General features: G+C 52.6%; 1 protein-coding gene across 1 annotated transcript; it reads right to left on the reverse strand.

The window, feature by feature from the left end:
* Positions 1-5,764: 5,764 nt before the first annotated feature.
* LOC140408485 (uncharacterized) lies at positions 5,765-57,089 on the reverse strand. The gene is made up of 8 exons (XM_072495738.1): positions 56,925-57,089; positions 42,432-42,567; positions 38,642-38,736; positions 32,856-32,991; positions 25,836-25,930; positions 18,485-18,620; positions 8,859-8,959; positions 5,765-5,953 (listed from the first exon to the last, which is right to left on the reverse strand). The coding sequence occupies exons 1-7, from the start codon at positions 56,986-56,988 to the stop codon at positions 8,872-8,874; spliced, it is 750 nt and encodes a 249-aa protein (XP_072351839.1). The 5' UTR covers positions 56,989-57,089; the 3' UTR covers positions 5,765-5,953; positions 8,859-8,871.
* Between the last annotated feature and the right edge of the window lie 14,176 nt (positions 57,090-71,265).

Here is a 71,265-nt window from a genome sequence, read left to right on the forward strand (position 1 = left end):
ACAGGAGAGCCCACGAGCAAGTAGTCCATGTAGTACAGCATCAGAAGCACATTTTAATGGGGAAACCGAACTGGAGAGAATTTGATTGCAGTTTGAGCATGAGAGGGAATCTTTAAAAATGGAGATGCGGGAAAAAAATGAGGCATTCCAAAGAGCATTTGAAATGCAAAAACTTGGTGTGGAAATGGAAAGATGAGCCAGGGAAGAAAGGGGAAAAGGGAGAGAGAGGGAATATCAACTTGGTTGTAGTTAAAGGCAGATGTTGCGGAAAGTCAAGAGGGACGAATAGCCCTTCCCAGTCCAACTCCTAGTAGGGATATGTTTGAATATGTACGGGGCCCATCAATATTTGAGGGAAAGCATGTAGAGGCATTCTCCATGGCATTTGAGAAAATAGCAACTCAAATAGAGTGGCGGAAAAGTGTACATTACACATGCAAAGTAAACTGAAGGGGCATGCATAGGAGGTTTATGCTTTCCTGTCAGAGTCGGTGTCTAGGGGATTATGATGAGGTAAAAAGACTATTCTGGGTGCATACAAATTAGCTCTGGAGGCATACAGGCAAATGTTTCAGAATTTAAGGAAACAGCTGGGACAGTCATATTTTGAATTTGAAAGGGTGTAGCAGGACAATTTTAATAGGTGGATATGAGCATTGGATGTTGAAACTACCTCTGAGGCAGCATGGTAGCACAGTGGTTAGCACAGTTGCTTCACCGCTCCAAGGTCCCAGGTTCGATTCCCGGCTTGGGTCAATGCCTGTCCAGAGTCTGCACATTCTCCCGTGGCTGCATGGGTTTCCTCCGGGTGCTCCGGTTTCCTCCCACAGTCCAAAGATGTGCAGGTTAGTTGGATCAGCCATGATAAATTGCCCTTAGTGTCCAAAAAAAAAGGTTAGCTGGGGTTACCTGGTTACAGGGATAGGGTGGAGCCGTGGACTTATGTAGGGTGCTCTTTCCAAGAGCAGGTGCAGACTCGATGGGCCGCATGGCCTCCTTTGCACTGCAGATTCTATGATTCTATGAGAGAAGTTATTCTCTTAGATGAATTTAAGAATTCACTACCTTCTGTGACAAGAACCCACTTGAAGACCAAAGGGTTAGAACTGCTTGATAAGCAGCAATAATGACTGATGATTATGAGCTGATTCATAAATTTAAACCTTTGTTCCGCCAGCCCCATAACTTTAAAAATGATAGAAGTAGGATTGTGGAAGGAAGGCAGGTAGCCAAGGTAAGGAATGGATAGCTGGGAATGCTCCGAGATCTCCTCCTCTGACCAGGAAGGAAGGTACAGAGGGTGGAAGTGAGATGCAAATGCCTGAGTGTTTCCATTGCAATGAATTGGGTCATGTTCGTTCAGTATGTTGGAAGTCACAAGGAAAGCCCATGGGACTTGTTGGGGTTCATAAGGAAAATTCTGCAAAGGGAACGAAAGTGGAAAATACTACAGGACTGTACCTCTACCTAGAATGAGGGGACCTGAGGTAAACAGTGCTGTGGTCGCAGGTGTGGCAAATCAGCTATTTGGAAGATATGCAGGGTTTCTGTCTAAGGGGAAGATCACCCCATTGTTATCCACTGATAGCCAAACCCACAACTATTTTAAGGGACACAGATGTTATGCAAACTCTCTTGCTGGAGAGGTATGTGGTTTGCTCTCTGGTGATTTCAATGAAAGCTCAGGTGTTAGTGAATGGGATAAGTAGAATAATACGCCAGTTCCATTGTACAAAGTATAATTCAAGTGTGATTTATTATCAGGCCCAGTAGTTGTCAAAGTGGTTAAGAAGTTACCAGTGAAGGCAGCACAGTGGTGCAGTGGTTAGCATTGCTGCCTCACGGCGCCAAGGTCCCAGGTTCGATCCCGGCTCTGGGTCACTGTCCGTGTGAAGTTTGCACATTCTCCCCGTGTTTGCGTGGGTTTCGCCCTCACAACCCAAATATGTGCAGGCTTGGTCAATTGGCCACCCTAAATTGCCCCTTAATTGGAAAAAATGAATTGGGTACTCTAAATTTATTTTTTAAAAAGAAGTTACCAGTGGACAGAGTAGATTTACTTTTGTGGAATGATTTGGCAGGAGTGAAGGTTGTAGCTTCACCTATGATTACAGATAGTTAAAAGGGAGATAAGGCGTCAGAACAGTTACAGGAACAATTTGCAGATGTTTTCTGTCATGTGTGGTGACCAGGGCAATGGCTAAGCAAAGTTCATCACCAGAGATTGAGATCATATGATAGAATAGCCAAGACTCTCCTTTAGGATGAGGATCATTCCGAGGAAGTGTTTGGTAGGACATCATTAATTGAGGCTCAGTAGGAAGACCCAGAGTTACATGAATTAACACAAATATTGAGGCTGAGGGGGTTCCAGCGTGCTATTACGTTAAGAACAGAACATTGATGAGGAAATAGAGACATCCTCATACACCTGTGGATGAGGAAGGGACGGTTGTTCATCAGATAGTGGTACTGCCCAAATATTGTAAGGAAATACTGCGGGTAGCCCATGAGATACCAATGGCAGGATATGTGGGAATTTGGAAAACTCAAGCATCAGCTATCAGGCATTTTTACTGGCCAGGATTGCATAAGGATGTAGTTGTGGTATTATCAGGTATTACAGTACCCAAGAGGCTGAAGACCATTGGTTAAACCTAGGAGTTTACCATTGGCTGTTGGTATGTCGCTCCGCCTTGACAGGCGGGGTATAAGAACCGGTGCCACCCCAGCAGCCCTCATTTTCTGTACCGTAGCTGCTGGGGAACAGTTCTAGTCGATTAAAGCCTTCAGTTATGATACAACCTCGTCTTTGATTGTAATTGATCGTGCATCAGAAGTGCAATTCAGTAGAAAGTGTCATACCTGTCAAGTAATAGGTAAACCACAATATGAGATTAGACCAGCACCTTTGATACCCATACCAGTGTTTGAAGAACCATTAGGTTGGGTATTACCCAACAATTACAGTTAAGGTAGCAGTGAAAACGTTGATGCAGCACGTTTGAGGGCAGCACGGTAGCATTGTGGATAGCACAATTGCTTCACAGCTCCAGAGTCCCATGTTCGATTCCGGCTTGGGTCACTGTCTGTGTGGAGTCTGCACATCCTCCCTGTGTGTGCGTGGGTTTCCTCCGGGTGCTCCGGTTTCCTCCCACAGTCCAAAGATGTGCAGGTTAGGTGGATTGGCCATGATAAATTGCCCTTAGTGTCCAAAATTGCACTTAGTGTTGGGTGGGGTTACTGGGTTGTGGGGATAGGGTGGAGGTGTTGACCTTGGGTGGGGTGCTCTTTCCAAGAGCCGGTGCAGACTCGATGGGCCGAATGGCCTCCTTCTGCTCTGTAAATTCTATGAAAACTATGAAGTTCTTCACACACTATGGCCTAGAAAGAAGATAGGAAGGTACCAAAGTGTCAGGTGGTAGAAGTAGTGGAAGAGGACACAGAGAGTAAGAGTGAGGTAGGGGAAGAGATCGACAGTTCACAGAGCAACACTCCTAGAATAAATACAGCAATCCTAGAACAGTTAGATACTGAGTTTGTATACTTAGAATAAGAGCAACAAAAATATCTCATAAGCATGCTGCAATAGCATAAGACGATTTGTAGGGACAGACCGGGATGCATTACATTAACTGTGGCACATGGAAGGAGCATGTCGGACAATTGGAGGAGTTTTTAAACAACTCCAGTTGGCTGATTTAATCAGCAATTTGGCCAAAAGCGAGTTTGCCAAAGCAAACGTGACCTACCTGGGGCACATTTTGGGACAGGAATGAGTGTTACCCAGAACAGCCAAGGTAAATGCATTACTAGGTTTCCCCATTCCCAAAACGAGATTATGAAGTTTCCATGCATGAGCAGGTTCTACAGAAAATGTGTTCCTAACTTCAGCACCATAGCGGTACCTTTGTGTAATGTATTGCAAAACCAAGCAGGAATGGTACGGTCCACAGAATGCTAAACAGCTTTTGAGAAATCGAGGGCCATATTGGTAAGTGAACGAATGTTGGCCGCCCCTGATTTTTCCAAACCCTTTGAAATTGCCATGCATGCCAGCGACCTGGGGTGGGGGCAGTGTTACGACAGGGTGACATCTCAGGAATAGAGAGGCCGGTGGGATACTTTTCAAAGAAACAAAATCTGTACCAAAGAAAGTACTCAGCATTGAGAAAGAAGCCTTAGCCCTTCAGCATTGTGAAGTTTATGTCCGGCATAATAACATACATAATAAATATACTGACCATAATCCACTTGCATTTGTGAAAAATTTAAAACTTGGAACGCAAGTTTGTTCCGTTGGAGTTTATTGTTGCAAACTTTTAGTGTAAATGTTGTGCATATTCCTGGAAAGGACAATATTGTGGCAGATGCATTTACACGGGCTTAAGTGCTGATAAGTTGCACATGTAAAATTTGGGGGAACATATGTAGTGGGAGAGGAAGGATGAATAGATGTGTGTTTTCTGGTGTGTATCACAGACCTTGCAATGACATTACATCCCGCTCAGGCGGTAGATAAACAGTTACATTTTCTGTCCGTTTAACTATAATGCTGTACATAATAAAAAAAGTACTTGTGTTTAAAGTTAAGAGTCCTTCATGTTTATTTCCTTTTTTCCCATTTCCTTTACATTATTTTCTTATTTTGGTCTGTAGACCCATAATCGGATGTACCTTTAAATAGAAGACTCAAAGTTGAAACAGCCTGCTTATCAGGACACCGTGTTCCCAGGTTTCATGTTTTGGAGAGGAGAGGTCAGGCTCTTCAGTACTGGGTGAACCGTAGGAACCCGGTTGTGGAGGGAGCTGGTTTGACTGGTTAACTGACAACCAGTGGGTTGGCCATGGATAGTGTTCTGCCTGACAATGGTCCCTGATTGTTTCCTGCGTGATGTTTTCTGAGAGAACTTGACAGAAGTGTTTAGACCTTGGAAGTGAAAGGAACGCTCTCTCGCTCTCTCTCTCTCTCTCTCTCTTCCATGCTTGCTGAAGTGAAAGAAAAGCAGTGAGTGCCTGACAGAGCCTTTGCTGTGAACTTGGAATGACACGGAGTGTGCAGAGAAGGTGGACAACCTTGCCAGAGAAAATTATCTCAAGCCGAGAAGGAAGAAGTACCAAAATAAAAGTCAGAACTTTAGAAAGATGTTGACTGGAAGTCATACTAGTTCATCACAGATCCTTATACTTGTATATTTATTAATATTTTCTTTCCCTTTCCACCACCCTTTCCGCTCTGTGCTGTTTCTGTGTGTCTTTGCGTGTATTGAGAGTGGTGCGGGTTCGGAAGGGGGGATTGGGAAAGGGGTAGTAGATAGTCAGTTACATTTTCTGTCCGTTTAATTATGATATTGTACATAATAAAAGGTTACTTGTGTTTAGAGTTACAAACCTGGTGACTGTAGTTCATTGGATTCAACCAAGGACCTCGGGTATTTAAATATATACTTTCACCTGTGTTGCGACTCTGGGTCAAGTGGGGCTGGAATTGACCGCACACCAGCCCAGGGTGTCATAGATAATGCATTAATTAATTTTTCTGTTTAGTAAAAGATATTTCTCCTCTGTTTGTGGATCAAGTGCTAAGAGAACCTGGCAGTAAATGTGTGACAGTGATTTAAGAGTGCAAATGAAATAGTCAGATACACCAGTCCAGCTATCTGATTGGGTATTTCACACCCAATACCCTCTTTCTTCTTGGTCAAGTCATTGTTACACTGGGTAAAGTTGGGTTAATATAAATGATTGAACCAACTAGTTTGAATGAGGTTTGACTCTTTAATGGAATTTAGCTGAAAAAGATCCAAATGTGTTCGTCTCTTGCTGATGGCCATGACAATCAGTGAGCTGTAAAACACTGAGGTGAACTTCCAGCGCTCGTGCAGGGAATCCATGAGGCTGTTATTCTGATTCTTGCCAGCTGCGATGTTGGATTTTTCCTCAGCCATCCTCACTTTGAATTGCAGGAAATATATGAATGAATAAAGTCATAAAAAATACATTTTGAATATGTCAGTTCAGAATTATTTCAGAATAAAGAAACAAGAGGAGTCTCCTCTGGTAGAGTACTGGTTAACATCTTACCAGCTTTTTTTTAATTTTGAAAGCGCAAATCATTGTCTCAACATGTTCTCCAAAGGGATTCTATGCAAACACATCAATCACTGTGGGCGGAGTTCTCCCACCTGGGACGATAGGCCCGTTGGCGAGGGCAGAGACTGGGAATGTTTCCCACTGCAGGGGCTGATGGCAAACACAGCATATCTTCCCGACCTATTTAATTATGTATCTGGATGTGTTATTCTGTCTTTCATGTTGGGACGTGTCTGATGGTATGCATCCAACCATCATATTTGGGCGCCATATTTAAAAAGTGCCCAGAATCCTTACCGTTAGCACTTAACTATTGAGACATCAGGATGGGGAGGTGAAGGTTCAGCAAGCAAGTTTCCTAATGCCTCCCTGTGCATCCTCCTTGACCATGTTGAGGTCAGGAGAGATCTTCTGTACCTGGCTGATGGTAGCCCAGCAGGGTAACCAACGTTGAACGGGTGCAGGTGGCCGATGCAGTAGGTTCACAGGAGTTCCACAGGAGGTCAACAAACTAGTGCCCAAGACGATGACCAAGCTTATTTTCTCCGCCAAGGTAAGTCTCATCCATGGTCACATAGTCCACAATGTCAAAGTCCAAGGCCCAGTGGAAACGGCATGTCCTGCCTCACAGCCCCACTTCAGTGCACTGTAGTGGAGTGACCACTGTGCCTCCTTCACCTTTTCGCAGACATGGAACACTGCATGGAGGTAGGAGATGGGTGGGGTGGTGGTACCCGGCCTAGGCAAAGAAGGAACTAGCAGCCTCCCCATCACAGACGCATATGAGACTTCTTGGGCGGGATTCTCCCGCAATCGGTGGGCCGGGCCGAACCGGCACCAAAGAGTGGCGTGAACCACTCCGGCGTCAGGCCACCCGGAAGGTGCACGTCCGGGGGCTAGGCTGGCGCTGGAGTAGTTGGCGCCACGCCAACTGGCGCCGAAGGGCCTCCGCTGGCCGGCACGAGATGGCGCATGCACAGGAGCGCCAGCGTGTTCTGGCGCATCGCAGGAGCGCTAGCGTGTTCTGGCGCATGCGCAGAACCGCAGGCGTGTTTCTTGCGCATGTGCAGGGGGTTTCTTCTCTGCGCCGCTATCGCGGAGCTTTACAGAGGCCGGCGCGGAGAGAAAGAGTGCCCCCACGGCACAGGTCCGCCCGCAGATCGGTGGGCCCCGATCGAGGGCCAGGCCACCATGGGAGCCCCCTCGAGGACTCCGCAGGCCCCGGTCCAAGCCAGGTCCCGCCAGTATGGACCTTGTCTAATCCACGCTGGCAGGACTGGCCGAAGACGGATGGCCGCTCAGCCCATCGGCCCGGAGAAACGCCGGGGGGGGGCCGCTGCCAACAGCCCACAACCGGCACCGCGCGATCCATTCCCCCGCCCAAAAACCGGCGCCGGAGAATTCGACAGCCGGCATCGGAGCGGCGGGGCGGGATTCACGCCACCCACCCGGCGATTCTCTGACCCGGTGGGGGGTCGGAGAATACCGCCCCTTATGTACGGATGTGCTCAACTCCCCGTATTGAGCTGGTCCAGTGATGACTGGTCAAATGGGCAGGGAGGAAATGAGGAATGAACTACATTCAATTCTGCAGCCGACGTAACAGGCAATGTCTCTCAATTGTCCTCTTCCTTGGGCAGGAGAAGCTTCAGCACAATCGAGCAGAACAAGAGAAGATGAGAGAGAGGGTCGATCACAGCTCAGAACTCTAACCAAGTTCGTTGAGGGGCTTCAGACCTCATGGGAGACGAGTGATGGTGATCTCGGCCTTGGCTGTCCACATGGTAAAGATTCGTCCATTAAATGGAAACTTTAGAGTTGAATGTGCCTCCATCTTGGGGGCAACTGCTGCTGTCACTATCACTCTCTGAACCTTCCTCCCTCACTACACTTTGCAGCATCCCTATCAGTGCTTGGCGAAGAGCCGGGAGTTCCAAAGCCAGTCTGGCAACACTGAGCTGAAACTCCTGTGTAGAAACCTCCCACCTTCCTGACCGGCACCATGGACATGAGTGTCTGCTCACCATTCCAGGCGAGGCGATCCAATGGTCTCCTAGCTGCAGGCCTCTTGACCACTCCTCGTTATCTGTGACGTGAGCAAGGCCCCAAAGGTAAGACCTGGCCTTCGCACACCGCATTGGTCCAGATCTGTCCTGGACTGGCGTGTTTTCCCACTAATGCTACAGAGAATTGGATATGGGAGGAGGATTCCGGTTGAGCTTTAAGCTGCATTCCCTGTGTGGGATGCAAATTAATTTCATCCAGGTATCCCGTGAGATTGCCGATCTGCCATTGTGTGCACCATTGGAAGGTCCCACGGCAAATTGACGGCAGCATAATGCTTCCATATACAGTATGGAGTCGCATTGGGCTGCTTCATTGCTATTTTTCAGGATATCAAATCCCCCAAATACTGGGCAGGAAGCATTTGCCACCCACATATCAGTAGAGATGGTCATCCCGGTAGAGGAGCAGATTCCAGCAGAATTCCAAGTTGGAACTGCTAACAGTAAACTCTGTGCTTCTTAACTAATGTTGCAGAGTTCTAGCACTCCTGAAAGTTCACATGGTCTGCACAGGGTTTGGAAAGAGATGCCTTGTTCCATTTTCACTGGAGTTGCTCTTTGCCTCACAAATATTCTTGCTTCAGACATGGCTTCTCTGGTCTTTGGGAATGGGGGAAATGGACAAAAAGTACTGAAGATATCACAGAGTGGGTAAAGTTACCAGAAGAGTGAGTTGGCCGACAGCTGCAGTATACTTACTCTCAAAATTCTCTCAACTTCGCCCCAATGTTTTAAAGAATTTCTTCACCCATCTGGCTTCAGGATCCACACAAACCTTTCTCCCGTCTTTAAGAGTGATTCTGTAAAGAGTTGTAAAATTGTTTTAAATTCTCAGTAATGCAGCCACACTGTAAATACAATCTATCTGTATAACTACTTCCTTGTATCCAACTTGTCTGTGTCTTTTTAATGTGGGTGGCTGGTTAACCTGCGAAATAGCAAAGGACATTGATGATGGTGGGTAGCACAGAGCTGGAGAGAAAGGATTGGGCCCAGCAGGGAGCCGGAGAGAGAGGTTCGGAGTAGCAGGGAGCTGGAGAGAGAGGATCGGGGTAGCAGGGAGCCGGAGAGAGAGGATCGGGGTAGCAGAGAGCTGGAGAGAGAGGGTTGGGGTAGCACAGAGCTGGAGAGAGAGGATCGGGGTAGCAGAGAGCCGGAGAGAGACGATCGGGGTAGCAGAGAGGCCGGAGAGAGAGGATCAGGGTAGCAGAGTGCTGGAGATAGAGGATCTGGTTAGCAGAGAGCCGGAGAGAGGGGCCAGGGCATCAGGGGCCTGGGGGAGGCAGTGAGCTGGAGAGCAGGGCCTAGGGAGGCAGTGAGCAGGAGAGCGGGGCCTGGGGAGGCAGTGAGCTGTAGAGCGGGGCCCAAGGAGGCAGTGAGCTGGAGAGCGGGGCCTGGGGAGGCAGTGAGCTGGAGAGCTGGGCCTGGGGAGGCAGTGAGCTGGAGAGCGGGGCCTCGGGGAGGCAGTGAGCTGGAGAGCGGGGCCTCGGGGGGGCACTGAGCTGGAGAGTGGGGCCCGGGGAGGCAGTGAGCTGGAGAGCAGGGCCTCGGGGAGGCAGTGAGCTGGAGATCAGGGCCGGGGGAGGCAGTGAGCTGGAGAGCAGGGCCTGGGGAGGCAGTGAGCTGTAGAATGGGGCCCAGGTGTAGACAGTGAGCTGGAGCTGGAGAGCAGGGCCTCGGGGAGGAAGTGAGCTGGAGAGTGGGGCCCAGGTGTAGACAGTGAGCTGGAGAGCAAGGCCTGGGGAAGGCAGTGAGCTGGAGAGCAGGGCCTGGGGAGGCAGTGAGCTGGAGAGTAGGGCCCAGGTGTAGACAGTGAGCTGGAGAGCAGGGCCTGGGGGAGGCAGTGAGCTGGAGAGCGGGGCCTGGGGAGGCAGTGAGCTGGAGAGCGGGGTCTGGGGAGGCAGTGAGGTGGAGAGCAGGGCCTGGGGAGGCAGAGAGCTGGAGAGCAGGGCCTCGGGGAGGAAGTGAGCTGGAGAGTGGGGCCCAGGTGTAGACAGTGAGCTGGAGAGCAAGGCCTGGGGAAGGCAGTGAGCTGGAGAGCAGGGCCTGGGGAGGCAGTGAGCTGGAGAGTGGGGCCCAGGTGTAGACAGTGAGCTGGAGAGCAGGGTCTGGGGAAGGCAGTGAGCTGGAGAGCAGGGCCTGGGAAGGCAGTGAGCTGGAGAATGGGGCCCAGGTGTAGACAGTGAGCTGGAGAGCAAGGCCTGGGGAGGCAGTGAGCTGGAGAGCGGGGCCTGGGGAGGGAGTGAGCTGGAGAGCAGGGCCTCGGGGAGGCAGTGAGCTGGAGAGCAGGACCTGGGGAGGCAGTGAGCTGGAGAGCAGGACCTGGGGAGGCAGTGAGCTGGAGAGCAGGGCCTGGGGAGGCAGTGAGCTGGAGAGCGGGGCCCGGGGAGGCAGTGAGCTGGAGAGCAGGGCCTCGGGGAGGCAGTGAGCTGGAGAACAGGACCTGGGGAGGCAGTGAGCTGGAGAGCAGGACCTGGGGAGGCAGTGAGCTGGAGAGCAGGGCCTGGGGCGGCAGTGAGCTGGAGAGCAGGGCCTCAGAGAGGCAGTGAGCTGGAGAGCGGGACCTGGGGAAGCAGTGAGCTGGAGAGCGGGGCCTGGGGGAGGCAGTGAGCTGGAGAGCGGGGCCCAGGGAGGCAGTGAGCTAGAGAGTGGGGCCTCGGGGAGGCAGTGAGCTGGAGAGCGGGGCCTCGGGGAGGCACTGAGCTGGAGAGTGGGGCCCACGGAGGCAGTGAGCTGGAGAGCGGGGCCTCGGGGAGGCAGTGAGCTTGAGAGGGGGGCCTGGGGAGGCACTGAGCTGGAAAGTGGGGCCCAGGGAGGCAGTGAGCTGGAGAGCGGGGCCTGGGGAGGCAGTGAGCTGGAGAGCAGGGCCTCAGGGAGGCAGTGAGCTGGAGAGCAGGGCCTGGGGAAGGCAGTGAGCTGGAGAGCAGGGCCTGGGGAGGCAGTGAGCTGGAGAATGGGGCCCAGGTGTAGACAGTGAGCTGGAGAGCAGGACCTGGGGAGGCAGTGAGCTGGAGAGCAGGACCTGGGGAGGCAGTGAGCTGGAGAGCAGGGCCTGGGGCGGCAGTGAGCTGGAGAGCGGGGCCCGGGGAGGCAGTGAGCTGGAGAGCGGGGCCTGGGGATGCAGTGAGCTGGAGAGCGGGGCCCGGGGAGGCAGTGAGCTGGAGAGCAGGGCCTGGGGAGGCAGTGAGCTGGAGAGCAGGACCTGGGGAGGCAGTGAGCTGGAGAGCAGGGCCTGGGGAGGCAGTGAGCTGGAGAGCAGGGCCTCAGAGAGGCATTGAGCTGGAGAGCGGGACCTGGGGAAGCAGTGAGCTGGAGAGCGGGGCCTGGGGGAGGCAGTGAGCTGGAGAGCGGGGCCCAGGGAGGCAGTGAGCTGGAGAGTGGGGCCTCGGGGAGGCAGTGAGCTGGAGAGCGGGGCCTCGGGGAGGCACTGAGCTGGAGAGTGGGGCCCAGGGAGGCAGTGAGCTGGAGAGCGGGGCCTGGAGAGGCAGTGAGCTGGAGAGCGGGGCCTCGGGGAGGCAGTGAGCTGGAGAGCGGGGCCTCGGGGAGGCAGTGAGCTTGAGAGTGGGGCCTGGGGAGGCACTGAGCTGGAGAGTGGGGCCCAGGGAGGCAGTGAGCTGGAGAGCGGGGCCTGGGGAGGCAGTGAGCTGGAGAGCAGGGCCTCAGGGAGGCAGTGAGCTGGAGAGCAGGGCCTCGGGGAGGCAGTGAGCTGGAGAGCGGGGCCTGGGGAGAAAGTGAGCTGGAGAGCAGGGCCTCGTGGAGGCAGTGAGCTGGAGAGCGGGGCCTGGGGAGGCAGTGAGCTGGAGAGCGGGGTCTGGGGAGGCAGTGAGCTGGAGAGCAGCGCCTGGGGAGGCAGTGAGCTGGAGAGCAGTGCCTGGGGGAGGCAGTGAGCTTGAGAGCGGGGCCTGGGGAGGCAGTGAGCTGGAGAGCAGGGCCTGGGGAGGCAGTGAGCTGGAGAGCAGAGCCTGGGGAGGCAGTGAGCTGGAGAGTGGGGCCCAGGTGTAGACAGTGAGCTGGAGAGTTGGGCCCGGGTAGGCAGGGGAGCTGGAGAGCGGGGCCCAGGTGTAGACAATGAGCTGGAGAGTGGGGCCCGGGGAGGCAGTGAGCTGGAGAGTGGAGCCCGGGGAGGCAGTGTGCTGGAGAGCGGGGCCTGGGGAGGCAGTGAGCTGGAGAGCAGGACCTGGGGAGGCAGTGAGCTGGAGAGCGGGGCCTGGGGGAGGCAGTGAGCTGGAGAGCTGGGCCTGGGGAGGCAGTGAGCTGGAGAGCAGGACCCGGGGAGGCAGTGAGCTGGAGAGCGGGGCCTGGGGAGGCAGTGAGCTGGAGAGCGGGGCCTGGGGGAGGCAGTGAGCTGGAGAGCGGGGCCTGGGGAGGCAGTGAGCTGGAGAGCAGAGCCTGGGGAGGCAGTGAGCTGGAGAGCAGGACCTGGGAAGGCAGTGAGCTGGAGAGCGGGGCCTCGGGGAGGCACTGAGCTGGGGAGCGGGGCCTCGGGGAGGCAGTGAGCTGGAGAGTGGGGCCTGGGGAGGCACTGAGCTGGAGAGTGGGGCCCAGGGAGGCAGTGAGCTGGAGAGCGGGGCCTGGGGAGGCAGTGAGCTGGAGAGCAGGGCCTCAGGGAGGCAGTGAGCTGGAGAGCAGGGCCTCAGGGAGGCAGTGAGCTGGAGAGCGGGGCCTGGGGAGACAGTGAGCTGGAGAGCAGGGCCTCGTGGAGGCAGTGAGCTGGAGAGCAGGGCCTGGGGAGGCAGTGAGCTGGAGAGCGGGGTCTGGGGAGGCAGTGAGCTGGAGAGCAGCGCCTGGGGAGGCAGTGAGCTGGAGAGCAGTGCCTGGGGGAGGCAGTGAGCTTGAGAGCGGGGCCTGGGGAGGCAGTGAGCTGGAGAGCAGGGCCTGGGGAGGCAGTGAGCTGGAGAGCAGGGCCTGGGGAGGCAGTGAGCTGGAGAGTGGGGCCCAGGTGTAGACAGTGAGCTGGAGAGTTGGGCTCGGGGAGGCAGGGCAGCTGGAGAGCGGGGCCCAGGTGTAGACAGTGAGCTGGAGAGTGGGGCCCGGGGAGGCAGTGAGCTGGAGAGTGGGGCCCGGGGAGGCAGTGTGCTGGAGAGCGGGGTCTGGGGAGGCAGTGAGCTGGAGAGCAGGACCTGGGGAGGCAGTGAGCTGGAGAGCGGGGCCTGGGGGAGGCAGTGAGCTGGAGAGCTGGGCCTGGGGAGGCAGTGAGCTGGAGAGCAGGACCTGGGGAGGCAGTGAGCTGGAGAGCGGGGCCTGGGGAGGCAGTGAGCTGGAGAGCGGGGCCTGGGGGAGGCAGTGAGCTGGAGAGCGGGGCGTGGGGAGGCAGTGAGCTGGAGAGCAGAGCCTGGGGAGGCAGTGAGCTGGAGAGCAGGACCTGGGGAGGCAGTGAGCTGGAGAGCGGGGCCTGGGGAGGCAGTGAGCTGGAGAGCAGGGCCTGGGGAGGCAGTGAGCTGGAGAGCGGGGCATCGGGGAGGCAGTGAGCTGGAGAGCAGGCCCTCAGGGAGGCAGTGAGCTGGAGAGCGGGGCCTGGGGAGGCAGTGAGCTGGAGAGCAGGGCCTGGAGAGGCAGTGAGCTGGAGAGTGGGGCCCGGGGAGGCAGTGAGCTGGAGAGCAGGCCCTTGGGGAGGCAGTGAGCTGGAGAGCGGGGCCTGGGGATGCAGTGAGCTGGAGAGCGGGGCCCGGGGAGGCAGTGAGCTGGAGAGCAGGGCCTGGGGAGGCAGTGAGCTGGAGAGCGGGACCTCAGGTAGGCAGTGACCTGGAGAGTGGGGCCCGGGGAGGCAGTGAGCTGGAGTGCGGGGACTGGGGAGGCAGTGAGCTGGAGAGCAGGGCCTGGGGAGGCAGTGAACTGGAGAGCGGGGCCTGAGGAGGCAGTGAGCTGGAGAGTGGGGCCTGGGGACGCAGTGAGCTGGAGAGCAGGGCCTGGGGAGGCAGTGAGCCTGAGAGTGGGGTCTGGGGATGCAGTGAGCTGGAGAGTGGGGCCCGGGGAGGCAGTGTGCTGGAGAGCAGGGCCTGGGGAGGCAGTGAGCTGGAGAGCGGGGCCTCAGGGAGGCAGTGAGCTGGAGAGTGGGGCCCGGGGAGGCAGTGAGCTGGAGAGCGGGGCCTGGGGGAGGCAGTGAGCTGGAGAGCGGTGCCTGGGGAGGCAGTGAGCTGGAGAGTGGAGCCTGGGGAGGCAGTGAGCTGGAGAGCAGGGCCTGGGGAGGCAGTGAGCTGGAGAGCAGGGCCTGGAGAGGCAGTCAGCTGGAGAGCAGGGCCTGGGGAGACAGTGAGCTGGAGAGCGGGGCCTGGGGAGGCAGTTAGCTGGAGAGCAGGGCCTGGGGAGACAGTGAGCTGGAGAGCTGGGCCTGGGGAGGCAGTGAGCTGGAGAGTGGGGTCTGGGGAGGCAGTGGGCTGGAGAGCGGGGCCAGGGGAGGCAGTGAGCTGGAGAGCAGGGCCTGGGGAGACAGTGAGCTGGAGAGCAGGGCCTGGGGAGGCAGTGAGCTGGAGAGTGAGGCCCGAGGAGGCAGTGAGCTGGAGAGCGGGGCCTGGGGAGGCAGTGAGCTGGAGAACAGGGCCTGGGGAGACAGTGAGCTGGAGAGCGGGGCCTGGGGATGCAGTCAGCTGGAGAGTGGGGCCTCGGGGAGGCAGTGAGCTGGAGAGCGGGGCCTGGGGAGGCAGTGAGCTGGAGAGCGGGGCCTGGGGAGGCAGTGAGCTGGAGAGCAGGGCCTCGGGGAGACAGTGAGCTGGAGAGCGGGGCCTGGGGAGGCAGTGAGCTGGAGAGTGGGGCCTGGGGAGGCAGTGAGCTGGAGAGTGGGGCCCAGGTGTAGACAGTGAGCTGGAGAGCGGGTCTGGGTGGAACAGTGATGTAGAGAGGGGGACCCGAAGATTCAGTGAAGCACTTTGAAGTGGTGCTGGCTGCGAAGCCTTTGTTTGAGATGTTTTGGGCTGGATTCTCCGTTTCATGGACTATGTCCCCACACCGTTGTGAAAACTGAGCTTTCATGCAAGAAAAAGTGGCGTCAAAAGGCCACATATTAACAGCCCTGCAGGGGGCTAGCAGGGACCCGTCGTGAAGCTCACAGCTCAACTGCAGGTACGGGCCCCCGCACTGCCGGGTCGGAGGCCACGCGTGCGTATGGCGGCGGCCTGCAGCCTGCGTGCCTTGCTCCACGGTGGACTCAGCCCGTGGAGCTGGACTGCATAAATAGTGCCCCCGAGCGGCCGCCTCAGCATCGACTTCAAAGGGCCCCTCCCCTCCACTGACCATAACGTGTACTTCCTCAATATCGTTGACGAGTACTCAAGATTCCCCTTCGCCATCCCATGGCCTGACATGACCTCTGCCTCCGTTATCAAGGCCCTGCTCAGTCTTTTCACCCTATTCAGGCTCCCCGCCTACATCCACAGTGATCGGGGCTCCTCCTTTATGAGCGACGAGTTGCATCAGTTCCTGCTCAGCAAAAGCATTGCCTCCAGCAGGATGACCAGCTAAAAGACCCAGGGAAATGGACAGGTGGAGAGGGAGAACGTGACGGTCTGGATGGCCGTCCTCCTGGCCCTACGGTCTAGAGGTTTCCCAGTCTCCCGCTGGCAGGAGGTCCTCTCCGTCGTGCTCCACTCCATCCGGTCGCTCCTGTGCACTGCCACCAACGAATCTCCTCATGAACGTATGTTTGCCTTCCCCAGGAAGTCCACCTCCGGGGTCTCGCTCACGTCCTGGCTGACAGTCCCAGGGCCCGTCCTTCTCCGGCAGCGTGCGAGGAGCCATAAAACTGACGCCCTCGTCGAGAAGGTCCTGCTCCTCCATGCAAACCCCCAATATGCCTACGTGGCACATCAGGACGGGCGGCAGGACACGGTCTCCCTTCGGGATTTGGCACCTGCAGGTTCCCCAGCAACCATCACCACCACCCCCTACCCTACACCGTCTTCCCCCACCCCTGCCCACCTACCTCACGAACTAACACCCGAAGGCCCATCGGCGACAAGCACCACCACCTCCGCCCATACACCACCCCCTCCCCTTCGCCGACTCAAAAACTGGGTGAAGAAGAAGACAACACGCTCCCGGACGCAGTCTCGACACCGGTGCCCACACCACAGCCGGGACTGAGGCGATCACGGCGGAAGGTCAAGGCCCCTGACAGACTTAACCTTTAAGACCACTTCACCCCCGCCGGACTTTTTTTAAAAACAGGGGGTGAATGTGGTAAACCACGGTATTGCATTGTATTGTATTGTGCATGCCTGGGCTTGTCCAGGCTGGCTCCACCTGTGGCTCCTTCCTTTGGGCTTATGTATAAAGGTGGCAAGTCTCCGCCTCCGACCCAGTTCGGGTCCAGAGGCAGGAGGCTTGCTGTTTAGTGTATTAAAGCCTCAGTTACGTTCATCACTCATCATGTGTTATTGATGGTGTATTACAATGTCTGCAGTATTTTGCTTTTCTGTCAGTGGGGAAGTGAACTTGCTGTATTACAGATTGTACAATATTGGTAACAATCCAGAGAGCCCCAGTTTCTGTGGCAGACATGTTATTCTGTCCAGGCTCCATTTGAGTCCCTAACTCAGCCCCCAGGAAATTTACATTTTTGGTCGGAATCGACTAACACCTTCGCTCATCCCATACTCACAACTTTACCCTTCCCAGCTCTCAATTGTTTCAAACTGGGTGGCACAGTGGTTGGCACTGCTGCCTCACAGCACCAGGAACATGGGTTCGATTGCGACCTCGGGTGACTGTTGTAGTGATAGGCATCACTGTATATACTCAAGGGGTTAATGTAAATACACTACAACTAAGTAACCACTAGAGGGAGCACCAGAGATGTCATGACATGCTGACCCGCAACCAATGGGTCATCAGAACAGGACACAACCAATGGGTAATCAGGACACCCAGAGGTGGCATTACCACAAGGGGGCACTACACGACCCATATAAAAAGGACAAGGCACACAGGCTCTGCCTCTTCCACTGGCAGAAACCAAGAGAGCAGGACAGGGTTGATTATCAGCAACATCACACTAGCACATGGTCGCGAGCAAGCTTGTATAGTTAGCAGAGTAGGCTGAGTTACTAGAGGCAGATTAGTAGAGTGTCGAACTCATTTAAGAACATTGTTAATCGTTCAATAAATACATTAAACTTATCTCTGAGTCTGGAGCATCTTTCAGCAGAGCCTACATCAAGTGGCAGCTTATGTTACAGGCAATAACATAACACAACACCTGTGTAAAGTTCTCCCCGTGTCTGCGTGGGTTTCTTTCAGCTGCTCCGGTTTCCTCCCATAGCCCAAAGACATGCAGGTTAGGTAGATTGGCCCTTATCAATATGCAGGGTTATGGGGATAGGGCAGGGGAGTCGGTCTAGTTAGAGTGCTCTTTAGGAGGGTCGGCACAGACTCTAACAATTTTCAAGAGGAAAAAACAACAAAACAAATAACCCACCCAACCAGCAACCAAACCCAGCCAACGTGGCTTACATACCCAGTTCCCCCATCCCCCTTTCTCACTAACTATTTCCCACCTCAACCAGCCCCCCAAATCCTTCCTCTTTCCCTTTAGCCGCCCCCCCCACCCCCCGCCCCACCCCCCGCTTATGTCTGCTGACAGCTTAATTTTCCCCAAAGAAGTCGATAAACGGCTGCCACCTCCGGGCGAACCCTAGCATCGATCCTCTCAGGGCGAACTTGATCTTCTCAGGCCTGAGAAACCCGGCCATGTCACTGACCATACTCCCAAGTTCGGGGGTTCCGAGCCCCTCCATGCCAATAAGATCCGTCTACGAGGTACCAGGGAGGCAAAGGCCAAAACATCAGCCTCTCTCTCCCCCTGGACTCCCGGGTCTTCCGACACACCAGAAATCACCGCCTCTGGACTCGGAACCACCGTACCTTCGATACTTTTGACATGACATTGGCAAATCCCTGCCAAAACCCCCTAAGCCTCGGACATGCCCAAAACATGTGGACATGATTTGCGGGCCCTCCCAACACAACAACCCTTCAAAGAACCTGCTCATCGCGCCCTGTGGACCACCTTGAATTGTGTCAGGCTAAGCCAGATCGGTGCAGATCGATAGGCCGAATGGCTTCCTTCTGCATTGTATGAATTCTATGGATAAATTGATTCCAATAAAAGCCTTGGTTCCTACTTAGAGAACTTCCCAACATCAAATTGTTCTTCTGCAGAAGTGGTCTTCTCTCTCTTGACTCTTTTATTTCTCGGGATCCTGTTCCAATCCCCACCTGATGACCCATTGGATTGTTCCTGCCCCCGATCTACCCACAATCAAGGGGAAATAAACATATTGATCCTTTATAAATACCATTATATTCACAGTTAGTTGGTCAATAAGACTTACATCACTTCCACACGTGAACAACGGGAACCAATTGGAAATATTTCAATATCTTTCATTCTGTGTGGATTGATGGGATGAGAAGTGTGGTCGTCGCACTGGCAACGTGACTGCACTCTCGACCTTATGGTAAGTGTGCCTGTAACAGGAAAAGATTACACACACTTAAACATTGTTGGAAGTATTTTAATTTCACAGAAGTATCCATTTATCTGTATTTGATGATGTTTTCATCATGGAGGTGGAAATGGGAAGTCAGGAGCTTTCCCGTTCCCTCTATCCCACTTCCATCCCAGCAGGGCAGCTGGACGGGATTCTCATCTTCAGGAGGGTGGGACGACCTGGAGATGGATACAGAGCTGGGATGGTGCCGAGAGAGTCAGGTCCCCCCCTCTCCCCTTTCACCCCCTCACCCCTTTCACCCCCTCACCCCTGGCAATATGGATATTCTGAATTCTCCCTCAGTGTATCCGAACAGGCGCCGGAATGTGGCAACTTGGGGCTTTTCACAGTAACTTCATTGCAGTGTTAATGTAAGCCTACTTGTGACACTAATAAAGATTATTATTATTGCAAACTAATATATGAATTTGGAGCAGGTGTAGGCCACTCGGCCCCTCGAGCCTGCTCCGCTATTCAATAAGATCATTTCTGATTTGTTTGTAAGCTCAACTCCACATTCCTGTCAACCCCAATAATCTTTCACCCTCTTGCTAATCAAAAATCTATCTAACTCTGTCTTAAAAATATAAAACTCCCCTTCCACTGCCTTTTAAGGAAGAGAGTTGCATGGATGTACGAACCTCTGAGAGAAAACATTTCTGCACACTCTGTCATAAATGAGCAACCCCTTATTTTTAAACAGTGATGTCTAGTTCCAGATTCTCTGACAAGAGGAAACATCCTCTTCACATCCACCCTGTCAATACCCCTCAGGACCTTGGTGGTGTCAATAAAGTCACCTCTTACTCTTCTAAACTCTAGTGGATACAAATCTAACCTCTCCAACCTATCCTCTTGAGAGGAACCATCCTTTCCTGGTATTGGTCTCGTAAATCTTCTCAGTGCATCATGGAGTTCACTGACCCTTAACGTTGAATTTATTGTGGTTATGGGGAGCCCATGGGCCTGCCTTTCAGGTGTTATTCAACAGAGCGTTACAGTACTTTTAAATTAAAACAATGTTTATTCATGAAACCAGTTAACACTTTATAAACCCACAGTAAACATCTTAACAACTGCCAACACCAGTAAATCCCCAAAGAATACAGTACTCGACAGATAACCCTTGATAAATTCCCAAACAACATCCAGAAGACAAAAGACCCTTTTAACACAGAGGTCAGGTTTAAACTCTCTAATGAGAGCAGTTATCCCTTTGAAATCACCCAAATGAACACTCTTTAGCTTTCAGAGAGATCCATGCACATCTGCTGGCTTTCACTGCAGCTCTTCTCTCTGAAAACGAAACTAAAAACTCACTCTGTAGCAGCCTGCACAAAAACGAAACTAAAGCAGACAGACAGCCCAGCTCCACCCACACTCTGCCATCACTGATAAACACCCATTTCTTAAAGACCCATTTCTTAAAGGTACTCTCACATGACACATTTACCCCTTTTCTTAAATAAGAATCATCCAGCAGAGGTGGCAGGAGAGGATTCTGGGAGAGGTCGACTCAGTCACCTCGACTGTACTGTGCTTAGCTGAACAACTGGTGTCAAGGAGCCATTAAGCCCAAAATACTACATTAATGTTTCCCTACTTCCCTCCTCCTCCATCCAAAACAAAAGGCACTGAGAGGAGGACAAGCAAGGTACAATTCTTGTATCTTTCTTAAGACTACAAGGGCAGAGACTGCAATTAGGGCAGTGAAATGCTTCTCCTGCCAGATGTGGGAGATCAGGGAGCTTTCTTGAGTCTCTGACGACCATGTCTGCGGGAAGTGTGACCAGCTGCATATTCTCACAGACTGCATATTTGGTTGGAGTAGCAGCTGGACTCATTGCAGAGCATACAAGGGGGCGGAGAGTTAATAGACATTAGCTTCAGGGAGGTTGTCACACCACAGCTTCAGACTGGTAGATGGGTGAACGCCAGGAGAGACAGGCAGATAAGGCAGGAGCCTCCTGTGGCTATTACTCTCCCCAACAGATATACAGTTTTGAATACTGTTGAGGGGGATGGCCTTTCAGGGGAAGATACCAGCAGCAGCTTGGCCTGTAGTACCACAGCTGGTTCTGCTGTTGAGCAAGGTCGGGCTAAGTCCAAGCGAGTGATACTAGTAGGAGACACGATAGTCAGGGGCACAGAGAGGGGTTTCTGTGGCCGCAAACAGGACTCTAAGATGGTTTGTTGCCTCCCGGGTGCCAGGGTCCTGGATGTCTCTGGATGGCTACAGGGCATCCTGAAAAAGGAGGGTAAACAGACAGATGTCATTGTCCACATTGGTACTCATGACATAGGCAGGAAGAGGGAAGAGGTCCTGCAAAGACAATTCAGGGAGTTAGGCCAGGAGTTAAAAAGCAGGACCTCGAAGGTAGTAATCTCAGGATTCCTCCCCATGCCACATGCCAGTGAGGCTTGGAACAGGGAGATAGTACAGTTGAACACGTGGCTAAAGAGCTGATGTAGGAGGGAGAACTTTAGATATATGGATCACTGGGATGTCTCCTGGGGAAGGTGGGACCTGTACAAGAAGGATGGGTTGCACCTGAACTGGAGGGGCACCAATACACTGGGCAGGAAGTTTGCTTAGTGCTGGTTCTGAGGGTTTAAACTAGTGTGGAGGGGAGTGGGAACCAGAACAGCAGGCCAGTAAGTGTAGAGACTGGGAAAAAAGGAAGATTGAGATAAACATAGCGCATAGTAAGAGCAGGCAGAGGGAAGCAGCAGGGCTCAGCGGGGCTGTAGGCCTGGAGTGCATTTGCTTCAATGCAAGAATTATAACAGGTCAAACTGATGAACTGAGAGCCTGGATTACAGCATGGAACTAAGATGTAATTGCAATAACAGACTCATAGTTAAAGGAGGGACAGGACTGGTAGCTTAACATTCCAGGATAGCATTGTTTTAGACGGGACAGAAAGGGAAACAAAAGAGGCGGGGGAGTTGCATTGCTGATTAGGGAGCAGATCACAGCTGTGTTGAGGGAGGACACACTGGAGGGATTATGTAGTGAGGCCTTATGGGTGGTGCTCAGGAATACGAAGGGTGAAATCACAATGTTGGGAGCGTACTATAGACCTCCCAATAGCCCACAGGAGACAGAGGAGCGGTTGTCTCGTCAGATACTGAAAAGTGTGAATAAAACAAGGTAGTTATGATGGGCGATTTTAACTTCCCCCATATGGACTGGGAATCCCTTACAGTCAGGGGCTCGGATGGAGAGCAATTTGTTAGATGTACCCAGGAGGGCTTTTTGATCCAGCATGTTGACAATCCACCAGGGAGGAGGCCAGGACTTGGTATTGGGGAATGAGCCAGGCCAGGTGATTGATGTTTCAGTGGGGGATATTTTGGGCTTAGTGACCATAATTCCATAAGATTTGAGTAGGCATGGATAAGGACAAGAGTGTCCCACAAGTGAGGGTGCTTAATTGGGCGTGGGCCAATTACATCCAAATTAAACGGGAACTGGGGAATGTGGATTGGGCCAGCTATTTGAGGGCAAATCCATGTCTGACATGTGGGAGGCTTTTAAAGGCCAATTGTTTGAAGTGCAGGACAGGCATGTCCCCGCAAAAATGAAGGATAGAAATGGCGGGATTCGGATGGATGGCATGGATGACAAGGGAAATTGTAAGCTTAGTCAAAAGGAAAAAAGAAGCATGCGATAGCTCTAGGCATCTAAAACCTGATGAAGCCCTTGAGAACAGTGAAAGTAGGAAGGAATTTAAATATGGAATTAGGAGGACTAAAAGAGGCCATGAAATGTTTTTAGTAAACATGGTCAAGGAGAATCCCAAGGCTTTTATGCATATATTATGAGCAAGAGGGTAGCAAGAGAAAGAGTAAACCCACTTAAGGACAATGGAGGGACGTTATGTGTGGAACCACAGGAAGTGGGTGAAATGCTTAATGAGTACTTTGTATCTGTATTCACCAGGGAGAAGGACATGACGGATATTGAGGTCAGGGATGGATGTGTGAACTCTCTTGAGAATGTCAATTTAACAAAGGATAGCGTTGATTATCCTAAATTGCATTAAGGTAGACAAGTCCCCAGGGCCGGATGGGATCTATCCCAGATTCCTGCAGGAGGCAATGGGAAAAACAGCTGGAGCCTTAACAGATATTTGCACATCCTCTTTGACCACAGGTGAGGTTCCAGAGGACTGGAGAATAGCCAATGTTATTCCCTTCTTTAAGAAAGGAAGCCGGGTCAATCTAGCAAGTTATAGGCCAGTGAGCCTGACATCAGTGGTGGGGAAGCTTTTGGAAAAGATACTGAGGGACAAGATATATGCACATTTGGAGGAAAATGGGCTAGTTAGTGACAGGCAGCATGGTTTTGCACAGGGAAGGTCATGTCTCACCAACTTGATTGGGTTTCTTAAAGAGGTGAAAAAGAAAATTGATGACGGAAGGAATATCATAGAATTTACAGTGCAGAATGAAGTCATTTTGGCCTCATGGAGATCACCAGGGCACCACGGGCAACGTCCGGGAGGAAGGAGCGCCGGAGACCGATCAGGTGCCTCCGACCAGAGCGATGACGGGCATCTCCACCTCTCCCGAATCCGCAGGGTCACTGAGCGAGCACTGGGGGAGGGGAACAGGGCACCATCGGTAGTTAGGGAAAATGGGGCTTTCGATTGTACACCATTGAAACATGTTACACCTGGAACATGTGAAGCCTCTGCCATGTTATTTCACACAGCAAGCCAGTTTGTACCACCATTCCTCTCTGTTTTCTCCCCCGCCAATGCACACCCCCCCCTCTGCATGCGGGATGATTCCCAGTACCGTGCCCCAGCCTTTGTGTGTATGACTGTTGGCTGCTGCCTCTATGGTGTTGGTCACGTCCAGGGTTTGGGCAAAGTGTCCAGGCCTCACAGTTTCATCGCAATGCGGTGCAGTAATCATCGTCTGAAACATGGCAGGTGTGCCCATGGGAATGCACTCGAGAGCTGTGCAATGCTCACATACCTACCAAAGCCAACTCCTTAGCAATAGCCTTCAGCTGTGTGGCCAGAGGCTGCTCAGAGACAAGAAGGAGTTCAAGTGACCTGCCACGTACAGCCAGGAACAGGGCTCTGCCCTGGATGTGTGTGATGGGACTGACAGGCTGCCCCTGCTATGGGTACACACATATTAGGCCTTTGCCCCGAGCACTGGACCCCTGACTGCCCCCAGCTCAGGGGCCACCCCAGTCCGATGTCGCCCCGCCCTCTGCTGTACTGACCCGTCCCCATCCGGGGGCTCCCCAACACACTCCTCCCCCCCCCCCCCCCCCTCGCCCCCCAGTTCCCGTTGCGCTAGGTTCCCGTTTTTAAATAGATGTACTAATCAGCGCTGGCGTGATGTCCCGCTGGAATGCTGGTTAGATCCCAGGAGGCGGTTAGATAGGGTGAGCGTCTCATTGATGAAGATTGCCTTTCACTGGTGGTTATTGGTTTCTCAACAGGCCGAGGCGGGATTCTGAATCCGCCAATGAGAGAGAGACGGTTAGAATGCAAACTGTCTGGCGTCAGGCGAGGTTCCCAATTTCCGCCTCTCCCGCAATCGAACCGTCTCACCCTGATCTGTGCCTGGTGTAGTGTGGCTGTTAAATTGCACCCTCTGTTTTGTGTTAGCTAGCCAATATTCAATCCGCGTCAATATATTAACCCCTACACCATTAGCTTTTATTTCCGCAATAACCTTTGATTAGCCGGTCACTGATTTTTCTTTGGTTCTGCATGATGGCCTTGAGTGTTCCCTATTCTGCTGCTATAACCTCTTCAGTAATAGGCTCTAACATTTTCCCAATGACAGACATTAGACTAACTGGCCTGGGGTTTCATGATTTCTAACACCCTCCCTTTTTAAATGAAGGAGTTACGTTTGCGAGCTGTCTCTCCAATGGAAGATTTCCAAAATCTAGGGGATTTTGGTCACGATTTAACCAAAAAAACCAGAGTCCATTATGATTCCCAGTGCCACAGGTCGGGAATCACCCTGCCATCTACGGCACTCTGTTTGTTTTTCCGGCCTCAGCGGGGAACGCTCCGCCGACGCCGCACCCAGCCCCATTTCCTGCATTGAGGAGGTCCAGCAAGTAGAGCTCCTCAGTGCAGGATGGGATCAGGACGCCATTTTCAAATAGCCCCCCCAACTTCTTGACCCCCCCCACCGACACGACCCTGGACTCCCCCAACTCACCTGTTGGGGGATCCTCGAGCTCCCCACAACCCACCTGACATGGGCAGGGCACCCCCAGGCCGGATTCCTGGCATGCCATCTGGGCACATTGGCACTGGCACCCTGACAGTACCATTGCTAGCCTGGCAGTGCCACCTAGGCATACTGGCAGTGCCAGGTTGCCACCTGGGTGGCACTGACAGGGTGTTCAGCAGGCACAGCTAGGGTGCCAGGCTGGCAGTGCCAACATGCCTGAATGGCATCAGCAGTGCCAGTCTGCTAGCCAACCCAGATACCAGTCACCCAAGGACCTCTGATCGCTTGGGAGACTCCCAAGTGCCCTTCTGACGGATCCCAATTTATGGGGACCAGTGTTGAATGGCAGGGTCTCCTCGGTGAGGCCGGGAGCCGGTTCAATTTGGTGTTGACAGAGATAAGTGAGTTTCAACTCAATTGACTCTGTAAGTCTGGGTCCCTCCCATTGTGGGCGGGATCCAGATCGCAACGTCTTGCGAGATCTTGTTAGATCGCAAGAGGCATAATGACCATCGGGAATCCTGGGAGAGGCTTCTCTCAAGATTCCCGGTGGTCATTATGCCTCATGAGATCTAACAAGATCTCGCAAGTTGTTGCGATCTGGATCCCGCCCACAATGGGATCTACCGGTCACATCCCATCCCAACTCCAAGCAGGATTAAAACCACAGTGGGTGAAGTGACCAGTTGAGTGGGGAGGCCGACAGCTGCAGCATTGGGGTCTCCACTGTCGTTAATTGGACAACAAGCTCAGAAACGGGCAAATAGGAGGCCTCCTGCAGGAATCTCCCTTTGCCAGTCTTGCTCCTGGCAATCTCAGGCCTGGGATCCCCATTTGATCCGAGTATTGGGTCCTGAGACCTGCGAGAACATTTAGTCCTCTGTCCTTTACATTGTCCCTGCCTTTGTGCCATGTATACAAGTGAACAAAGATCCTTACCCTGCTCTTCATGACACACAAAATAGAAACTTACTCCGAAAATGTTGCTGCAACGTCCTGTCAACCATTGGCTTCACCCAGCTGGCTGCAGGATTCACACAAATCTTTGTCCCGTCTTTAAGAGAGATTCTGTAAAGAGTTGTAAAATTATTTTAAATTCTCAGTAATGCAGCCACACTGTAAATACAATCTATCTGTATAACTACTTCCTTGTATCCAACTTGTCTGTGTCTTTTTAATTTGGGTGGCTGGTTAACCTGCAAAATAGCAAAGAGGATGATGGTGAAAAGTGAAATTGGTGATAATGGGACAGTTTGATAAAATGGCAACAGTGATTGGTTTGAAATTGTGGAACTCAAAGTGAGTCTGGAAGGTTGGTGAAGTGTCCAATAGAAAGATGAGGAGCTGTTTCTCAAGCCTCCGTCAATCTTTCTGAAAACAGTTAGTTCAAGGACAGAGAGGTCAGAGTGGAAACGGGAGTGGAGAATTAAAAATCTTTTCCCCCAGGTACTATGCTCTGAGAGGACATTGACAACCATGGACTTCCATTGGAATGTCCATCATGCAGAGGGCAGTAGAGTGGAGCTGCTGATTGGCTGTTGCGGGGAAAATTTGCACAAGTGCCTTGCGGTCACTGCATCCAGAAAGTGCACCTGAGCAAGACAACCTAGGTGTTCAAGTCAAGGCAAGCATCCAACAGAGGGCAGTAGAGCGGCGCTGCTGATTGGCTGTTGCGGGGAAAATTTGCATCAGTGCATTGCGATCACCGTATCTTGAAGGTGGTTTGTGGAGGAGCTGTTGTCAAGTGAGAGTTAAACCCCAAACACTTCTTCAATGTTTCCCTCCCTACCTCCTCCTCTAACCAAAAAAAAAGAGACAATCACTCTAAGGATCCCAGCCGAGTAAAGATCAAGAGGGAGACTCGAGGGCAGGTAGAAGTAGCAAGAAGTTGAACTGTGATGTCACAGCCTGCAGTGAAAGAGCACGAGGAGAGCAGTGGGGACGCAGGGAAAGAGCGCGAGGAGAGCGGCGGGGACACAGGATAAAAGAGCGCGAGGAGAGCGGCGGGGACACAGCTGCCGGAGAAGCGGCCTTCAGATTTTCGGTGGGAGCAGTGGCCAGGGGTCTGTCGGGAAGGTAAATTTTCCTCTTTAAAAACTTAACTTGAAGAGTGACATCACAGCAAAGCAGTGACCTGATTGGCTGGTAAGGAAAGTGCTCCAATTAGCAGTAGCTGGGAGAAATTTAACTCTTCGTGTGTTGGTAAGTATTGTGATTGGTAAGTAAAATCTTTATTCCTTTCACTTATTCATTATTTGATATTATATTTGTAATCAGTTAAGGTAAAGTGTAAAAATGGCAGGAGATCCCAGACCCGTGTTATGCTCCTCTTGCTCAATGTGGGAGTTCAGGGACGCGGCCGATGCCCTGACTCCTTCATGTGCGGGAAGTGTGTCCAGCTGCAGCTCATGTTAGACCACATGACGGCTCTGGAGCTGCGGATGGACTCACTTTGGAACATCCGCGATGCTGAGGAGGTCGTGGATAGCATGTTCAGTGAGTTGGTCACACTGCAGATTAGGATTGGTGAGGGAGACAGGGAATGGGTGACCAAAAGGCAGAGAAAGAGCAGGAAGGCAGTGCAGGTGTCCGCTGCAGTCATCTTCCTCCAAAACAGATATACCGTTTTGGATACTGTTGGGGGAGATGACTCACCAGGGGAAGGCAGTAGTAGCCAGGCTCATGGCATCGTGGCTGGCTCTGCTGCACAGAAGGGTGGGAAAAAGACTGGCAGGGCTATAGTCATACCGGATTCAATTGTATGGGGAGTAGACAGACGTTTCTGTAGTCGTAAACGAGACTCCCGAATGGTATGTTGCCTCCCGGGTGCACGGGTCAGGGATGTCTCAGATCGGCTGCAGGACGTACTGAAGGGGGAGAGTGAACAGCCAGTTGTCATGGTGCATATAGGCACCAACGGTATAGGTAAAAAAAGGGATGAGGTCCTACAATCAGAATTTAGGGAGTTAGGAGATAAGTTAAAAAGTAGGACTTCAAAAGTAGTAATCTCAGGATTTCTACCAGTGCCACAAGACAGTCAGAGTAGAAATTCAAGAATAGACAGAAAGAATATGTGGCTTGAGAGATGGTGCAGGAGGGAGGGGCTCAGATGTTTGGGACATTGGAACCGGTTCTGGGGGTGGTGGGACCATTACAAATCGGATGGTCTACATCTGGGCAGGACTGGAATCAATGTCCTAGGGGGTGATTTTGCTAACACTGTCGGGGAGGTTTTAAACTAATGTGGCAGGGGGATTGGAACCAGATTAGGAAGGTAGAGGTCACTAAAGAGGCAGCAACTAAAGCCAGTAAGGTACTAGATAATAAACTCAATGTGACTAAGGGAAAGAGTAGACAGGGAAGAGATGATGAACGCAAAAGGACAGGTGGTCTGAGGTGCATTGTTTCAATGCGAGAAGCGTAGCAGGTAAGGCAGATGAACTTAGGGCTTGGATTAGTACCTGGGAATATGATGTTATTGGTATTACTGAGACTTGGTTGAGGGAAGGGCAAGACTGGCAACTAAATATCCCAGGGTATAGATGCTTCAGGAGGGATAGAGAGGGAGGTAAAAGGGGTGGAGGAGTTGCATTACTGGTCAGAGATTAAATCACAGCTGTGATTAAGGAGGGCACGGTGGAGGATTCAAGCATTGAGGCAATATGGGTAGAGCTAAGAAATAGGAAGGATGCAGTGACATTGTTGGGACTTTACTCCAGGCCTCCCAAAAGCGAGCAAGAAGTAGAGGTACAAATATGTAGACAGATTATAGAAAAATGTAAGCGCAATAGGGTGGTCGTGATGGGAGATTTTAACTTCCCCAACATTGAATGTGACTCATCTAGTGTTGGAGGCGTAGATGGGGCAGAATTTCTAAGGAGCATCCAAGAGAGTTTTTTAGAGCAGTATGTAAATAGTCCAACTCGGGATGGGGCCAAACTGGAACTGGTATTGGGGAATGATCCCGGCCAGGTGGTTGAAGTTTCAGTCGGTGATTACTTTGGGAATAGCGTTCACAATTCCGTAAGTTTTAGAATACTCATGGACAAAGACGAGAGTGGTCCTAAAGGAAGAGTGCAAAATTGGGGAAAGGTCAAGTATAACAAAATTCGGCAGGAGCTTGGGAATGTGGATTGGGAGCAGCTGTTTAAGGGTAAATCCACATTTGAAATGTGGGAGTCTTTTAAGGAAAGGTTGATTAGAGTGCAGGACAGACATGTCGCTATGAAAATGAGGGATAGAAATGGCAAGATTAGGGAACCATGGATGACGGGTGGAATTGTGAGACTAGCTAAGATGAAAAAGGAAGCATACATAAGATCTAGGCGACTTAAAACTGATGAAGCTTTGGAGGAATATCGGGAAAGTAGGACAAATCTCAAAGGCGCAATAAAGAGGGCTGAAAGGGTCATGAAATATCTTTGGCTAACAGGGTTAAGGAAAATCCCAAAGCCTTTTATTCATATATAAGGAGCAAGAGGGTAACAAGAGAAAGGATTGGCCCACTCAAAGACAAAAGAGGGAATTTATGCGTGGAGTCAGAGGAAATGGGTGAGATTCTTAATGTGTACTTTGCATCGGTATTCACCAAGGAGAGGGACATGACGGATGTTGAGGCAAAGGATGGATGTTTAAATACTCTAGGTCAAGTCGGCATAAGGAAGGAGGAAGTTATGGGTATTCTAAAAGGCATTATGGTTGACAAGTCCCCAGGTCCGGATGGGATCTATCCCAGGTTACTGAGGGAAGCGAGGGACGAAATAGCTGGGGCCTTAACAGATATCTTTGCAGCATCCTTGAGCACGGGTGAGGCCCCGGAGGACTGGAGAATTGCTAATGTTGTCCCTTTGTTTAAGAAGGGTAGCAGGGATAATCCAGGAAATTATAGACCTGTGAGCTTGACCGTCAGTGGTAGGCAAACTGTTGGAGAAGATACTGAGAGATAGGATCTATTCACATTTGGAAGAAGATAGACTTATCAGTGATAGGCAGCATGGTTTTGTCCCGGGAAGGTCATGTCTTACAAACCTAATAGAATTCTTTGAGGAAGTGACAAAGTTAATTGATGAGGGTAGGGCTGTAGATGTCATATACATGGACTTAAGTAAGGCGTTTGATAAAGTTGACTAGTGGTGTTCCACAGGGATCCGTGCTCGGACCACTGTTGTTTGTGATATACATAAATGATCTGGACGAAGGTAAAGGTGGTCTGATTAGCAAGTTTGCAGATGATACTAAGATTGGTGGAGTTGCAGATAGCGAGGAGGACGGTCAGAGAATACAGCAAAATATAGATAGATTGGAGAGTTGGGCAGAGAAATGGCAGATGGAGTTCAATCCAGGCAAATGCGAGGTGATCCATTTTGGAAGATCTAATTCAAGAGCGGACTATCCGGTCAATGGAAGAGTCCTGGGGAAAATTGATGTACAGAGAGATCTGGGAGTTCAGGTCTATTGTACCCTGAAGGTGGCAACGCAGATCGATAGAGTGGTCAAGAAGGCATATCGCATGCTTGCTTTCATCGGACGCGGTATTGAGTACAGGAGTCGGCAGGTCATGTTACAGTTGTATAGGACTTTGGTTAGGCCACATTTGGAATACTGCATGCAGTTCTGGTCGCCACATTACCAGAAGAATGTGGATGCTTTAGAGAGGGTGCAGAGGAGGTTCACCGGGATGTTGCCTGGTATGGAGGGTGCTAACTATGAAGAAAGGTTGAGTAGATTAGGATTGTTTTCGTTGTAAAGATGGAGGTTGAGGGGGGGGCCTGATTGAGGTCTACAAAATTATGGGAGGTATGGACAGGGTGGATAGCAACAAGCTTTTTCCAAGAGTGGGGGTGTCAATTACAAGGGGTCACGATTTCAAGGTGAGAGGGGGAAAGTTTAAGGGAGATGTGCGTGGAAAGTTTTTTACGCAGAGGGTGGTGGGTGCCTGGGACGCTTTGCCAGCGGAGGCGGTAGAGGCGGGCACGATAGCATCATATAAGATGCATCTAGACAGATATATGAACGGATGGGGAACAGAGGGAAGTAGATCCTTGGAAAATAGAAGACAGGTTTAGATAAAGGATCTGGAGCGGCGCAGGCTGGGAGGGCCGAAGGGCCTGGTCCTGTGGTGTAATTTTCTTTGTTCTTTGTTCTTATGCTTGGCAAAGTTCTACAGTGGTTTGTAATTTGTAATTTAGGGGCTGGTTTAGCACGGTGGGCTAAAAGGTTGACTTGTTATACAGAACAATGCCAGCAGCGCGGCTTCAATTCCCGTACCGGCCTCTCCGAACAGGCACCGGAATGTGGCGACTAGGGGCTTTTCACAGTAACTTCATTGAAGCCTACTCGTGACCATAAATGATTATTATTAATATTATTGTGCTCCTTAACTGTTGTTGCCAAATTCTAGCACTCATGAAAGTTCAATTGGTTTGTACAGGGTTTGCAAACAGAGGCCTTGCTGCATTTTCACTGGAGTTCCTCTTGGCCTCACAATAGTCTTGCTTTAGGCACCTTCCATCACTATCAAGTCCTGAAGTGGCACTTGAAACTGGAACGTCTGGCCCAGACTTCAGGAAGTTACTATGTCACAAGACCTCCAAATTATTAAAAATATAGGGAACATTTTTTTCAACTCTGATGAAAGCTCATTGATGTGAAATAATGGGCAGAAGCTTGTGCCCTCCCTGTGAAGAGTTTTATGACAAGGGGCATTTCATCGGACTGGAAAGTGGCAGATTGGGACACCCACCACCCAACCACCCGCGTCTAGATGGAAGGAAAGCCCATAGACGGCCTCCCTATACTACGTCCAATTGAGGCCCAAATAATTAATGCCCATTTAAGCGTCGCAGCCTGTTACTGCTGGTACTAACTCAGTAACTGGCGGGGAATAGCAGCACTCAACGAACAAACCTTGGTGACATTGCTTGTGGGTTCCCAGTGGACGGGCCACTTGCTCTGAAAACACTATCCTGCCATCCATACCTGGACCTGGGTCTCTCCTTGATCTGAGGCTTGGGTAGATTCAGTACCAGCAGCAGCCAGTGCCTACCGGTGGAGCTGCTGAGTACAGAAGAGCTGCTGGCCTTGAACTCCAGGAAAGGACCTACGGGTGGCCTGTTATGTGCCTGAGTGGCACTTCCTGAAAAGGTGCGACACAGGTGTCTCTCTGGCTTTCCAATATTTTCCATTTATTTCAGATGTCTAATGACTGCAGTGTTTTGCTTTTCTGTCAGTGGGGAAGGGAATTTGCTGCATTTCAGATTGTACAATATTGGTAACAATCCAGAGAGCCCCAGTTTCTATAGCAGCCATGTTACTCTGTCCAGTTCCTATCTCCATTTCAGTCCTTAACTCAGTCCCCTGGAAATTTACATTCTTGGTCTGAACCAACTAACGCCATCGTTCATCCCATATTGACAACATTACCCGTCCTGGCTCTCAATTGGTTTCAAAATTGGATGGCATAGTGGTTGGCACTGCTGTCCGACAGCACTGGGGACCCGGGTTCAATTCCAGCCTCGGGTGACTGTGTGGCGTTTGCACGTTCTCCCTGTGTCTGCATGGGTTTACTCCGGGTGCTCCAGTTTCCTCTCACAATCCAAAGTCGTGCAGGTTAGGTGGATTGGCCATGATCAATGCACGCCGTTAAGGGGATAGGGCGGGGGAGTGGGTCCAGCTAGAATGCTCCTTCAGAGGGTCGGTGCAGACTTGATGAGCTGTATGGCTTCCTTCTGCACTGTAGAGATTCTATGGATAAACTGATTCCAATAAAAACCTTGGTTCCTACTTTGAGAACATTCCAACATCAAATTGCTCTTCTGCAGAGTTGGTCTTCTCTCTCTTGACTCCTTCATTTCTCGGGATCCTGTTCCAATCCCCACCTGATGACTCATTGGATTGTTCCTGCCACCGGGCTACCCACAAACAATGGGAAATAAACATATTGATCCTTTATAAATACCATTATATTCACAGTTAGTTAGTGAATAAGACTTACATCACTTGCACACGTGAACAATGGGAAGTAATTGGAATTATTTCAATATTCTTCATTGTATTTGGATCGATGCTGTGAGAAATGTGGTTGGCACAATTGCATCTTGGCTGAATATTCCTCGTTATGGTGTGTGTGCCTGTAACAGGAAAAGATTAAACACACTTAAACATTGTAAATTTTGATTTCACAGAAGTATCCATTTTTCTGTTTTTGATGATGTTTTCATCATGGGGGTGGAAATGGGGAGTCAGGAGCTTTCCAAGCCCCTCAATCCCACTTCCATCCCAGCAGGGCAGCTGGGCGGGATTCTCATCTTCAGGAGGGTGGGACGACCTGGAGATGGGATGGTGCCGAGAGAGCCAGTTCCCCCCTCACCCCTTTCACCCCCTCACCCCTGTCAGCACCCTCAACTCCCTCATCCCAACCTTTTCCCGCCCTCTGCCCCCACTATCTCCTCCCTATCGCTCTGCAACTAGCCCACTTCTTACCCTCCCCTCATCCTTCCCACTCCTAGTTCATTCCACTCACCCAGTATCCATAGAGGTAATAACATTTGGATGTTTCTGAAAAGCTCATGGGAGCGATTCTCCAAAATGGAGACTAAGTGTTTGCGCCGTTGTGAACGCCGTCGCGTTTCACGGTGGCGCAAAATGGACACAGGGACGACCGATTCTGTCCCCCACAGGGGGCCAACATGGCGCTGGAGCGGTTCACGCCGCTCCAGCCTCCCTTCCCAGTGCCAAATGGGCGCTGCGCCAACCTGCGCATGGGCGGGGGACTTCTTCAGCGCGCCGGCCCCTACGCAACATGGCGTGGGGGTTCAGGGGCCAGCCGTGCAACAAAGTAGGCCCGGGGGGAGAGAGGCCGGCCCGCTGATTGGGGGGCCCCGAACGCGGGCCAGACCCCATTGGAGGCCCCCCCCCGGTGAAGGAGCACCTTTCCCCGCCACACAGGCCGCACCCCCCGACCCTTCGCGCAGAGTTCCCGCCGACAGCGACCAGTGGTGAACGGCGCCGGCGGGACTCTGCTTTTTCTGCACAGCCGCTCGGCCCATCCGGGCCAGAGAATCGGCGGCCCCGCCGATTCAAGCAGCCCGCGGCCGGCGCCGTGTGAAACGCGCCGGCGCAAATGGCGCCGATTGTCCGCACCTCGGAGAATCGTGCGCCGGCGTCGTGGCGCGGTTGCGGCGATTCTCCGGCCCGACGCAGGGCTCGGAGAATCGTGCCCCATATTTCTGTCAAGATTCCCCATGACAACAGAGCAAGTAAACTCTCAGTACAGAATTCTTCAGTTCCTTTGATTCTTCTAAACTCTACTGGAAGCAAACCAAACATATCCAACCTTTCCACATAAGACAACCCACCCTTTCCAGCTATTAGTCTCGTAAACCATCTCTAAACTGCTCCCAACACATTACTCCTTAAACAAGGAGACCGATACTGTACGCAATATCCTTTAATATACACAGGGAATTGTGTACCTAGCAACATGCACAGTCATTGTTATTTCCACTAACATGAGCTGGGTTGTCTGAGTATAGAAAAGGCATTGATATTCTGTGAATGTAAAACTGGTCGCAGACTGTTGGGTTATAAACGACAGCAGTCTTGCGAGAGGGAAGTAGAAAGTGCAAATCCAAAACAGATTATTAAAGATAGAAAAGTTGCTTTTAAACATTAATGGCATGTGGGCATATATATCCCTGTTTGGAGTTTGGAATTACTTTTTCTTTCGTTCATGGGATGTGGGCATTGCTGGCTGGGCCAGCATTTATTGTCCATCCCTGATGGCATCTAAGCATCAACCACATTGCTGTGGGTCTGGAGTCACATTGTACCCCAGACCAGATAAGGACGACAGATTTTCTTCCCTAAAGGACATTAGTGAACCAGATGGGTTTTTATGACAATCGACAATGGTTTCATGGTTATCACTAGACATTTAATTCCAGATTTGTTTTAATGAATTCAAATTTCACCATCTGCCATGGCAGGATTCTAACCCATGTCCCCAGAACATGGCTTTGGGCCTCTGGATAACTAGCCCAGTGACAATACCACTACCCCACTGCCTCCCCTGCTGCATAATTTATGTTGGTTCACAGACACGGCAGAGCAGTGGTTAGCACTGCCTCCTCACATCACCAGGGACCTGTTCAATTCCGGTCTTGGGTGACTGTCTGTGTGGAGTTTGTATGTTTTCCTGTATCTGTGTGGGTTTCCTCCGGGTGCTCCAGTTTCCTCCAACAGTCCAAAGATGTGCGGTTAGGTGGATTGGCCATGCTAAATTGTCCTGAGTGCCCAAGGATTGTGCAGGTTAGGTTATGGGGTTACGGGGATAGGGTGGGGTGGACATGGATAGAGTGCTCATTCGAAGGGTCAGTGCCGACTCAATGGACCAAATGGCCTCCTTCTGCACTGACTTTGGTTCTATTATTCTACGATTCTATGTGGTCTCACCAATGCTCTGTACAACTGAAGTATAACCTCCCTATTTAGTAATCAATTCCCCTCATAATAAACAATAAAATTCCATTAGCTTTCCTCATTACTTGCTGGACCTGTTTACTAGCCTTTTGTGATTCATGCACTGAGGCACCCAGATCCCTCTATACCTCAGAGCTCTGCAATCTCTCATCATTTCAATAATACTCCATTTGCCAGGCTTTTGCCCATTCACTTAACGTATCTACGCCCCTTTGTAAACTCCTTATGTTCTTTTTACAGTTCAATTTCCTACCTATCTATGCACCGTCAGTAAATTTTGCAACCATTGTCACAAAAAATTTTCACAAGTCATATCAATTTGCCATGTATTTTGTAAACCATGTATTGGCAGCAAGTAAGTGAAAGGAAGGAACAAGGAAATAGGGAACAAGGTGTTCTTTGCAGTTGATAGATTTAATGGTCAGAGGGCTGTGAGCTAGGAAGCAGTAGTCAGTCACTGATGCGATGTTGAAGCAGCAACAACAAGAGAGAATGAGGACCGGGCAAACTCAAGAAACAGCTCAGCTGGAGGTGAAGTGCTGAAGGCAAAAAGCCACTTTGTGCAAAAGACTGTTTTCTTTGCTCAACCGAACACCATTTCTCGGTCCTGGTCACTTAAGCTGTATGATGTGGAAGTCACTGGCTAGATTTGACCAAGTGATTGGTTAAGATGCTTGTTTGAGAAATGGAGGGGTCTCAGTAGAGTTTAGGATTATGGAGAAAACAGATGCTTTTGGGTTTCCATCTTTCAAGGGCTAAGTGCTTACTATTAATGTGCCGAAGCATAAGATAGTTCTTTGTAGTGTTTCATTGTATTTATCCTCTTTAATAAATGCTTTTATTGCTCTTTGATGAAAGAGAGTTTTCACTGTTTCTGCAACCGTTTCAAACTAATATCTAAATAAACAATTCACCATGTGAAACCAGTCAGGTTGGAACACTCTCGCACACATATCATCAGCGGGCTTTCAGAACATTTAAATTGGGGGTTCTTGGACCGGGATATTTTCAAAAGAACCGGGGAGGTACTTGACGCTAATGCTGTTATTGTGGACTTTCACAACAGAAAACTGGCGCCGAACCTGATCGATTCCGCTACTATAAAGCAGCTATCATCGGTGCTGCATAGAACACAATCGATTCCAATGAAAAACGGTACGGGATTCGACGGGTCCGTGATTGACACCCGGGAGGCTGACAAGCTGCAGCCACGTATACACATTACACTCCCCACACACACTTATCCCAGCCAACAAGATAGCACTGGTTGTGCTGGAGCACACCCATGCAGCTGATGTGTCAGCTGGGACCAGAGGGCACCTGGCGGAGGTGCCCTAGGGGGACACCTATATATTTTTTTAATTATTAGAGTACCCAATTCATTTTTGCCAATTAAGGAGCAATTTAGCGTGGCTAATCCACCTACCCTGCACATTTTTGGGTTGTGGGGGCAAAACCCATGCAAACACGGGGAGAATGTGCAAACTCCACACGGACAGTGACCCAGAGCCGAAATCAAAGCTGGGACCTCAGTGCCGTGAGGCTGCAGTGCTAACCACTGCGCCACTGTGTTGCCCCTGGGGGACACCTATATGACCTGTGGCCCTAATTTCACAGTGGGCTGTTAGCATGGTGTTACATGACCGTCCACCCCGACCCCACAACCCACCTCCTGGCCACCCCCCGCTCTTCCCCCCAGCCCTGGCTGAAGCCCCCCGGTCAGCAGCACAACTGTCAGCACACTATGACGATGGTGGATGCTTTCCGTACTGCCTCGCTCTCCCTCAGCAGCCATGACACCGGTTTCACGATTTTTAAAAGCACAATTGGACCGTGCCACCGGGAGGACGGCGTGGCCTCCAGCGCCCGCGCCATGCTCCATGGCAGACTCAGACCGCGGAGCTGGACTGCGTAAACAGATCGGCCGTGTGCTCGACCTAGACCGCCCGTTCAAAAATACCCCGGTCCGGTATGAGGCCCCCATGCCCTCCGATCGGCCCGCCCCCGACCATGGCGGTCTCAGACTGAGTCCGCAGCCGCCTCGCGGGTTTCCCGAACGGCTGGGAACATATTAGATCCACGCCATCGGGACTTCGGCCGGTCGGGGGTGGAGAATAGCGGGGCGGGCCCCCGGCAATGGCCGCAGTTGGGGGATACGCGGCGTGGCGTAATCCCCGAGTATGCCGCTTTCGGGGGCCGGAGAATCGTGAAACCGGCGCCAGTCCCAATTCCATGCGTGGAACTGGGTTCTCCGCCCTGGCGCCGGACGCGATTTCTGAAGTCTACAAACGTGGGGGTTCGGCTCCTCGAATACGCTCGCTCAAGCGAGTTCACTGGTCAGGCATGAACAGTGGCTCGCTTTCTCTCTCTCCTGCGAAGTCGTCCCAGTGTGACACTTCCGCCGTTTCCTCCACTTGCAGGAGAGACACACACATCCAAGAGTAGTAGCAGAGACTACCGCGTGTGGAGTAAAAGACTCCCCTACGTTACCAGGTAGGGATGATCCTCTACCCCGTGGAGCTTGCAGAATATGAGCTCACCGATATGGGAGTGGGGGACCCTAAACAAAGTTCATGGGCGTCATTCTCCGCCGGCGGGAGTCTCCGTTTTGCCGGCGCCTGGGGGTTTCCCGATGCCGTGGGGCTGCCCCACAATGGGAAACCCCATTGACCGGCCGGTGTTACGGAGACTCGCGCCGGCCGGTAGGGCAGAAATGTGGCGGGGCGGGTAGGAGAATTTTGCCCCTGGTTCTGGACACACCCACCATCAGGAACATCCTCCCTGCATCTACCCTGTCTAGTCCTGTTAGAATTTTATAATTCTCTATGAGATCCCCCCTCGTTCTTCTGAACTCCACGAGAACAATCCCAACCTAGTCAATCTCTCCTCATATGACAGTCCATCTCCTCATATGACAGTCGTGGATCGGAGAATCCAGCCCCTGGTCCTTGGGAATAGGGGATAAGGACACAAAGTACTGAAAATATCACAGACTGGGTAAAGTTACAGAAGAGTGGGGAGGCCGACAGCTGCAGCATTGGGGTCTCCCACTGTCATTAATTAGACAACAAGCTCAGAAACGGGCAAATAGGAGGCCGCCTGCAGGAATCTCCCTTTGCCAGTCTTGCTCCTGGCAATCTCAGGTGTGGGATCCCCATTTGATCCGAGTATTGGAATCCCGAGGCCTGCGAGAACATTTAGTCCTCTGTCCTTTACATTGTCCCTGCCTTTGTGCCATGTATACAAGTGAACTAAGATCCCTATCCCTCATCTTCATTGACACACAAAATAGAAACTTACCCTCAAAATGTTGCTGCAACGTCCTGTTAATCATTGGCTTCACCCAGCTGGCTTCAGAATTCACGCAAAATCTTGTCTCATTTGTAAGAGAGATTCTGTAAAGAGTTGTAAAATTATTTTAAATTCTCAGTAATGCAGCCACACTGTAAATACAATCTATCTGTATAACTACTTCCTTGTATCCAACTTGTCTGTGTCTTTTTAATGTGGGTGGCTGGTTAACCTGCAAAATAGCAAAAGAGGATGATGGCGAAAGATGAAATTGGTGATAATGGGACAGGTAATGCTTACTAAAATTGTTGAACTCAAAGTTGAATCTGGAAGTTTGGTGAAGTGTCCGATAGAAAAATGAGGAGCTGTTTGCAGAGCTTCCGTTAACCTTCCTGAAAAGACTCCGCCACCTGATTTCTCCTATCTCGATTAAGACCATGGTGGAAAGCCTCCCCATACCACCAAGAATTGTGGCCCAATTAATTAATGCCTATTTAAGGGTCGTAGCCTGTCACTGCTGGTCCTAACTCAGTAGCTGGCAGGGAATGGCTGTGCTCGACAATCAAACTCTGGTGTCATTGGGTTCCCAGTAGATGGGCCACTTGTTCAAAGATGCTCTGAAAACACGTTTGTGCCATCCATACCTGTACCTGGGTCTCTCCTTGATCTGAGGTCTGGGTAGATGCTGTACCAGCAGCAGCCAGTGCTTCCCTGGTGGAGCAGCTGAGTACGGGAGAGCTGCCGGCCTCTGGGTCCTGGAACCCAAGGAAACCCATGGGTGGCCTGTTCAGTGCCTCAGTGACACTTCTGGAAAAGACACCACACAGGTGTCTCTCCCACTTTCCGATATTTTCTGTTGTAGTTCAGATATTCAATGACTGCAGTATTTTGCTTTTCGGTCAGTGGGGAAGGAAACTTGCTGCATTTCAGATTGTACAATATTGGTAACAATCCAGAGAGCCCCAGTTTCTATAGCAGCCATGTTACTCTGTCCAGTTCCTGTACCCATTTGAGTCCTTAACTCAGCCCCCAGGAAATTTACATTCTTGGCCTGAACCGACTAACACCATCGCTCATCCCATACTGACACCTTTACCCTTCCCGGCTCTCAATTGGTATCAAACTGATTCAATTAAAAGTCTTGGGGCGGGATTCTCGGTTTTAGAAACTAAGTGTTGGCGCTGGAACTGAATCGCGGACTTCAATGACAACTAACTTGGCAGCATTTCCAAAGCAATCCATGCTTCGTTAATAGGCTAGAATGGATGCCACACGATTGATTCCAATGAAAATCGGTGTCCGATTCGCCAAGGTCGAGGTTACCACTCGAGAGGCTGATAAGCTGCAAGTGCATATCAGCACTCCCCTCCCACACACGCTTATCTCAGCCAACAAGATGGCAGCACAGAGAGCGGCACCCCGGTTCATGGACGCAGAGCTGGAAATCCTGCTGGACACTGTGGAGGGGAAGCGGATCATCCTGTTCCTCGGGATGAGAAGGAGCTTGCCACCCGTCGCAGTACACCGGGCTTGGGTGGAGGAAGTGAACGCCGTGTGCCCCACCGCCAGGACTTGCCAGCAATGTTGCAAGAAGCTTCACGACCTCCTCAGAGCAGCCAGGGTGAGAAGGCAGTACCGTGCCCCTGGCACAAATCCCCATCGTACAGTCTCAGTGGCTGGCAGGGAATGGCTGCCCAGGACTGCGGCGGGTAAGGTGATGGCAACTATTACTGTTTGGATTCCAAAGTCCATTGTCTGCAGGGGATGAAAGGCAGACATGTTAGCATGGTGCGTAACCCCATGCCCAACCAGGTCCAACGGGCTACATGGTGGCCCCGGTCTGCAATGCAGCCGCTGCCCCCGCATGTCCCGCTCCCCTCCCCCTCCCTCTCATCCCCAGCTGTTTCCCCGGCACTCTGTCCTCCGCATCGCACCCCTGGACCAGTCGATGCCAGCACAGTGGGCACCTCTGGTCCCGTCACCCGTCCCTGCTGGCAGGGGTACTGATGCCTGGCCCTACCCATCCCAGAGGTACACTCTGCGGCCCCCATCAGGCACCCTCCTATTGGGGCTACTGTGGGCATCCTCCTGGGGTGGACCGTGTGATGTCCCGCTGGTGGGTGGCTCCCGATTGTGTGGGAAGGGGGGGGGTTTGCGGGGTGGGTAGCAGGGATACCCAGACGGCCGGTGTCACTCTGCATAACCATGGGCCACAGTGGGCGGTCAGTGGCGTGTGCAGTAAGATATCTGCCTTGCAGACCACCGCAATGGCGGTCCATGCCTGGACACTCCGGTCCTGGGGGAACGGGAGGTCACCCAGATCCTACGGCCCTTCCCCTGGGCAACCCCTCCACTTCCCCGTATTACGGGCCAGGGTTTAGAGAACCCCAAAGTGTATCATGGAGTTCACCTGTCCCACAACTTTTAAATGATTTTGGTTATGGGGTGCACAAGAGCCCACTTTACAGGTGTGATGCAACAAAGAGTTAAAGTATGTTTAAACAAAAAAACACTGTTTATTTATGAATCCAGTCGACACATTATAAACCCACAGTAAACATCTTAACAACTATCAACACCAATCCTCCACACAGATACAATATTTTATAAGTATCCCTTAATCTTTCCTTGCAACATCCATAAGACAAAAGACCCTTTTAAACACAAAGATCAGGTTTAAATTCTCTACTTAGAGCAGTTCTCACTTTTAAATCCTCAAATGATCTGGAGACAGTCTTTAGATTGCAGAGAGAGATCCGTATACAGCTGCTTGCTCTGCCTGCAGCTATCCAGCTCTCAAAACGAAACTAAAACACACCCTGTAGCAGACAGCCCAATGCGAAAGTAAAAGCAGACAGACAGCCCAGCTCCACCCACTCTCTGGCATCACTGCAGCTGTTTGACAAATACCCATTTCTTAAAGGTACATCCACTACAGCTATTTGCGAAACATCCATTTCTTAAAGGTACTCTCACATGACACCCACCCGGCCCTGGCAGATGCCCCCCACCAGCCCTGCCAGCGGCAGGACCGGCAGCCCATGGTCACGTCTCTAGGAACTTGCCCTACCTCCTCTCCTGCCCTCAGCAGCCACGGCCCCTGTTTCCCGATTTTTAAAACCACTAGTGAAACTCGCCATTGGTAATTCTTCCTGGCAAAGGCGGACCATCGCGGGGGCCCCAGGGAATACAGGGTCAGGCCTGTTAATGATATGCCAACGGCGTTTACTGTAAGTGCAGAGTAGAACGCATTGACACCGCTGTCAAGGCACCGGAGCGTGGCATTCCATCGGGCACCCAGCGCCAGCCACGATTTACGGCTGACGTGCAATTCTCCTCCCAATCGCGTTTCCCGATTCCGGTGTCGGCCGCCGGAGAATCCTGCCTTTGGTCCCTATTTTAAGAACTTTCCAACATCAGATTATTCTCCTGCAGAGTTGGTCTTCTCTCTCTTGACTCCCTCATGTCTCGGTATCCTGTTCCAATCCCCACCTGGTTTCGCACACTGGGCTAAATCGCTGGCTTTGAAAGCAGACTACAGCAGGCCAGCAGCACGGTTCAATTCCTGTACCAGCCTCCCCGAACAGGCGCCGGAATGTGGCAACTCGGGGCTTTTCACAGTAACTTCATTGAAGCCTACTTGTGACAATAAGCGATTAACATTTTCATTTCATTTCACCTGATGACCCATTGGATTGTTCCTGCCCCCGATCTACCCACAATCAATGGGAAATAAACATATTGATCCTTTATAAATACCATTATATTCACAACCAGTTAGTTGGTGAATAAGACTTACATCACTTCCACACGTGAACAATTAGAAGTAATTGGAAATATTTCAATATTCCTCATCATCTCTGGGCTGATTAATTCAGAAGACGAACGGAGACATTGGCAATGTGGCTCCACTATTGTCCTTTCGATAGGTGTGCCTGGAACAGAAAAATATTACAGACCCTTAAATAAGTATTTTGATTTCACAGAAGTATCCATTTATCTGTTTTTGATGATGTTTTCATCATGTAGGTGGAAATGGGGAGTCAGGATTTTTCCAGGCCCCTCTATTCCACTTCCATCCCAGCAGGGCAACTAGGTTGGATTCTAATCTCCAGGAGGGTGGGCCCCACTGGAGATAGAGACAGAGATGGGCTGATGCCGAGGCAACCAGGTTAAATGGTGCAGCTCCATCTGCGGTGACATCAGTACAGCTCTGGAGATGAGTGTAAAGCCCCACCCCTCACGTTTTTCACCTCTTTAACCCGTCAGCACTCTTAACTCCCTCAGCCTAACCTCCTCCTACCTTCGCAGTCCATTTCCCCTTCTAATATCTACCCCAACTCTTATTGCCCCTACTCCGCTCGCCTCATCCCATCACCTCGTCAAAGACAGAATCCAAAAAAGTATTAAAAAATTTGTGTGCCTTTGAAAAGCTAATTTTTCTATCAAGATTCCCCGTTACAGCCATGTGAACAAACTTTGCAGTACAGAATCCATTAGTACCTTTGAAGACAGCCAAGCCACAAAACCGATATGCTCAAGGAAAGTTGTGAAAATAAACTCTGTAGTAAGAAATCCTTAATGCTTTTGAAAACAACCAATAGCTCATGCATCTGTCAAAGCTTTCAAACAGCCAAACAGATGGCTGTGTTACTATGTTACAAATGAATGAAACCAAGGTGGAAGATATTCAACAATGAACTCTGACTCTCACAGTGGTCTAGCCTTTCAATATTTTACATTGCAGAATAGGACTTAATCCAGTAGATAAACTCCTCCAATGAATCTGAAGACTTTTCCAACTTTCTAATGCTGTTCTTTCACGTGACAGCTTGTCAGTTGTCAGAAGAAACAACCAAGCAGCTAATTGATTTCATGGTCACTGACTTTGTCCAATTACAGTTATGTCTGTCATCCCTCATTCTAGTGAACACAGATATAACTCAGGGTACAGCATTTTATGATGAACTGTAAAGGAGGCAACACCATTTTTCCTACCCTTTTATATTTTTCTCTCTTGCAGTCAATGGTTCACGTATCCATTCTGCAGGGTGTGATTCGGAAAGACTTCCAAAAGGCAACTACCCCACTGTAAATTGCAGTAGTTCTGAAATGCACATTTCCAGAATAGTGGCAGCAATGTCACAGCAGCAGCTTGTGGGTTCCTGCTCCACCCACTTTCCTCCATCGCTGAAAATAGCTGGCACTGAAAATGGCAGCAGGATTTGCACGTTCACAGCGTTGGAACCATTTTTCTTCACATTTCCAACTTTCTTCAGTGGTCTCGCAGAATTTGGCCGGACCTGCATATTATCTTAAAAGGGCCAATTTGTGAGTAGCTTACACAATACCTCTCACATACTGAAAATCCGTACACACGGAATATTGCAAACCACAGGGAGCAGGAAAATGAGACCTAAAATTATACAAATACTCACAAAAACCAACGCACACTCACAATGGCAGATGGGAGCAGGCGGATGGCAGGGTGGGAGCAGGTGGATGGCAGGGTGGGGCAGGTGGATGGCAGGGTGGGGCAGGCGGATGGCAGGGTGGGGCAGGCGGATGGCAGGGTGGTGCAGGTGGATGGCAGGGTGGGGCAGGCGGATGGCAGGGTGGGGCAGGCGGATGGCAGGGTGGAGCAGGTGGATGGCAGGGTGGGGCAGGCGGATGGCAGGGTGGTGCAGGTGGATGGCAGGGTGGGGCAGGCGGATGGCAGGGTGGGGCAGGCGGATGGCAGGGTGGGGCAGGAGGATGGCAGGGTGGGGCAGGTGGATGGCAGGGTGGGGCAGGCGGATGGCAGGGTGTGGCAGGCGGATGGCAGGGTGTGGCAGGTGGATGGCAGGATGGGGCAGGAGGATGGCAGGGTGGGGCAGGTGGATGGCAGGGTGGGGCAGGTGGATGGCAGGGTGGGGCAGGTGGATGGCAGGGTGGGGCAGGTGGATGGCAGGATGGGGCAGGTGGATGGCAGGGTGGGCAGGTGGATAGCAGGGTGGGGCAGGAGGATGGCAGGGTGGGGCAGGTGGATGGCAGGATGGGGCAGGAGGATGGCAGGGTGGGGCAGGTGGATGGCAGAGGGGAGCAGGTGGATGGCAGGGTGGGGCAGGTGGATGGCAGAGGGGAGCAGGTGGATGGCAGGGTGTGGCAGGTGGATGGCAGGGTGGGGCAGGTGGATGGCAGAGGGGAGCAGGTGGATGGCAGGGTGGGGCAGGTGGATGGCAGGGTGGGGCAGGTGGACGGCAGGGTGGGGCAGGTGGATGGCAGGGTGGGGCAGGTGGGTGGCAGGGTGGGGCAGGTGGGTGGCAGGGTGGGGCAGGTGGACAACAGGGTGGGGCAGGTGGGCGGCAGCGTGGGGCAGGTGGGCGGCATGGTGGGGCAGGTGGATGGCAGGATGGTGCAGGTGGATGGCAGGGTGGACAGGTGGATGTCGGAGGGGGGCAGGTGGATGGCAGGCTGTGGCAGTTGGATGGCAGGGTGGGGCAGGTGGATGGCAGGGTGGAGCAGGTGGATGGCAGGGTGGGCAGTTGGATGGCAGGGTGGGGCAGGTGGATGGCAGGCTGTGGCAGGTGGATGACAGGGTGGGGCAGGTGGATGGCAGGGTGGGGCAGGTGGATGGCAGGCTGTGACAGGTGGATGGCAGGGTGGGGCAGGTGGATGGCAGGCTGTGGCAGGTGGATGGCAGGGTGGGGCAGGTGGACGGCAGGGTGGGGCAGGTGGATGGCAGGGTGGGGCAGGTGGATGGCAGGCTGTGGCAGGTGGATGGCAGGGTGGGGCAGGTGGATGGCAGGATGGGGCAGGTGGATGGCAGGGTGGGGCAGGTGGATGTAGGAGGGTAGCAGGTGGATGGCAGGCTGTGGCAGGTGGATGGCAGGGTGGGGCATGTGGATGGCAGGGTGGGGCAGGTGGATGGCAGGATGGGGCAGGTGGATGGCAGGGTGGGGCAGGTGGATGTAGGAGGGGTGCAGGTGGATGGCAGGATGGGGCATGTGGATGGCAGGGTGGGGCATGTGGATGGCAGGGTGGGCAGGTGGATGGCAGGGTGGGGCAGGTGGATGGCAGGCTGTGGCAGGTGGATGGCAGGGTGGAGCAGGTGGATGGCAGGGTGGGGCAGGTGGATGGCAGGGTGGGGCAGGCGGATGGCAGGGTGGGGCAGGCGGATGGCAGGGTGGGGCAGGAGGATGGCAGGGTGGGGCAGGTGGATGGCAGGGTGGGGCAGGCGGATGGCAGGGTGGGGCAGGCGGATGGCAGGGTGGAGCAGGTGGATGGCAGGGTGGGGCAGGTGGATGGCAGGGTGGGGCAGGCGGATGGCAGGGTGGGGCAGGCGGATGGCAGGGTGGGGCAGGAGGATGGCAGGGTGGGGCAGGTGGATGGCAGGGTGGGGCAGGCGGATGGCAGGGTGTGGCAGGTGGATGGCAGGATGGGGCAGGAGGATGGCAGGGTGGGGCAGGTGGATGGCAGGGTGGGGCAGGTGGATGGCAGGGTGGGGCAGGTGGATGGCAGGGTGGGGCAGGTGGATGGCAGGATGGGGCAGGTGGATGGCAGGGTGGGCAGGTGGATAGCAGGTTGGGGCAGGAGGATGGCAGGGTGGGGCAGGTGGATGGCAGGATGGGGCAGGAGGATGGCAGGGTGGGGCAGGTGGATGGCAGAGGGGAGCAGGTGGATGGCAGGGTGGGGCAGGTGGATGGCAGAGGGGAGCAGGTGGATGGCAGGGTGTGGCAGGTGGATGGCAGGGTGGGGCAGGTGGATGGCAGAGGGGAGCAGGTGGATGGCAGGGTGGGGCAGGTGGATGGCAGGGTGGGGCAGGTGGACGGCAGGGTGGGGCAGGTGGATGGCAGTATGGCGCAGGTGGATGGCAGGGTGGGGCAGGTGGGTGGCAGGGTGGGGCAGGTGGACAACAGGGTGGGTCAGGTGGGCGGCAGCGTGGGGCAGGTGGGCGGCATGGTGGGGCAGGTGGATGGCAGGATGGTGCAGGTGGATGGCAGGGTGGACAGGTGGATGTCGGAGGGGGGCAGGTGGATGGCAGGCTGTGGCAGTTGGATGGCAGGGTGGGGCAGGTGGATGGCAGGGTGGAGCAGGTGGATGGCAGGGTGGGCAGTTGGATGGCAGGGTGGGGCAGGTGGATGGCAGGCTGTGGCAGGTGGATGACAGGGTGGGGCAGGTGGATGGCAGGGTGGGGCAGGTGGATGGCAGGCTGTGACAGGTGGATGGCAGGGTGGGGCAGGTGGATGGCAGGCTGTGGCAGGTGGATGGCAGGGTGGGGCAGGTGGACGGCAGGGTGGGGCAGGTGGATGGCAGGGTGGGGCAGGTGGATGGCAGGCTGTGGCAGGTGGATGGCAGGGTGGGGCAGGTGGATGGCAGGATGGGGCAGGTGGATGGCAGGGTGGGGCAGGTGGATGTAGGAGGGGAGCAGGTGGATGGCAGGCTGTGGCAGGTGGATGGCAGGGTGGGGCATGTGGATGGCAGGGTGGGGCAGGTGGATGGCAGGATGGGGCAGGTGGATGGCAGGGTGGGGCAGGTGGATGTAGGAGGGGTGCAGGTGGATGGCAGGATGGGGCATGTGGATGGCAGGGTGGGGCATGTGGATGGCAGGGTGGGCAGGTGGATGGCAGGGTGGGGCAGGTGGATGGCAGGGTGGGGCAGGTGGATGTCGGAGGGGAGCAGGAAGATGGCAGGCTGTGGCAGGTGGATGGCAGGGTGGGGCAGGTGGATGGCAGGATGGGGCAGGTGGATGGCAGAGGGGAGCAGGTGGATGGCAGGGTGGGGCATGTGGATGGCAGGGTGGGGCATGTGGATGGCAGGATGGGGCATGTGGATGGCAGGGTGGGGCATGTGGATGGCAGGGTGGGGCATGTGGATGGCACGATGGGGCAGGTGGATGGCAGGATGGGGCAGTGGATGGCAGGGTGGGGCAGGCGGATGGCAGGGTGGGGCATGTGGATGGCAGGATGGGGCATGTGGATGGCAGGGTGGGGCATGTGGATGGCAGGATGGGGCATGTGGATGGCAGGGTGGGGCATGTGGATGGCAGGATGGGGCAGGTGGATGGCAGGATGGGGCAGGTGGGTGGCAGTGTGGGGCAGGTGGATGGCAGGGTGGGGCAGGTGGATGTCGGAGGGGAGCAGGTGGATGGCAGGGTGGGGCAGGAGGATGGCAGGGTGGGGCAGGAGGATGGCAGGGTGGGGCATGTAGATGGCAGAGGGGTGCAGGTGGATGGCAGGGTGGGGCATGTGGATGGCAGGGTGGGGCAGGTGGATGGCAGAGGGGAGCAGTTGGATGGCAGGGTGGGGCAGGTGGATGGCAGGGTGGGGCAGGCGGATGGCAGAGGGGTGCAGGTGGATGGCAGGGTGGGGCATGTGGATGGCAGGGTGGGGCAGGTGGATGGCAGAGGGGAGCAGTTGGATGGCAGGGTGGGGCAGGTGGATGGCAGGGTGGGGCAGTTGGATGGCAGGGTGGGGTAGGTGGATGGCAGGATGGGGCATGTGGATGGCAGGATGGGGCATGTGGATGGCAGGGTGGGGCAGGTGGATGGCAGGATGGGGCAGGTGGATGGCAGGATGGGGCAGGTGGATGGCAGGGTGGGGCAGGCGGATGGCAGAGGGGTGAAGGTGGATGGCAGGGTGGGGCAGGTGGATGGCAGGGTGGGGCAGGTGGATGGCAGGGTGGGCAGGTGGATGGCAGGATGGGGCATGTGGATGGCAGGGTGGGGCAGGTGGATGGCGGAGCACGGACAGTGAGGGGGAACAGGGACAGTGAGGGGGGAGCAGGGACAGTGAGGGGGGAGGGACAGTGAGGGGGGAGCTGGGACAGTGAGGGGGGAGCTGGGACAGTGAGGGGGGAGGGACAGTAAGGGGGGAGCTGGGACAGTGAGGGGGAGCACGGACAGTGAGGGGGGAGCTGGGACAGTGAGGGGAAGCAGGGACAGTGAGGGGGGAGCTGGGACAGTGAGGGGGGAGCAGGGACAGTGAGGGGGAGTTGGGACAGTGAGGGGGGAGGGACAGTAAGGGGGGAGCTGGGACAGTGAGGGGGAGCACGGACAGTGAGGGGGGAGCTGGGACAGTGAGGGGGGAGCAGGGACAGTGAGGGGGGAGCTGGGACAGTGAGGGGGGAGCTGGGACAGTGAGGGGGGAGGGACAGTAAGGGGGGAGCTGGGACAGTGAGGGGGAGCACGGACAGTGAGGGGGGAGCTGGGACAGTGAGGGGGGAGCAGGGACAGTGAGGGGGAGTTGGGACAGTGAGGGGGGAGCAGGGACAGTGAAGGGGAGCTGGGACATTGAGGGGGGAGCTGGGACAGTGAGGGGGGAGGGACAGTGAGGGGGGAGCTGGGACAGTGAGGGGGGGAGCAGGGACAGTGAGGGTGGAGCTGGGACAATGAGGGGGGTGCTGGGACAGTGAGGGGGAGCTGAAACAGTGAGGGGGGAGCAGGGACAATGAGGGGGAGCAGGGACAGTGATGGGGGGAGCAGGGACTGTGAGGGGGGAGCTGGGACAGTGAGGGGGGAGCAGGGACAGTGAGGGGGGAGCTGAGACAGTGAGGGGGGAGCAGGGACAGTGAGGGGGGAGCTGAAACAGTGAGGGGGGAGCTGGGACAGTGAGGGGGAGCTGAAACAGTGAGGAGGGAGCTGGGACAGTGAGGGGGAGCAGGGACAGTGAGGGGGGAGCTGAAACAGTGAGGGGGGAGCAGGGACAGTGAGGGGGGAGCTGAAACAGTGAGGGGGGAGCTGGGAATGTGAGGGGGGAGCAGGGGCAGTGAGGGGGAGCAGGGACAGTGAGGGGGGAGCAGGGGCAGTGAGGGGGGAGCAGGGGCAGTGAGGGGGGAGCAGGGACAGTGAGGGGGGCGCAGGAACAGTGAAGGCGGAGCTGGGACAGTGAGGGGGGAGCAGGGACAGTGAGGGGCGAGGGACAGTGAGGGGGGAGCAGGGACAATGAGGGGGGGGGACAGTGATTGGGGAGCAGGGACAGTGAGGGTGGAGCTGGGACAGTGAGGGGGGAGCTGGGACAGTGAGGGGGGAGCTGGGACAGTGAGGGGGGAGCAGGGACAGTGAGGGGGGAGCTGGGACAGTGAGGGGGGAGCTGGGACAGTGAGGGGGGAGCAGGGACAGTGAGGGGGAGCTGGGACAGTGAGGGGGGAGCAGGGACAGTGAAGGCGGAGCTGGGACAGTGAGGGGGAGCCGGGACAATGAGGGGGGGATGGGACTGTGAGGGGGGAGCTGGGACAGTGAGGGAGGAGCTGGGACAGTGAAGGGGGAGCAGGGACAGTGAGGGGGGAGCTGGGTAAGTGAAGGGGAGGTGTGACAGTGAGGGGGGAGCAGGGACAGTGAGGGGGAGGTGTGACAGTGAGGGGGGAGCAGGGACAGTGAGGGGGGAGCTGGGACTGTGAGGGGGGAGCTGGGTAAGTGAGGGGGAGCTGGGACAGTGAGGGGGGAGCAGGGACAATGAGGGGGGAGCTGGGACTGTGAGGGGGGAGCTGGGACTGTGAGGGGGAGCTGGGACAGTGAAGGGGGAGCGGGGTAAGTGAGGGGGAGGTGGGACAGTGAGTGGGGAGCAGGGACAGTGAGGGGGGGCTGGGACAGTGAGGGCGGAGATGGGTGTGGTGGTATGTATTAGGGGTCATGTGGGACTGTGAAGCCGTGATGCTATTGGCTGACAGATCCTGGGTCCTGGTTGGCTGCCAACTCCTGGCTCCGCCCAGAAGGCGGAGTATAAGAACCCGAGCTTCTCCCCGCAGCTTCATTCTGTTGCTGAGCTGCTGGGGACAAGTCTCGCTTAATAAAGCCTGGATCGACTTCATCACTTCTCGTCGCTCTCGTAAGTCATTTTGCGCTACAATTTATTAGGCGAGCTTAAAAGACTATGGAGCTCCGGATCGCCCCGGAAAGCCTGCGGATCAGCCCCCACGCAGCGAACTCGGCAGCAGTATTTAAACACTGGCACGCATGCTTTGAAGGCTACCTCCCAACGGCCCCCGGCCGGATCACAGAAGACCAGAAAATGCAGGTCCTGCATTCGAGGGTAAGCCCGGAAATTTACCCTCTCATAGAAGACGCAGAGGATTTCCCAACGGCGCTCGCATTGCTGAAGAACATCTACGTTCGGCCCGTTAACCAGGTCTACGAGCGGCAGCAACTCGCGACGAGACGGCAAAGTCCCGGAGAATCGCTAGAGGAATTCTACGCCGCGCTGCTAATTTTGGGACGGGGCTGCAGCTGCCCGCCGGTGAACGCGATCGAACACACGGACATGCTAATTCGTGATGCATTTGTGGCAGGTATGAACTCTCCCCAAATCCGCCAAAGACTTTTAGAAAGAGAGTCGCTAGGACTCTCAGAGGCACGGGCCCTTGCAGCTTCCCTAGATGTGGCCTCGCAAAACGCCCGCACATACGGCCCCAACAGCGCAGCAGCCCCTTGGGCTCCGTGGACCCCCGTCGCGACAAACCCCCCCCCCCTCGCAAGCTTTCGCGGTTAAAGCGCCAGACCATCCCGGGGGGGCCCGCTGCTATTTCTGCGGACAAGCGAAACACCCCCGGCAGCGCTGCCCGGCCCGCGCAGCTATTTGTAAAAGCTGCGGCAAGAAGGGCCATTACGCGGCAGTGTGCCGGTCCCGGGGGGGTCGCCGCAATCCCCGGAGAAGAATGAGCCCAGCACATCCCAAACGCTCCCCAACCCCCCCCCCAGCGCCCTATGTGCGACCCGCGGGCGCCGCCATTTTGGGTCCTGGGCACCACGAGGGGAGGATGGGTGCCGCCATCTTGTGACCCCCCAGCCACGTGCGATTCATGGGGGCGGCCATTTTGTCCACCCCCGACCACGTGCGATCCATGGGGGTGGCCATTTTGTCCACCCCTGGCCGCGTGCGATTCATGGACGCCACCATCTTGGTTGACAACAAAGGACCCCAGCATCGACCGCATTCATTGTTGTACCGGTCACAGGCAGGCTCAGTTGTAAGCTGATTAAAACCACGGTTTACTTCTCAACGTGTCTCTCAGTGAATTGATGGTCGCATCAATTTAATCAGCTTAAAATACTACTATGGAATCAGCCCTCAAACCTGATAGTCTGGAACTCGATCCACAGTCCGCGGAGGCGCGAGAAATTTTTTCGCACTGGCTTTGATGCTTCAAGGCCTATCTCGCTGTGTCGTCTACGCCATCCGTCACTGACGAACAGAAACTGAGTCTTCTACACGCACGGGTGAGCCATCGTATTTCTGTCCAGCTCGACGGCGCCGCGTCCTATACAGAGGCCCTCGCACTACTCGAACGCATATATGTACGGCCCGTGAACGAGGTCTACGCGCGACACATCTTCACCACTCGCCACCAGCGTCCCGGGGAGTCGCTAGATGACTACCTACGCGACCTCAAAGCCCTAGCGCGCAACTGTAACTACCAGGCCGTTACGGCCCCTCAGCATATGGAGCTCGCTGTCCGAGACGTTTACGTGGCAGGGGTCCGATCGAACTATGTAAGACAGCGCCTGCTCGAAAAAGGGGCCCAGGACCTGGAGGACACGGTAACAATAGCTCCCTCTCTGGAGGTCGCGTTTCAGAGCCTTACTGCGTTCCCCGCCGAGCACGCAACCGCCTCATGGGCCCCCGACCAGAGACTACCCCAGGCTTGTGCCGCGCGGCCACCCGCCCGTCATGGGGGGCTGCCCTGCTATTTCTGCGGCCAGTCTCAACACCCCCGACAGCACTGCCTGGCCCGCAATGCGAACTGTAGTAACTGTGGGCGAAATGGACACTTCGCCAAGGTCTGCCTGGCCAGGTCTAAAAACTCGAACTCACAGACCCGATCCAAATGCCCGCAGACCCCGCAAAGTGACAGCGTGTCTGCCGACTCCGCCTCCGCACAACACGTGCGACCAATCGGGGCCGCCATCTTAGCCATCCTCCCCTGCGCGGCCGGCCACGTGCGACCCATGGAGGCCGCCATCTTGGACGCCATCGTCCTCACCGCCCACCACGCTTGACCAATGGGGGCCGCCATCTTGGCCACCATCTGCTACACCGCCTGAGATGTACGAACGACATGGACAGCAGCCATCACGGGGCCGCCCCAGCACCTCCGATCACCGCCGGCTACCCCCAGCTCAGCGCGGTCACCCTGGACCAGTCGCGACTGAAGCACCTCCGGAGCTCCATGATGGCCGTCCGAATAAACGGGTACGAGACACCTTGCCTTTTTGACTCCGGGAGCACAGAGAGCTTCATTCACCAGGACATGTGAAGACGTTCGCTCCCAATATTCCCGACACGACAAACTATCTCCCTCGCCTCTTGGTCGCACTCGGTGCAAATCCAAGGGTGCACTACTGCAGCCCTAGCGATCCAGGGCGCTGAGTACACTAATTTTAAACTATATGTGCTCCCAGACCTCTGCACTCCTCTTCTCTTAGGACTCGATTTTCAGTGCAACCTCAGGAGCCTAACTCTTAAATTCGGGGGGCCCCTGCCCCCACTCACCATACGCAGCCTCGCGACCCTAAAAATTGACCCTGCCCCCCCCTTTGCGGACCTCACCGCTGATTGTAAGCCAATAGCCACCAGAAGCAGGCGGTATAGTATGCAGGACAGGACGTTCATTAGGTCCGAGGTCCAGCGTCTCTTGCGGGAAAGGGTCATAGAAGCCAGCAACAGCCCCTGGAGAGCTCAGGTGGTGGTTGTCAAGACCGGGGAAAAGTTCCGGATGGTGGTTGATTACAGCCAGACCATTAACCGGTTTATGCAACTCGATGCGTACCCCCTTCCCCGGATTGCAGACATGGTAAATCAGATCGCGCACTACTGCGTGTTCTCTACGGTAGATCTGAAGTCTGCATATCACCAGCTCCCAATCCGCCCGGAGGACCGCCACTACACGGCGATTGAGGCAGATGGCCGCCTATTCCATTTCCTCCGGGTCCCCTTTGGCGTCACAAACGGGGTTTCGGTGTTCCAACGAGCAATGGACCAAATGGTGGACCAGTACGGGCTGCGGGCCACGTTTCCGTACTTGGACAATGTAACCATCTGCGGCCATGATCAGCAGGACCACGACGCCAACCTCCACCGATTTCTCCAAACCGCCCAAAAACTCAACCTCACCTACAACAGAGAGAAATGCGTTTTCCGCACAACCAGGCTAGCCATCCTCAGCTACGTCGTGGAAAACGGGGTCCTAGGGCACGACCCTGACCGTATGCGCCCCCTCCTCCAACTCCCTCTCCGTCACTGCCCCAAGGCCCTGAAGAGGTGCCTTGGATTTTTCTCCTATTACGCCCAGTGGGTCCCCCAGTATGCGGACAAAGCCCCCCCACTATTTAAGGCCACCATTTTTCCACTGGCAGCCGAGGCCCGCCAGGCCTTCAACTGCATCAAGGCGGACATCGCCAAAGCTGCAATACGCGCGGTGGACAAGTCCGCCCCCTTCCAGGTGGAGAGCGATGCCTCAGAGGTCTTTGTGTTTGACAATACGCAGCAGGGCAAGATCAAGAACGACAAGATCTTGAGGTGGAGGATCGAACTCTCCACCTATAACTACGATATAGTATATCGTCCTGGGAAGCTCAACGAGCTCCCAGATGCCCTGTCCCGCGGCATGTGCGCCAGCGCGCAAGATGACCGATTACGTGCTATCCACGATGACCTCTGCCACCCGGGGGTCACCCGGCTCGCCCTCTACATCAAGGCCCGCAACCTGCCCTACTCCATCGAGGAGGTCAAAGCTGTAACCAGAGACTGCCAAATCTGTGCGGAGTGTAAACCGCACTTCTATCGACCGGATAAGGCCCACCTGGTGAAGGCGTCCCGGCCCTTTGAACGCCTCAGTATCGATTTCAAAAGGCCCCGCCCCTCCAATAGCTGCAACACGTACTTCCTGAACATCATAGACGAGTTCTCCCATTTTCCGTTCGCCGTTCCCTGCCCCGATATGACCATTCCCACAGTCATCAAAGCCCTGCATAGTGTCTTCACCCTGTTCGGTTTCCCCAGCTATGTCCACAGCGACAGGGGCTCGTCGTTCATGAGCGACGAACTGCGTCAGTACCTGCTCAGTAAGGGCATCGCCTCGAGCAGGACGACCAGTTATAACCCCCGGGGAAACGGGCAGGTGGAGAGGGAGAACGCGACGGTCTGGAAGACCGTTCTACTGACCCTGCGGTCCAGGAATCTCCCGGTTTCTCACTGGCAGGAGGTCCTCCCCGATGCGCTCCACTCTATTAGGTCTCTCCTTTGCACGGCCACAAACCAGACTCCTCATGACCGCTCGTTAGTTTTCCCTAGGGGAGCTACCTCAGGGGCCTCGCTTCCACCCTGGCTGATGACACCGGGTCCAGTCCTCCTCCGAAAACATGTTCGGAGCCATAAGACCGACCCCCTGGTAGAGAGGGTCCAGCTCCTGCACTCCAACCCACACTATGCGTATATCAGCCACCCCGATGGCCGGCAGGATACCGTCTCCCTCCGGGACCTGGCACCCGCAGGCTCCGGCACCACGACCACGACTGCATCCCCCACACTAGGTCACATCCATCCTCCCATGTTCAGCGCCCCTATCACTATCCAACCTCCCATGTTCAGCGCCCCTACCCCGATCTGGTTCTCGCACTCACTCCCACCCGCCGCACCGGTCCACAGGAATGAAGCTCCGGAAGAGCCGCTCCAGGAGTCCATGCCTGTGCCTGCTCCAGGCCCAGCTCCACAGACACCCGAAATGGCTGCAACACCAGTGCTTCGGCGGACGTAACGTACGATCCGGGCACCAGACCAACTGAATCTGTAAACCCGTCACCCCCGCTGGACTTCATTTTTTAAACAGGGGGTGAATGTGGTGAATGGAACTACTGTTAATTCACCAGTGCACTGTGATATCATGTTACTGCTGTATCGTATTACATTATGTGTTTAACCCTGTGGGCTCCACCTATGGGCCATTGTACGGCTTCACCCACAGGGGGATATGTTGGGGCATGTACGGGCTCGCCCATGGCTCCACCCCTTACAGGAAGTATAAAGGCAGTTGACCTGCGGGGCCGCATTCATTGTTGTACCAGTCACAGGCAGGTTCAGTTGTAAGCTGATTAAAACTACAGTTTACTTCTCAACGTGTCTCTCAGTGAATTGCTGGTCGCATCAAGGGGGGAGCTGGGACCGTGAGGGGGAGCTGGGACCGTGAGGGGGGAGCTGGGACCGTGAGGGGGGGAGCTGGGACAGTGAGGGGGGAGCTGGGACCGTGAGGGGGGAGCTGGGACCGTGAGGGGGGAGCTGGGACCGTAAGGGGGGGAGCTGGGACCGTAAGGGGGGGAGCTGGGACAGTGAGGGGGGAGCTGGGACCGTGAGGGGGGGGGAGCTGGGACAGTGAGGGGTGAGCTGGGACCATAAGGGGAAGCTGGGACAGTGAGGGGGGGCTGGGACACACACATATCACATGCACACAGACACACACACACTCCACATGCACATACACACACACTCCACATGCACACAGACACACGCACACTCCACATGCACATACACACACACATGCATGCACACATCCACACAAACACACACACACACGCCACGTACACACAGATGCAAACCACATGCACACACACACACCACATGCACACAGACACACCACATGCACACAGACACACACACACCACATGCACAAACATACACCACATGCACACAGACACACACACACCACATGCACAAACATACACCACATGAACACAGACACACACACACCACATGCACAGACACACATACACTACATGCATGCACACACACATGCACACAGACACAAACACACACACCACATGCACACAGACACACACCACATGCACAGACACACTTACACCACATGCACAAACACACACACCACATGCACAGACACACACACACCACATGCACACATACACCAACGCACAAACACACACCATAATGCACACAGACACACATATACCACATGCATGCACACACCACATGCACACAGACACACGCCACGTGCACACACGGACACCACATACACACAGACACACACCACATGCTCACACATGCACCACACGCAGACACATGCACCACATGCACAAACACACAGACTCACACACACCACACATACACACAACATGCACACAGACACACATACACCGCATGCACAGAGCCAGACACATACAACACTAAAATATATTCTTACTGAGCTCAATCTCCTTGCTGATCAGTGAAGAGCAACCTGGCCACAGCCCCTAGCTGAGCAGATGACTAGATGAGTAAGACGACTAAATGATGGTTAAAGATACAATACGTTTCTCAGAATGATTTCTTACATTGCGTTGGTGACAGGTACAGTATGAAGAAAGCGATGACGGTGACAGTAATTTTACTGTTCATTGTGATTTACTTGCAGAAAGTTCTTTACTCGTTCACTATTGTGCTGCTGTAGACTGCGCCTCACTCCAAACTGTTCTGTTATCACCAGAATTGCTTGGCTTAAATACAGGACCTTGCACAATCTTTAAATCAAAGGGAACAAACAGAGTGTTAATTATTGATTAATCAGATAAAAAAAGTTGTTTCCCGGACAAACGATCTGTAAAATGAACACTTTCTGGAGATCACTCAGGCCACACAAAGCTCAGTTTCTGCTGAGGCAAAGCTCAGTTTCAAACCTTACGTCCCATCTGTCACTGAGGCTGGTTTATTTCTTCAAAAAACTCTTAACACATTTGTTAAATATGATTTCTCTTTCATAGATATCGGTTGACTAAACATAGGTGTAATAGCGCGGAGGTATCTACGAGGAGGCTGCTTGAATCAGAAAGTTATTTATTGGAACAATAATAAGGTTGAACTATATACAGGTACAGTGGTAAATAATACAGGTCTTTACTCCTTGACTCCCAGGTCCACACTCACCGGGCTCGCCATTGGTCAGGGCTTATGCGCTCCAGTGCTATAAACGTAACCCACAAACAATTTCTCTTTAAAAGGGCCACACTACCACAATAGGATTTTTGAAGTTCTCTGTTAATACATGAAGGGAAGGCTAGACAAAGAAATGGGTGCAGTGAGAATCGGGTGGCAAGGTGGCACAGTGGCTAATCTACTAGAACTTGTTCCCAGCAGCTTCGGTACAGAAAGTGAAGGCTGCTGGGACGGCACCATCTCTTATACTCCGCCTTCAGGGCGGAGCTACGTAATACAGCCAATGGTAGACTCCTGGGTCTAACCAATGGTCATCAGCCTCTCAGGTACCGCAATACCTGGTACTACCACATTCACCCCCTGTTAAAAAGGAGTCCGGCAGGGGTGGTGGCCAGTGGTAACAGTCACCTTTGACATGGTATGATCAGGTATGGAGGTACCGTGCTGTCGAGGATATTTACAAAGTTCACAGTTAAAGTCACAGCTAGCAATCAGTCGATCGGGTGGCCTGGTCGTCCTTCTGGAGTGTCTGGGCTTCGGTGGTGACTCTGGTGGGAGTCCCGGTGGTTGCGACTCCGGGAGCGTGGTTTCGTCCTCCCTTGCAGCTTCGTCACCCCTAGGCGGCGCTGTTGGGGCAAAAGGTTGACACGGGGGGGGGGGGCGCCAGTAGGGGGGCGTCGGTGGGTGGGTGGGCCTAGGCAGGAGCAGCAGGAGTACTGACCCTCCAGTGAGGTGCTGTGGGGGTGGGGGCATGTTGCTAACTTTTGGTTGGTTCAATTGGCTCTGTTTTATAACCTTTGCTCTCGAGTCGCCAGGTATCTTTATGATACCGCCACGAGGTTCAAGTCCGTTGGTCCGTGAGGAGAGTGAATCTCCTGCCGGCCAGGTAATGCCTCCAATGTCTCACAGCTTCTACTATGGCTTGTGCCTCTTTTTCGACCGAGGATTGGCGAATTTCGGAAGTGTGAAGGGTACGAGGGAAGAAAGCCACGGGCCTGCCCACTTGGTTGAGGGTGGCCGCCAGAGCTACGTCGGACGCATCGCTCTCGACCTGGAAGGGGAGGGACTCGTCGATGGCACGCATCGTGGCCTTTGCAATGTCTGCCTTGATGCGGCTGACGGCCTGGCGGGCCTCCGTCGACAGGGGGAAGGTTGTGGACTGGATTAGGGGTCGGGCTTTGTCTGCGTAGTTGGGGACCCACTGTGCGTAATAGCTAAAGAACCCGAGGCAGCGCTTCAGGGCCTTGGGGCAGTGAGGGAGGGGAAATCCATAAGGGGGCGCATGCGTTCAGGGTCGGGGCTTATAACTCCATTTCGCACTACGTGGCCTAGAATGGCTAGACGGTCAGTGCTAAACACACATTTATCCTTATTGTATGTTAGGTTAAGGATTGCGCGGTCTGGAGAAATTTGCGGAGGTAGGTGTCGTGGTCCTGCTGGTCGTGGCCGCAGATGGTGACGTTATCCAGATACGGGAACGTTGCGCGTAAGCCGTCCGGTCAACCATTCGGTCCATCTCTCGCTACAAGACCGAGACCCCATTAGTGACACCAAAGGGAACTCTTAAAAATTGATAGAGCCGCCCATCTGCTTCGAAGGCAGCGTACTTGCGGTCACTCTCCCCGTATAGCCGACCTGGTAAACAGGATCGCACAATACAAGGTCTTCTCCACGGTGGATCTCAAGTCCGCCTACCACCAGCTACCCCTCTGACTGTGGGGCTTGGCACCTGACCTTTTTGCCAATAACCTGTATTGCTAAGAGCCACAGCTGAGCCCACCCATGAGTCAATCAGGTTCCTGAGCTGAAAATTGTCACATGTTTCCAAAGTCCAGGAGACTCAATCCTTGGATTTGCTTCAGGCCTTTAAATGTAGAGAAATGTTCCAAGGATCTTCAAAGCGTGAAATAGTCAATGGAAATTAAACAGACGGCTGATTTGATGTCCATTTTACACTATCATCAAAAGTCAAATAAAGCAATGTTCCAATATACAATTGCTGATAATTTATATAGTAAAACATATGATACCACTGGCACGGTAGCACAGTGTTTAGCACTGTTGCTTCACAGCGCCAGGGTCCCAGGTTCGATTCCCGCTTGGGTCACAGTGTAGAGACTAATCATAAAAGTGTAACAGCTAAAATGTAACAGGGAATATGTGTTACAGAGGAAGTACATGGCATTGGAAAAACTTGCTTTATTATAGATTATAACTAGGTTTTAAGATATATTCATAAATAAATTCCAACAGAAAAAACATTGAAAATGTAATTGATCATTCTAGAATTGTACATTTCTATTCTATTATCAGAAGTGTCTCACTTTGGTAGGAGATGTGCACATATGAAATGAAAATCGCTTATTGTCACAAGTTGGCTTCAATGAAGTTACTGTTAAAAGCCCCTAGTCGCCACATTCCGGCGCCTGTTCGGGGAGGCTGGTACGGGAATCGAACCGTGCTGCTGGCCTGCCTTGGTCTGCTTTCAAAGCTAATGATTTATCCCTGTGCTAAACCAGCCCGTTTGCACAGATTAATTTGAAAAGCTAAACAAACAAGACATTTTGTTGACCATTGTCCACGTGCAGAGTTTCAACATTCTGCTGACTTCCATCTGCATCGTTTTTTCCCCCACCGGTATAACTGACATGATACCCAGGTAAAGCAGAGACAAGCTGATTGCACACAACACTGGCTGTGAGAGTCATGCGCTTCCTCTGCGTCCAAAGTGTAAATCATAGAATCATAGAATCCCTACAGTGCAGAAGGAGGGCATTCAGCCCATCGAGTCTGCACCGACCCTCTGAAAGAGCAGCCACCTAGGCCCAATCCCCTTCCCTATCCCCATAACCCAACCTAACCGTCACATCTTTGGACACTAAGGAGCAATTTTAGTACGGCCAATCCACCTAACCTGCACATCTTTGGATACTAAGGGGCAATTTTAGCGTGGCCAAGCCACCTAACCTGCACACCTTTGGACTGTGGGAGGAAACCGGAGCACCCGGAGGAAACCCACGCGCACACGGGGAGAACGTACAAACTCCACACAGCCAGTCACCCAAGGCAGGAATTGAACCTGGGTCCTTGGTGCTGTGAGACTGCTGTGTAAACCGCTGTGTCACCGTGCCAACCCTCATTTCTTTTGTTTTTACCATTTGAAGCTGTTGATAGTTCTATTAATATATAAATAAGCAGGAGTTACGGTGGCATAGTGGTTAGCACTGCTGCCTCACAGCACCGAGAACCGGGTTCGATCACGGCACCGAGTCACTGTCCGTGTGGAGTTTGCACATTCTCCCCGTGTCGGTGTGGGTCTCACCTCCACAACCCAAAGATGTGCAGGCTAGGTGGATTGGCCACACTAAATTGCCCCTTAATTGGAAAAAATAATATATAGATGATTAATAATTTTCTATAACTAGTTCTGAATTAGTCAGCGTGTATTAAATGTATTTAATCTTATTCAAGACGTCATGGTTCGTGAACAAGCCTGACTTCAAACTTGCAGACCCCTGAGGTGAAGGAGGGCCACTCCTACGACCCATTCACTAGCCTAGGTTGCCCATCACTGCTCAAGAAGGTTTCACTCCCCAATCAATCTTGACAGCATAAATAACACAGCTGGCTGGAGGTGCTACTAGATGTTGCTGGTTGCAATTTTTTACCTAGCAATAAATCTTTATCCGTGCAGATTAACAGCCAGAAGATTGGATAACCAGTGTGATTTTTAAGGTGCATGTTGTGTGCACACAACTGCTTTGGTATTGCCTCCAGTATCCGAACAGGTGCCGGAATGTGGCGACTAGGGGCTTTTCACAGTAACTTCATTGCGGTGTTAATGTAAGCTTACTTGTGACAATAATAAAGATAAAGATTTTTTTTTTAAATTAAGAAGTGTTATCTGTGGGTTTCTGAGGGACCATATTGGCGGAGCTGCTTCCTGCTTTGAAACAGAAAATGATGGGTTCAAACCCAGCAGCAAACCTGAGCACACAATCTGTGGATACACAATTTTTATCACAGTGTTTTTGGCAATGCCACGTTGGCAGAAATGACAACCCGAGAGAGGCGTTCTGGGTGGGAGAATCTGGGGAAATTACATGGGGTCGGAATCTGGACTTGAAGCCGCTCTCTTCTTACTTTCCCCAAGGTGGGTTGTGACTACAGCGGGTATAGTGGGCCTGCAGGAAAGCAATTGAAGTACTTAAAAATGCAATAAAGAACCTTTATAAATCATGAAATCCCAACAGTTCTGAGGTTAAATGCTGGATCTGCAAATTGCCAGGTTGGGGAAGGCGAGCATGGTAAAGGCTGCAACCAGCAGAGTCTACGGACAGCCAGAGTGAAAGACCGCTGTGTTCAGCCTAAAATCACCAATTGTACTGGAAACAGCAAATTTGTGCAAGATACACTGGGCTGCGTTACCAGATCACTCCCCTCTTAACAACATATTTACAGAACAGGTTCTGGACAATTATTAAAATCAATAAAAAGGTTGAGAAACACAAGGGGAGAGAATTCGTAACATTTCATCACAATGTCAATCTGTCGGGGGATTTTCTGGGCCTCGTAGACAGCCTTAATCCCTCAACTGGCTCCTCCACCTCAGAGGTAGCAACGTTGTCATCCATGGAAGATACATACTAAATGGTCGCACCACATGTCACAGAACATTGTGCCAAACTCACAATGCTGAGTGGAGACTGGCAACAAAGGTGGAGACGTCTCTCCTGAGTTCCTGACAGCTGAATTAAACTTGTATCTCTGTGGTATGATGGAGGTCGGGGATCACAAGCTTCACCAAGTGGTTGAACAATTTTGTGCCAGGAACATCAAATTCCTTATGAGGTTGTAGGTCTGGGGCCCACAAACAGATGGCAGAATAACCTTTTGTTTATCCTCCCCTATTATTTCCTTTGCTGTAAAAATGTAACGGAGCTGCTGAACATACTGGCGCCAGTCTCCAGTCCCTGGTCGAATGGGCCAATCATGGGCATTTTACATTCAATGTTTTATGATGCCGTTGACAATTCCCGATTTCTCTGTTCGTTTTGGAGACTTCACCCTTCCGTACCATGTTTTGTTTCCTGAAGTCAATGACCAGCTCTTTAGTTTTGCTGGCATTGAGAGAGAGATTGTTGTCATTGTCGTGTTGTTCGCCCTGGGGTAACACGGATTACACACGATGCAATTAACTGATCAAGTATAAACCAAACATGGGCGTTGGTTCAATATGAGATTTATTGAACTCCAGTAACGAAACACACAGCTGCCTGTGGGTTGACTGTCTACCACTCTAAGTAAACTAAAGTTAACTATCACTACAGCTATCACCAGTAGAAAGAGGCAGAGTGCTAATGCCTCGTGTGTTTTATAGGTGGAAGCCCCCCTCTGGTGTCCTGTCTTGTGATTGGTCGTGTTCTATTCTGTATATTGATTGGCTCTCCTGGGTGTCTGTCACTGCCTGCTTTTACCTCATGATGTGCATGGGTGCATATTTTGACATCCCGCCTTTTTTTAAAAAAAACTTGTTGGCTGCTTAGAGCATATACGACATATTTACAAAAGTAACTATATACAAAATCGGTGAGTGGATGGATATGTACATGTAAGGTGTCTAGCGTGCAGAAACATAACAGCATATATCCAAGGAACTATTTATAAGTCCAATCGTTGAGGCTGTCGTCGGATTTTGTGCACCGCCTGAGAGGTGGAGACGGGGATGATGGTGTCTTGACCGGTTGGTAGGCAGCCAGGCTGGTGGCCTCGTGAAGCGAGGTGTCCGGATCGGGCAGAGTGACTTCTGGGAAAGTGAGATCCGGTGGTAGGCAGGCAAGTTTGCATAGTGCCCGTCTGTTGCGCCTGACAATAGGTCCATCAGCCATGCGAACCACAAATGACCTGGGAGCAGCCTGTCGAACAACAACAGCTGGAGCTGACCAGCCTCCACCAGGCAACTGGATGCGAACAGCGTCCTTCGGAGAAAGCACCGGCAGACCCGAAGCGTGAGCATCATATGTTATCTTTTGCCGGTTTCTGATCTGCTGCATCTTTTGCAGCACTGGAAGGTTATCCAGGTCAGGTACATGAATGGCCGGAACAGTCGTCTGCAGGTTACGATTCATTAGGAGCTGTGCCGGAGACATACCGTTGGACAGAGGGGTTGCCCTGTACGCCAGAAGAGCACAATTACAGTCCGAGGCTGAGTCCGCAGCCTTACAGAGCATCTGCTTCACAATATGGACCCTTTTTCGACCTTCCCATGAGATTGCGGGTGTGGTAGTATGTATTGGGGGTCATGTGGGACTGGAAGCCCACAGCGGGTAATGCGGGCTCGAGGAGATGTGCTGGAAGTGGTATTGCTTTGCGAAGTTGGACCGTTCTTGACTATAGAAATAGGGACTGTTGTCGCTCATGACCGTGAGCGGGATTCCATGCCTGGCGAATGCCTCTTTGCAGGCCTTTATGACGGTCCTAGATGTTAGGTCCGACAGTTTCACGACCTCGGGGTAACTGGAGAAGTAATCAATTATCAGGACGTAGTCACGCCCGTTGGCGAGAGAAAGGTCCACTCCAACTTTAGACCACAGAGAGGTCACAATGTCATGCTGGTGGAGCGTTTCTTTGGGCTGAGCAGGCTGGAAATGCTGGCAGGTCGCGCAATTGAGGACCATGTTTGAGATGTCCTCATTGATGCCGGGCCAATAGACAGCCTGCCGGGCCCTGCGCCTGCACTTCTCGTGTATCTGCGTGAGCACCAAGCTCTGGAGGTTGTGCGGAATGACGATGCGCTCCAATTTCAGAAGGATCCCCTCGACAACAGTTATCCTTTACATTATAATATTGGGGGCATTGCCCTTTCTGCCAGCCATTCGTGAGGTGATGTATGACCCGCTGCAGCAGAGAGTCCTTGACGGTCTCTTCTCGAATGATGCCGAGTCGTTCGTCGGATGATAGCTTCATCTGCGCCTCGATGTCGTGTATGAAGTTACCTGCTCAAATGGTGAGGTGATGGCACGCGACAGGGCAGCCTTGATGATTAGCTCCTTCCCAGGTGTGTCAACCAGTTCAAAATCATACCTGCGGAGTCGAAGGATAATGCGCTGGAGCCTGGGTGTCATGTCATTTAAGTCCTTGTGTATAATGTGCACGAGGGGTCTGTGGTCCATCTCTATGGCAAAGGTCGGGAGACCATAGACATAGTCGTGGAATTTCACGATGCCAGTGAGCAGGCCCAGGCATTCTTTTTCTATTTGAGCATAGCGTTGCGCAGAAGGGGATCATGGCCCTGGACGCATAGGCCACTGGAGCCCAGGATGAGGTGTTGTCCTTCTGCAGGAGCACTGCCCCAATGCCGTCCTGGCTGGCGTCTGTGGAGATCTTGGTCTCCTTTGCTGGGTCAAAAAAGGCTAAAACAGGAGCGGTGGTTAGCTTTGCTTTCAACTCAAGCCACCCCTCTTGATGTGCAGGCATTGGAAAGTGGTGGACTTTTTTACAAGGTGTCTAAGGGCCGTGGTGTGTGATGCGAGGTTGGGAATGAACTTCCCCAGAAAATCTACCATCCCCAGGAAGCGGAGGACCGCCTTCTTGTCCTCTGGACAATCGTGTTGATTGCCTGGATTTTGTCCGTGTCCGGCTGCACACCCTGTTGGGAGATCTGATCGCCTGGAAATTTAATTGACGACCTGCCAAAGAAGCATTTGGTTTTATTTAACTTCAGGCCGTTGGCATGTATGCGCCTGAAGACCTGCTGCAGACGAGAAACATGTTCCTCCGGGGTCGTGGACCAGGTGATGACATCCTCAACATAGACCCGCACAGCGTCAATGCATTTGCTCCATTATTCGATGAAAGATTTCGGAGGCCGAAACAATGCCAAATGGCATGCAGTTGTAGCAATATCTCCCGAAGGGTGTATCAAAGGTACAGAGCTTCCTGCTGGGCTGGCCCAGCTGTATCTGCCAGAAGCCACGCGATGCATCCAGCTTTGGAAAGAATTTGGCATGCGCCATCTCACTCGTCAGCTCCTCCCGCTTCGGGATCGGGTAGTGTTCCCTCATAATGTTGCGGTTCAGATCCTTGGGATCAATGCAAATGCATAGTTCTCCAGAGGACTTCTTGACACAGACCATCGAGCTGACCCAGTCAGTTGGTTCCGTCACCTTGGATATCATTCCTTGATCCTGGAGATCCTGCAATTGCGCCTTCAGACGGTCTTTGAGGGGCGCTGGCACCCGGCATGGTGCATGGATGACAGGCGTGGCATCAGGCCTGAGCAGAATTTTATAGCGGTAGGGCAGCGTACCCATCCCATCCCATTGAACACATCCGGGTATTGCAATAGGAGCTCCTCAATGTCGGCTTGAAATGTGCCGTTGGCAGAGGACATGGCATGTACGCGCTGGACGAGGTGGCGTAGCTTGCATGCATGGGCACCAAGCAGAGAAGCCTTGCCAGGCTGGACGATCTCAAACCGCAAAGTGGCCTTGATGGCCCTGTTGGATACCTGCAGGTGACAGGACCCTAGCGCCATGATGGCATTCCCATTGTAGTTGAGCAACTGGCAGGCCGACGGAAGAATGGTTGGCTGCCTTTGGATACGAGCCAGATCTGCTTTGGATATTAGATTGGCTGAAGCACCGGTGTCCAGCTTGAACCGGATGCTACAATCGTTGACTTGTACTGTGGCACGCCACTCGTCCGCATAATCCACATTGAGGATGGGTGCTTGTGTTAGTGAATGTGAGGAGACCTTGTCATGCATGGTGATGATGCCCACTCGATATGGGGACTCTGGGCAGTCCCGACCGTGATGCGATTGCGTGGGACCCTTGGAAAAGCGTGCGAAATGGCCGCCTTCATCGATGCTCAGGCCCCGCATTCGGGCGATGGCCTGTACACTTTCAGCCTCGTGGGAGGCAAGTTGGTCCTGCTCTGCCGACGTCAGGCGGGAATAGCGACTTTTCGCCTGTTCGTGGACTTTACATGTGTCGATGGCCACTGGCAGGGTCATATTTTTTATTTTTAGGAGCTGCTGCCGCAGGGTGTCGGAATGGACTCCAAACACAATCTGATCCGTGATAAGGGAGTCAGCAGTGTCTCCGTAGTTGCAGGATTGCGCTAGAATGCGAAGATGAGTAAGAAAAGACTGAAAAGACTCGCCCTTACCCTGAAGGCGCTGCTGGAATACATAACGCTCAAATCTTTCGTTTGTCTCGACCTCGCAGTGACTGTCGAATTTGGCTAGGACGGTCTGGAACTTGGTCTTGTCCTCATCGTCGGCAAAGGTGAGCGAAGTGAAGATTTGGATGGTCTGGTCCCCCGCAGTAGACAGCAGCACGATTTTTCGGGCATCGGAGGCACTTTCGAGGCCCGAGGCCTCAAGGTATAGACTGAATTTCTGTTGGCACCAAGATTCCCGGAGATCCGGAGCTGCAGAAGTGCCTGAATCTTTTCCATGCCACTTGAAGGCTGGTCGTCAGTGAATTTTCGAAGATAAATTATTTAGAAGCAATAGCCACTTCTGGTATCATGTCGTGTTGTTCACCCTGGGGTAACACGCATTGCACACGATGCAATTAACTGATCAAGTATACACCAAACGTGAGCGTTGGTTCAATATGAGATTTATTGAACTCCAGTAACGAAACACACAGCTGCCTGTGGGTTGACTCTCTACTACTCTAAGTAAACTAAAGTTAACTATCTAGACCAGGCTAGCTCTGATCCACGTGTAGAAGGTGTTGAATGATTTGTACACCCTGACTGTCACTACAGCTATCATCAGTGGAAAGAGGCAGAGTGCTGATGCCTCATGTGTTTTATAGGTGGAAGCCCCCCTCTGGTGTCCTGTCTTGTGATTGGTCGTGTTCTGTTCTGTATATTGATTGGCTCACCTGGGTGTCTGTCACTGCCTGCTTTTATCTCATGATGTGCATGGGTGCATATTTTGACAGTCGTTACACCACTCCAGTAGGTTCTCTACCTCCCTCTTGTGTTCTGACTCATCGTTGTTCGAAATCCGACCCACTACGGTCATGTGGTCAACAAACTTGTAGATGGAGTTGGAGCCAAATTTTGCCACACGTCGTGTGTGTATAGGGATTACAATAGGAGGCTAAGTATGCAGCCTTGTGGGGCCCCGGTATTGAGGACTATTGTGGGGGAGGTGCTGTTGTTTATTCTTATCGATTCTGGTCTATGGGTCAGGAAGTCAAGGATCCAGTTATTGAGGAGGAGCCTAATCCTAGGTTTTGGAGCTTTGATATGAGTTTGGCTGGGATTATGGTGTTGAAGGCAGAGCTGTAGTCAATAAATAGGAATCTGATGTCAGAGTCTTTGTTGTCAGATGTTCCAGGGATGAGTGTAGGGCCAGGGAGATGGTGTCTGCTGGGGACCGGTTGTGGTGGAATGTGAATTGCAGTGGATCTAGGAATTCTGGGAGTATTCTGGGATTGATGTGCCTCATGACCCACCTCTCGAAGCATTTCATTACGATCAATGTCAGGGCCACCGGATGATAGTCATTGAGGCACGTTGCCTGGTTCTTCTTTGGCACCGGTATAATGATAGTCTTCTTGAAGCAGGTGGGGACCTCGGAACGGAGTAGGGAGAGATTGAAGATGTCCGCGAACACTTCTGCCAGCTGGCCCACGTAGGATCTGAGTGCACAACCAGGGACCCCGTCCGGGCCCATCGCCTTCCGAGGGTTCACGTTCAGGAAGGCCTATCTGACTTCGGAAGCTGTGACGGTGGGTGTGGGTGTGTCCGGGGCTGCTGGGGCAGTCGACAGCGATTTGATGGTTTCCTGCTCGAACTGAGCATAGAATGCATTGAGTTCATTGGGGAGGGGTGTGTTGCTGTTGGAGATTCTGTTCTGCTTTGCTTTGTAGCCCGTTATGTTGCTTAAGCCTTGCCACAACCGACGAGAGTCTGTAACGCTAGTCTGTGACTCTAGCTTGGTTTGATATTCTCTCTTTGCATCCCTAATGACTTTGCGGAGGTCGTACCTGGATTTCTTGTATAGGTCAGGGTCGCCTGACTTGAACACCTCAGACCTGGCCTTCAATAGGGAGTAAATCTCCCGATTGAGCCATGGTTTCCGGTTGGGGAATGTACGTACTGCTTTCTTTGGCACGCAGTCGTCCACACATTTGCTGATAAATTCTGTGACGGTGGTGGCATATTGAGGAACCGTGCAGCTATGCAGCGCCACATGTCTGCAGGGAATGATGCAGGTGCTTGTGTGTGTAAGACATTTCTTTGTTGTATCAATTATTTAGAGAGAAATGTACCTTTCTGTTGGAAGTATTATCTGTCTGTTAATTCATGTTTAATCTGATTCATGTCAAAATAAAACCGTTTGGTAATTTCTTCATTTGGGGGTCATTCAGTAAATGTGGTTATTTTGCGGTTCCCCCACAGAAGTCATAACACAAAACAATCAGTCAATAGAAAAGTAGCATTTCATCACAGTGCATTTGGAGAGCAGCAGAATATCACGTAGTCCATTTAAGTTGATGAATAAAGATGCGACAAAGCAGGATATGATTCATTAATTTTAGTTTTTAAGAGTGCAATCAGAAAGATTAACAGAAAGAACTGAAGCTACCAATTCCATTAATTGCATTAGTCATAGGCTGAAGTTTACCTTTTAGTTTACCTTTGCACAATAAAATGAGCAGGTGATTTCCTATGGTACAGCATGAATTAAATACTTTCAATGTTATAGGTGTACTGCCAACATTGACCAAGTTATTTGTTATTTTTATACCAATAGGGGACCAAAGTTCCTTTGATGTTACCTTCCAAGTCCACAACCTCTACCTCCTAGAAGTACAGGGGGCAGCGGACACGTGGGAACACCGCCACCTGGAGGTTCCCCTCCAAGTCACTCCCACCCTGACTTGGAAATACATCGCCGTTCCTTCACTGTCGCTGGGCCAAAATCCTGGAACTCCCTCCCTAACTGCACAGCAGCTGGACCTACACTAGATGGACTGCAGCAGTCCAAGAACATGACTCACTGCCATCTTCTGAAGGGCGATTAAGGATGGTAAACAAATGCAGGCTTGACCAGCGACACTTACATCCTATGAAATCATTTAAAATTGTCTGGGTCAAGTGCTTATGATACCACTTGAACACAGCGTTCATCTCATAAAGGGAAGGTACATCATGGCCTCATACACCAGGCAATCATTTCTGGAAGAAGAGATGAGGCGCAACATTTTCTGGGCCTTCTGAAGGCTTCTGAAACCAAGAAAATAATGACGCCAGGCAGCATGTTAATTTCAAGCTGCCAATCCTGGTCCCAGTAATAATCAACATGGCAGGGGAAGGGGTGATAGGTATCCCACTCTCCTTCCAAATGAAGCCAATTAGGCTTTTGAAAAGCTTGCTAAGAGCTGGTCAAGGGATGAGATTTATTTTTTAAAGAAGTGGACAGATTACCTGCACCTCAGAAACTGACTAGGAATTACAGTTGTATGGTCCTGTTAACAATAGCTGTTCAATCATTATAGTAAATTTATCTGCTAAGCAATCCTGCACTACATCTCTAAATAAACCAAACCTGCATTTGGTATACCAATCCTATATGAGATTGGTAAATTCATATTAAACAAACATAGGCATGTAACTTCCTCAGGGTGGCAATCTCTGGCTGATTGTTACTCTCAACGGATTTACCCACGCTAGGATTCCAAAGCTACTTTCTTGCCTATCCTCCCTCACTCAGACTGGGTGTGACAGGAGCAGCGAAGTGCTCCGGGCTGCATCGGCAAGGAGTAACTATGGTGCAAAGAGGTGAAAACCCCTCCCTTTTTATGGCCCTTGCTGCCATAAAGGAGGTGTTTAAAGGCTCGGACAATGGGGCAGAGATTCCCCAGCACATCACTGGGATCCCACCTAAATGCGATGCTGGGAAGCCAGGAAGTAATGGGCCAATCATAGGAATGCAACAGTAGGATTGAGAGTAGGATGGGCATTGTAGAGAATTTCACAGACTACTGAACATGTGACACTTTACGACTTATTCGCTGCTCAACTATTGAAGAGGACTTTTGAACCATATGGAAGACTTTCGGGGACATTTTGTCAAAACTTCCCCAACAGTCTATCAACATTTGGACTGTAAATTTTCAAAGAACTGTTCTGAAAAAGAAGTCAACCTGAATCTGTAGCGAGAAGCAGGATTAGCATCTGAGGTAGAGATTTTTCAGAACTGCCCCACCTCAAACCTCCTGCTGCTTCAGGCATTCCAGCAAATACTGCCTGCTGAAGTTTTCATACATATTCAAAATGCTGAAGTGCTGAGGTAAAAACAAATAAAAATTCCTGAAGAGACTTAATTTTTGGTATCATAGAACTCTGTACTAATTAAAGGTCACCTCGGTCTTTTTCTCTCCCTGGATGCTACCTGACCTGCTGAGTATTTCTAGCATTTTTTTGTTTTCATTTCAGATTTTGCTCTTGTGTAAAAGGTGTCTAAGCAACCGTACTGATCAGCTTACAGGATTCACTGGGAGAAGAGGAATTCTTGGCCATGGATATCCTGCTGAGATTGTCTTCATCTGCAGGAGGAATGGGATAAGGACATGAGACCGGGAAGAACAGCAGAAGCTGCTCTACGGGAGAGGAACAGGGAAGACAGGTGCCAAAGAAACAAATCCGCATGTTTCCCAACCGGAAACCCTGGATGAACAGGGATATCCACTGCTTGCTGAAGTCTAGGTCTGA

This window comes from Scyliorhinus torazame, chromosome 3 (genome assembly GCF_047496885.1).
Source record: "Scyliorhinus torazame isolate Kashiwa2021f chromosome 3, sScyTor2.1, whole genome shotgun sequence".
In the NCBI taxonomy this organism is placed as follows: Eukaryota; Metazoa; Chordata; class Chondrichthyes; order Carcharhiniformes; family Scyliorhinidae; genus Scyliorhinus; species Scyliorhinus torazame.

Bases quoted from the DNA above. Each gene is read 5' to 3' on its own strand.
- LOC140408485 (XM_072495738.1), bottom strand. From the start codon at position 56,988: ATGAACAGTAAAATTACTGTCACCGTCATCGCTTTCTTCATACTGTAC. The intron at 38,737-42,431 runs GTAAGTCTTATT...AACTCTTTACAG, and splicing joins TGTTCACGTGTGGAAGTGAT to AATCTCTCTTACAAATGAGA. The intron at 32,992-38,641 runs GTAAGTTTCTAT...TTCCTGTTACAG, and splicing joins GTTGCAGCAACATTTTGAGG to GCACACACACCATAACGAGG.